Source organism: Channa argus, chromosome 11 (genome assembly GCF_033026475.1).
Source record: "Channa argus isolate prfri chromosome 11, Channa argus male v1.0, whole genome shotgun sequence".
Classification (NCBI taxonomy): Eukaryota; Metazoa; Chordata; class Actinopteri; order Anabantiformes; family Channidae; genus Channa; species Channa argus.
Window position 1 is genome coordinate 26,784,332 of NC_090207.1, and position 72,089 is coordinate 26,856,420.

Consider the following 72,089-nt stretch of genomic DNA (forward strand, 5'->3'; position numbering starts at 1 on the left):
AGCCTCATTCATCCATCCTTTATCCATCCAACAAATTTCCATCCAACCATTGTTTTTAAAATTGTGTATGGTCCTTCGGGCCTGGAGCGTATCTCAGATGTCATTGGGTGAAACACAGAGTACACCCAAGACAGGTCTGCAGTCCATCTCAGGGCCAACGCAAAGGGATATACAAATACCAGAGTACCTGCAGAAAACCAACGCAAGCATCGGTAGAACAAACTCCACACAGAAGGGCCACAGCCAGCCAGCCCACAAGCATATACACAGTTCAAAGAAGAATATTCAGCGTGTTTATAGTGCTGCTCTTCTGCTAAAATTTGGCACCGTTCCTGCATATTAAACTTTACAGGGCCCAGTTTTTCTATCATGCCTGTCATGTGTTGCTCTTTCTCTATTAAAGCCTTCATCACACCATTTTTACAAGCGTGTGGGTACATCTGGCCAACCCATTTGGCATCCTCTGCAGGTTCTGGCTCAGACACCTAACATGAGTTCTAAAAGTCCTCATCACCCAGCCTGCCTGGCACCCGCTCCTCTGGGAAAGCTAGGCTAGCAGCACAGGCCGAGAATTAAGAAAAGCTGGAGAGCTGTGTGTGTGTGTGTGTGTGTGTTTGTGTGTGTGTGTCTGTGTGTATGAGAGAAAGACAGCCGTTGACCCTTGCTCTACTTACTGATGCTTGCTCGTTACTCTTGGGCATTTCAACCTCTCCTGCTATTCTGTAAGTAGCTGTAAGTGGTTGTGCGTCACTCTGCAGAAGTGTGCCAACTAAATGCCTGAGATGCAAATGTGAATGGGGCTCATAGTGAAAATAACAGATCCTGAAGAGAAATGACAGGTAGTTTGGAGGGTCAGTTAAACCCACAGTATTGTAGTGATGGCTGCTTAGTGACTGTTAGGTCATCAACATGTCTGGGTGGTACGGTTTGCTAATTGCATTTCCAAAGCATTTAAAAATATATTACATTTTTAATTATTTAGTTCTTTTACAAACAGTCATTGTTTGTAGCAAATTGGCTTCAGCTAACATCAGCTAACGGTAAATATAGCACTTTTCTACCTATTGGTACTCAAAGCACACTGCTTCTCATTTACAACAATTTACAACACCCACGCACTCACAAACCAATGGCTGGCCAACACTCACCAGGAGCAACTAAATTGAGGTTCAGTGTCTTGCTCAAAAACACTGACATGTGATCAGAAGAGCTGGGGATCAAACTAACAACCCTGGGATTGGTGAAAGACTGCTCTATCTCCTGCACCACAGTCACCCTAATACAGTGACTATAATGCTGGTTACAGTTTAATCAGATATCAAATTATTGATGCATATCAATTTGGAGCAGTTGAATGAAAATGCTATATTATTGTACAGTATATGACATGTATTTATAATTGTGCAAAAGTAAGCCAGCCAAATATTACAACATTTATTGGTATTGTACTGTTTATTTCTACCTATGTTCAATTCAGTACTTCAGAGGAAAATATTGCATTTATTTAAGAACTTTAGAAATTCTTACAAAAAAACCCATTATCTACTAATAAACACTGATAATATAAATAAAGCAGCTGTCAGTACATGAAGTGCTCCACTTTTATTAGCTGCTTTTTTTTTGTTTTAGTGAAAGTAACAAGGACACTTGTCCTTCATTTTTTATTATTACTAGAATTCTTCTTTTCCATAACTTTTAGCTTTGAAAATTAAACAAATCCAGATTAGAGTTTATACAGGTATGCAACAAAAATACATTGGAGTCCTTGTACAAGTGTTAGAGCGTGTACTTCATACTTTAATTGAAATAAAAAAGTTGATGTGGCAGGAAGGACATCCAGCTTAGAAAGTCATGCCAAATCAACGTGCGGAACACATTCTGCTGTGGCGGCCCCTGAAGAGACAAGCTGAAAGCCGTTGAGTTGGTCATTGCAGTAGTGTGCTCCCTCCACCTCTGCCTAATGACCAAAAAATAAAACCTTCTAGACTCTCACTTACAGAGGCTGTAGCTCAGTTGGTGGAACAGTTGTCCACAAACAACAGCATTAGTGCTTAGGTAAGACCCTGAACCTGAAGTTGCTCTTAGATGGTCAGCTACCATCAACTGTGTGTGTGTGTGTGTGGGTGGGTGTGTGTGTGTATAAGCAGACCATTTAAAAACCTGTAATGAATGAACATACTGAATGTTGCTTTTAAATAATTACATGATTAATTTATTAACAAATTAGTTGTCAATTGATTTTCTGCACTGATTGTTTTAATTTATTAGTTTATAGGTTTAAATGATACTAAGAGAAAATATATTTTATACCTTTTCAAAATGATTTCCTCTGTTTAAGTCTTGTGATGTTTTCTTGATGTACAGAGATGAATAGAAACCAATGGTTTTCCTTAAAGAGACATAACTATCCACTGAAATTTCTAAGGAACAATTTCCAAGAATGATCCTTTTTGGTAACTAGCAAGGTAACAGTCAAATCCAGAGTGATCCAGAACCATTCACCCACTAAACTTACAGACAGGATGCACACAGTTGATTTTAAAAGTAAATCCGTACAACTGATCTAAAAACTAGCAAATAGCACAGAGTTTAAAAATCCGATTTGTAAAGCTGTTGCAGCTGCCCTGGAAAATCCTTGATACACAGTTTATTGTCCTTAGACTAACAATTTCTAGGAAAATAAAAACACAAGCATCTATTAACACGCAGTAAATTTTCAGTCATGAGCCTGTTTTGTTATTTCTCTGTGGTGTTTGCCAAGCCTCTTCCTTTGCCTGTAATTATTGGATCAAATTCACATCACACATTAACATGAAGCAGACGGCCAGATATTTTTTTTTTTTCTCCCTAACACAGAATTTATAGCCTGGACCAGGTTTTATCCTTATATCTCACTGAGATGCAGTTTCAGCCAGGCTTGGCCAAGACATCCATATGCTTCTTTGACCTGATTGATTTCCTGGAGTGACAGTTCCAAACACACACACACACACGCACGCACGCACACACACACTTTTTTTTTACTGTGCACAACTGAGATGTGTACAGTTTTTGCCGCTTGGAGTGTGTTGTGTTTGTAACCATGTCCTCTAACTCCTTACACCCGTGCAGCTAGTTGCACTGCAAGGAACATCTTTATAATTTCTTGTTATGCACTGGAGGGGAAGTTAAGGTCTCTTTTTCATAGTTCATGTTTTGCATGTTTTTTTAAGACGACTATTCTCCAGAACCCTTCATCACCCATCCACCACTTCCTTGTTAATCTTCTGTTTTGGAGCAGATTGTAAAGTGATATTTTGTAAAATGCTCCTACCTTTACGATCAACTCAAGACCCTTCTGCTGGAACCATGAGAAAATTGAGCAGTTTGCTCCAGCAGAGTGAGAAAGAGCTGCTCGTGAAAACAGATTTTTTTTTTTATAGTTAGACTTCGGGAGGGCCGCCAACTACTATCACTCAAAGCTATGACACAGATGCTTATTTAAAGTGTTCATGGAAGTGGAGTTTGTAACATTTTTTTAGTGCCAGGTCCTTATGAAATGGGGTAATATGACATAATATGCACAGACAGCAGGATGCAGTCCACACCCACACATACATACATACACACTCTTCCTGCTGCGATGCATGACATGGTGACCTTGCACTGTATGGAATCAGCGTGGTAATGAGTCACTCTCATGTTTTTAAAGATTTACAGCTAGCGTGCATGCAGGGGTCAGTTCAGGTCTGCAAAGGTATCCAACATGTGTGTGTGTGTGTGTGTGTGTGTGTGTGTGTGTGTGTGTGTGTGTATGCAATTATCCTACAACATAAACACATACACAAACACACACAAACACACACACTTATCTTTCACAATCATATGTTGTAATTGCACTTTTATGATTAATATTAATAAAAGTCGAATTAGCTTCTTATACTTAACAACATGCACTTTTTACATATCTCAGAGGTTACTTTCAAAAAATAATTTTAAATACGCACGTATCTAAACATGTTGCTTTTATGAAGAGATGCATAGTTATTTTACTATATTTCCAGATGTCTTTATTGTGTAAAGTGCTTTGAGATGACTTTGTTGGTAATTTTGAGCTATATAAATATAGTTGAATTGAACTGAATAGAATTGAATTGAAGTCCTTGCAACAAAGCGACAAAGTTGTTGTTTCAATTTAAAATATAAGTAAAAGGGCTGCTTGAAAAATATAGGTTGTCTAAATATGCTACTTGTTATTCTAACACAACAACTAATATTATCTCTATTAAATATTGCATGCTGCTCCTGTCTTTTTTTAGTTGATTTAGATTTGTTATTTATTGAACAGCTTAGATGGATAATTTTTTGTGCGTTTGAAGTTTCTGCATATTCTTGGTGGTTGGGCAAACTTAAACTTCCATAACAAGCTGTCTCACTTCATGTCAAGAGTGAACTCTTCAAGAGGAGAAAATGAACTACAAAGGTAAAATGTACATTTAACATGACGCCACAGTGCGTTGTCTTCATGAATATTGTCTTTCAACTACAAAAAAAAGTAGCGTGTGCAAAGCAGTGCATTCTGGGAACTGTACTAATGCCTTCTTTACAAATGCAATGTGATGAGTAGAAAGTATTTGCAGTTTCTTGGTTCAACTCATTATTTCAAGTTAAAAGACAGTAACAACAAGAAATGTTTTGAATAAAAACAAAAATCTTTGTTTAGTAGAACTATGCTTCTGAACCTAATGTCGAACAGGACTGGTAGCACTGCAGACATATTCATTTCTAATAGCTGTTGAGTGATGCTTTGAGAGAATTCAGTGATTTCTGCTTAGTTAATTTTACAGCCTCTAATTTATTGTAATTTGATATTTGCTATTACCTGTGGAACGGTGCAGAGGATGGTGAAGTATAGCTGGTCAGGGATGGAAAGAGCCTTGTGGTAGCTCAAGTTGCATCTTGGAGCTTTAAGTTTGATTATTTTGAAAAGGTATAAATTATGTTAAATATATTAAATTCCCCAAAATCCCTGACTGAGGACTTTTCTATAATTGGCCCCTTGGGACATGTGGGAAAGGCCCCTCCCTCGTCATATGTACCAAGGTTGCTTGAACTTGCACTTACATCTATTTAACATTTAGCAGATATTTTATTAAATACCTGATTGAAGCATCAATAATAAGAAATGTTTTTATGTTGTAGATTCAGAGATGTGTCATGATGCTCCTCTATACAGTGATTCTAAACACTATAGGGAACCTTTACAGTAACAATGATGGAGATGTAGTTTCTTGCAGCAGAGCAATGTGGCTTGATTAATTGTAGCATATTCATCATCATGTTACGAAACGTCTGGCTTTTATCATCACTGCTTCCAGTATCTAATTTCTGTTCATTTTATTTTCTTTTTTTTAATTGTACTGTATTTGATGTTGTTTCCTGTTGTAAAGTGTATTGAGACACTGTTGTGCGACAATACACTATAAATGAATGTCACTTAATTGGAGAAATTGTCATAAGCCTGAGAAATAGTCAGATGATCCCATTAGATTTCTACTAGTAAGAACCCTATGATGTTTTTTTTAAAAGAAATTGTGACTTTGCAACAATAGATAATAGTCATTTTTAACTGAGGCTCAGGGTAGTTGTTCCCTGAACCTGTGAGGGTTTACTCTGTAGGCCTGTAATTTATTCACATCTCAGAAAATGTGAGTGAACTTGTTGCCTCAACTTAACACAAAATAGCTCACTGCACGTGTTTCGATTTGTGTAGTTCTTTCCAAATTTTACACGCATCCAAAACTCTCCAAAGGAGAATGTGTTTCAGTGTTTGGTGCCAAAATGAGATGGATGTCTATGGTGGGTGCGGTCTGCATGTGACAGAGGACATTGTTAGTACATGGATGATGCCTTACAATGTCAGGACTAACAGAAAATAAGGATGAAATAAATATACATATGTGTGAAGGGTTTGTGTGTGTGTGTGTGCGTGTGTGAGTAAACATGCATTAAACAAATGGGAGTGGCAATAATTTAACCTAAACCTAGATTCAATTCTTTGAGATGAATCAATTTGTGAGCAATATAGTTGAGAGAACCCATAAAATAACTGTTATTTCACAAATTTCTCTGAATTTCACTACACCACAAATCTCTGACCAATCCAAGAAGTGCGGCAATGTGCGTACATGCAGTATGTACATGTACATGTGGCTGATGAAGAACATTTGTACTTGGAGGAACGACAAAGAAATGTGTTTATATTTCCTGCAGATCAGGGGACAACAGGGATGTGAACAAGGATGAGCAGGAGAAGCTCAGTGAGAGCAACTCAGTGAGGATCATTACAGCAGCTGATCAACAGCTCTTCTCACATCCACACCACATATTTTCTAACATACGTTAACATATCTACACTGACAAAGGGTTTCAAGTAAAAAGGAACTTAAGCATGCCACTTACTTGACAAAAGTCCCCACACCTTTTTTTTTTTTAAATATAAGCAATATTAATAGCAGTGGAGTGGGCTGCCTTATCACCAGAGACATCAATAACACTGCACCTGACTTGCTTAGAAAAATGAATATCACTAATTGAACATCTTCCATTTAAAGACAGCAATTTGAAATTCTGCCTAATATGAGTTGAGGAAGGAGGATTTCATTGACTGGATTACCGTTGGGTTGTCTCACAGCTAGAGATCTGTAATAGTGTGGTGTCCTTCGTACAACATATGTTCTGTCAAAATATAAAAAAATGTGCTCTTTCTCCTGGAAAATTTATAAATTACTGTTACTAGTACTATAATAGTCACAAGCTTTTGCTAGTGAGACAACCAAAGACTGCATTTGGTATTCAATTCATTAAAAATTAAAAAAAAAAAATAATTACATGACTGGCTAAAATGTCCTGATGTGATACACTCCAGGAAGTGGGTGGAAATGATTTTTTTAGGTTTTCTGATTTATGTCCATCTCACAGTACCTATAACTTAGAAGACCACTAATACTGAATCATATTTTCCTTTTCAGCAGGTTTTCACAGTTCAAACTGACTCCAAAGTCAGGAAGGTAAAAAGCAAGTAAAAGGAGATCACTGCTGAATGTGTAATGCTGTTTGTACAACACACACATGCAGACACACCACCACAAATAAGACCTAAGCATAACACAAACACATTCACACAAAGCAGTAAAAGAGATTGATCCTCTCTCCTCTGACTCCAGTCATTCCTGTCTGATCGACCAGTACAGCAGTAGAGATAAAATGGACTGTAAGGCACATGGGAGTTGTCATATATTGTAACCTGTGTTTAATCTCAGATTTCCAAAAAAGAATTTTTACAATCCTTCTAACAGTGACTCTTGTACAACAACATAAATACTGTGCTGGAAAAAATGAATTTCCCAAAAATTAAGCAGTTTTTTCCCCGCAGTCTCTTTCTGTAAACATTGAAAAATGCAAATCAAGTCCTCTCAGTTCTTGACAAGACAACAACATCAAAATAACAACAACTGTTCCATGTGTAAGGCTTAGCCACCTCACTATGCAGATAGTCTCTAATGGGCTCAGAGCGAAATGAAATCTTTTTGCTTCCATTACCTTCTCTTTCCTAATCCATTTAATGTTCGAAGGAGTCAACAGTGCTCAGTTTTAGATCCAGGAGGGAGGGGCAGGAGTGAGGGAGGAGTGGGGAGGGATGAGGCTGTGGTGAAGGGCTCCGTCCATCAGAAGAGGCTGGTCAGAGTGGTCTGTGACGGGCTTCTGCACTCGTGGACATCTATGCCCCCCGGCACCGAGGTGAGCACAGAGGTGACGGTGGGCATGGTGGGATTGGTCAAGTCCGTCAGGGTTGTGGGGGTGCTGGAGGGGCTCATGGAGGCGTTGGAGATCTCTGAGGCTGGACCTGATGGTGTCCCGCCTTGCAGTGTGGATCCGTCAGATGCCTTGTCCACACCGGTGCTCTCCTGCCGCAATAAGTTCCTCCTGAACTTGGCCCGAGCATTCTGGAACCAGACCTGCAGGAAGGAAACAACAATATTAAGAAACGCTGTTTCTGCTAGAGAAATGATTTACTACAGGGACGTTTAACGTAATCACTACACGTGTCCCATCTGCTGATACCTATGATATAAAACCGATTAAAATGCACAGCACTGAATTTAGGCAGTCTTACATTACACCACCATTTTTTGGGAGCTTTCAGCAATGAAAGGCATTTTTCATCAGTTGATAGAATCATTTGCAGAACACTCATTCATTGGCACAATCTTTACTTTACAATGCCATTTCAGTGAAAAGAGAAAGGCACTGAAATTATCCAGAGCAATCAACACAGTGTTTCTGGAAAGATAGTGTGATAGTGTTGAATTTTATAATGTGATGTTGTGAGTAACACAAACTAAAACCCTTTAACACTTTTAGTGTACTGGATGGGGGATGTATGTATATTCCACAATCTGTGAAACAATGGCTAACGTAGAGAAAATCTGAGATTTATAAATGTATAAACCCACTATTTTATGTAAATACATACACACACCATTTTGTAAAAGCATACTTAAGATTTATAATTTCTTCCATCCAGGGAGCCATTGATTTCAGTCAGTTTCTATAAAGATTACAAATCTGTGTAGAGAAATTAAATTTGTCACAATAAAGAACCAGAAAATCATGTCTGTTTTTATTGTCGGCAGATTTTTTCAGAAAGGGGCACTAATGAAAGCAGGCTCTGATGGATTACCTAGTGTATCTGATGCATGTTTCAACTCTCTGCAAATACATTTTTGACACAGGTGGTTTCCTGTAAGGGAACAGCACATTTAGATATATCAGGCTCCACGATTTGTGTTGGAGAATAGTTAGCTGTTAGCTAAAGACAGTGAAGACAGAGGCAGCACCACATTGGTGGAGGACTGCGTGGATGGATGTGACCTCGGCCATTCTCTAACCTTAAAGCTGCATTAATCACTGTTTTGTTTAAACAGTGGCTCTGTAGCACACCCACAGACAATTATCAGCCATATCTGCAGTTCATCTCAGCTTTATCATACATTTAAGCTTTTTAAATGACTGCTTTGGTTCTCTGAACTGTAACTGTGCTGCTTAGTTCAGTCTCACTGCTCTCTCACAAACACATCTGATCCTACCTGCTCAGCAGCAAAAAACAGGCAGATAGACGTAAAGACAGACAGATAGAGTGGTAACTATGTTCACAAGCTGGGTAACATATACGGTTTTCCTTAGTTGTGAGTGTAGTTGCACCAAACCAAGCAGTTATGGGCCACAAACAGCTGAGCTGCAAAAAAACAGTATTTCTCTGATGGACCACGCAGCAATGATAAATTGCTTACCTGAACTGCAAAATAAGTTCCAATAACTTTGTTATAAATACATTGCATTTCCTATAATGTCACAATAAAGGCACCCTGCTGATTCATGAGTGGAAAGCTTTTAATGTGAAGCACCAACAGCAAGAAATGGTCGATTTTCACCAGCAGAAACTTAACCCTATTTATTGATCACTGAACGCAACGCCAGTGATCAGTAAACAGTATCAGAGCTGGAATAATAACAATAAAGAAAGACTAGTATCTGAAAGTACAAAGAGGAACACAGGAGTGAAACCAGACTTCAAACCTTAGAGATACAGATAGAACATCTGTGTTCACTGAGAGCTGAACACAGAGGCGAAATTAAGCTCTCCAAAGGTTAATGCAAGATTTAAGAGGAGAAACTAAATATAGACCCGGTGTCCAGAAATGAAAAAAATTAAAAACAGAAAATCATTTGAAGCATATTTTTATTGCAATTTGTTTGTGTATGTTAAAACTGAGAAATGAATATTTTGAAAAATGTTTGCTCATTTTGAATTTGATACCACCAGAAAGTTTTAAAAATATAGGGCAGCGAAATGTTTACCACTGTTGCATCACCTTTGAAAAAAAAAAACAACAAAAATAAAACATGGAAACTAAGTAGAGACCAGATGTTGTAAATGGTAAATGTTCTGCACTCATATAGCGCCTTTCCACCTATTGGTACCCAAAGCGCTTTACACTGCTTCTTATTCACCCATTCACACTCACAATCACACGCACACTCATACACCGATGGGGGAGCTGCTATGCAGCTGGCCAACGCTCACCGGGATCAACTAAGTTGGGGTTCAGTGTCTTGCTCAAGGACACTTCGACATGTGACTAGAGGAGTAGATAACTGCTCTACCTCCCTGCGCCACAGTCGCCCCTTGTAATTATTATTCTCTAATCTCAGGCTTAGAGATGCAGTGTGTCTGTGGATCTTGTTTATGTATGTTTGTTTCTTTGCATAGTAGATGCAGAGACAAACCTTATACAAACAAAAGGAACATGTCTGAAAACCATATACAGTGTGTATATGGTTTTCAGACATGTTCCTGAGCCCATTTTGTTATTTTTACTACAGAATAATCTGATTTCAATGGTGTGCTGCCTCAGACTCATGACCATTCACTATTCTCCCTTGTGTCCAGCGATTTCACTGAATTTTCTCATAGTTTTGATATTATTAAATGTAGATGTTGAGATCCCTAAGTTCTTTGCCATTTTATTCTTAAGGCACTGAATACACCCCATCCTTTCTACTGAAAGACTGATTCTGTGGGATAATCATGATACTCAATTGTTGACAATTAACGTGTTTAGAGCGTTACACAACTTTTCTAGTATGTCTCTGACACCAACTTTTTTGAGATGTGTTGCAGCAATCAAATGAACAAAAAAGAATCAAACTTGTCAGTTTTCCCGTTTGATATATTGTCGTTACATACGTTTACAGGCAAAGCTAGGTTTCAGCTGGAATATGTAATTTAGATTTTTCAGCAAAAATGCATCAAAACCATAAAAAGAAATAGAAAGCATTGAAATGGTCCCTAAAAAATTTCGCCAGTAAGCCAAGCAGACCCACATTATCTCAACCAGCACCACCTCTCCCTCTTTTCATTTGCTATCAGTGAGCATTTCCTCATGTCTGTTTTAAGTCTGTTTGCAGAGGCTCAGACTGAAGTCAAGGATAAAAGAACACTTAAAAACACAGAGCCGGGGTGCACTTCTACTGTGTACAGAAATTATGAAAGCCTGTACTTATTTTGGCTAGTCACAGAGAAAACCGTTGTGGTAGCCACACAAGAATAAACCCTTTTCTTGTATGTTTGTGCATAAAGCTTTGGCTGCCTTTTAATTGAGACAGAGAAAAGTTAATAATGGGCTTGTCGGTAGTGTTTATGAAGATAAAAAGCTGTTATTTATTTCATTATTCTTATATTTGCGAAAGAAAATCAGTGGGTTTTTCATTCAAAGTCATTCAAAAAGTCCCAGCCACTCACTTCTGGAACCAGTAGCTTGCTGCTCAATGTTACTGATGTTCAATTATCTTGACTTTTTGAAAACAATCGTTGCTCTCTTCTCTAGAAATAAGTGTAGAATGCGAGAGGTGGTGGTCTGTGGTGAGCTGAGTTTTGCAGTATGTTAGCGACGGAATCATGACGGAGCCATGGGAAACAGGCAGAGGGAGAAGCGCTTCAGCTGGAATAACAGGCATGAAAACCCAAACGCATCAGAGCAAAATGACTGCTTTGTTTTCTGCAAGCGTTAATTAAAGCAGCGGGATGATTTTCTTCCTCTCAAAAAAAAAGAAAAAAAAATGATTCAGAAAGCTTTTTGTTTCATTTTTCTTCTTCTCAGTTCCCCAGATAATTTGCTGTCGCCTTTTGTGGAAATCAAATGTTCTGTTGAGCTTTCTCCTTCTAAACATTTTTTTTTCCCATCCCGCATGACTTCACATCATCCAGTGAAACACAATTCATTACATTTTGATTTTCTATGGCTTCGCTTTCATTTCCAGGTATTTTTGTGTTCCAGTATGAACACACTTATTGACTAACATTTTATGTTTCCTGGAGCAACTCTTCTTTTCGGTGCAGCTTCTCTTCAATTGATATTTTTAATAAATAAATAATTAAAATCAATTATTATGATTGTATTAAAATCAACATCCATTTTTGATGTAGCTTGTTTGCAGCTCTGCTTTCTGGCCTGAGTAAAGAGAAGCGGGGTCTCGTGTGAAGTGAGAGGCTGCTGTGGTTACCTGTAAGACCCGCTTGGTGAGGCCGGTCTTCTGTGCGAGCTGCTTAAGGTCCTTAGCATCTGGGTTGTGGTTGATGGCGAAGTATGACTTCATGGTCCTAAGCTGGTGGTGCTTGAAGGATGTCCGCATGCGCTTGGTCTTCTGACTGGAGCTGTACTGGGAGTCGCGGTCCATGGACTCGCCATCATTCTCATTACAGCTCAGTGCTGCGGGTCAACAGGAAACAGGAGAGGAGAACAGGGTCAGCAAGGAGAACACTAATCTGACCTCTAATCACCATTGATTTCTTTTTATTTATTTATTGTTTTTAAATAGCTGTTTGGACTTTTAGGTTTCTCTACATTTAGTGCACCCATTTTTAATACAGGAAGTTCTACTGACCCAAGAAATTAAACAGTACTCAATTTTAGAGAACATGGGGCACATCCAAATGCATCTTATGTACTCTTTAAATATTAAAGAGGAATATCCTAAAGAATTGCACTACTACTTAATGTCCATCTTTCTCTTTAGCGTTGTTCCAAAAATCTTCTCATTTCAATCTAGATCATTTTCTTTATTCAAATCTATAAAACTCATCCAATCCAAAGGGACACTGTGACCTGACAGCTGGTTCCTCCAGCTGCAGATCATCCTCCACTCAGCACCTCGTCCATATGTCTGTCCCTGTCTACGTCTCTCTATACTGGGAGGAGCTGCTATGCCTGGCTTCAACACACACACATATATACAACACACATGTATTTGTCCCAGTCTGCAAATTTCTTGGCAACATTCAAAGTGTTGCTGCATGCATAACAGTTCGTGTTCAATATCAAAACGCTGTAAATGATGAATATGAAGTGAGTGAAAACCATCAGAATAACACTTCACTTAATTAGCCCATACACACCAGGCAGAACAAATGCTGCTTTCAGGCCAAAGCATATGCTGCAGCATTTTAACAAAAAAAAAACAAAACAGCCTGTTTCCTGCTCGTTTTCTCGTCATCGTACACAAAGTCTTATCCACAGAGATAACTACAGCGCAGATCAGCGTGCTGCTCAGGCCCTGTACATGTTCTCATGTGACTGCTCAGGTGAAGCTTTGTTTCTGACTGTTAACAGAAGAGGGCGCACTGTCTCTGCACTCTCCACCTCACTGCACTTCAAATCCCTGCTCTTCACACAGTTTCTTATAAATAAATGCCCACCTTGAAATGTTTTTTAAATATTTTTTCCACATTAGGAATAATTTACTCAGGTATTGGGTCTTCATTCTTTTACTTCATGATGAAACTGTATGCTCTCATTGTTTGTGTTAAATGTGTTTTGTTAAAGTTTATGGTGGTTGAAATCATTTCAGAGCACAGCATCTTAAAATAAGGAAAGTGATCCTCCTTGAGACACAAGGGGGAAAAGCTAATTTGCATTGGAATCAAGTAGGAATATAATTATTTCACTTGTTGTGGCTAATTGGAATTAAACTGACGTGTTAAAAGAGAAATTAAAATTAATTTATTAAAAGTATTTTTTTCAATAACAATAAATTCTCACATGCAATTTAGTTTGTAATACCTATTTTTAATCGGTACAATTGGTCAAAACATTGAAAAAAGTGCTTCTGGAATAAAGTTCCTGTGTTCCCTGCTCTTGCTTCCACAACTCATCTAATCACATTGATATCTGTGGTACACACCCAGTTTGGCCCAGTCCCAGTGCGAAAAGGCTCCAGCAGTGTGTCTGTGTGTGCTTGTGTGTTTGTGTGTGTGAGTGTGTGCGTGTGTGGGTGTGTGGTTGGAGAAATGGTTGGGGACGGGGGAGCGGGTCCTCTGTGGATGTCTATGGAGCCTGACAAGTGGAAAAGGGCGAAAGCAAAAGCTGGAACATCAAAAAAAAGAAGTCTTTTTCATCCCCAAAGAGGACAGAAAAATGACAGATGAGCTCAACCGAAACATGACTAAAAACCAGAAACTATTAGCAGGAACTGGTCCTTAAGGTGTTCAGCTTAAAAAACTCTCACACCATTTTTGTTGGGAATTGTTCGACGGCTGCATCTCAATGAAAGTGAAAAGTTCAACACACACGTCTTACACGGTCAAAAGTGTGTGAAATACATGTGACTATGCCACGAATGTATTTGTTTTTAAAGAACCTTTTAAGAGGCCTGGTTTTCCAGACAAACCTCCCATTCTGCCTTTTTCTTTTCTGTGAGCTTTGTTTTTGTCCTGCCAGGCCTGATACTTAGCCTGCATAGATTTCTCCCTGTTTATGAGTTGGTAACAATCCCAGATAGACGTATTCATGCACAGTGTTTGTCCTCTACACAAACATGCTGCTGTTATTGCTGACAGGACTTAGTTAAATTGAAACTCTGAAGCTAGGTGCACACAAAGGATGACAACATCCTTAGAAAAAACTTCAGGGTCTATACACTCAGTACTGAGCACAAAACATCTGTGTGAGCATGTTGAAACTCAAGTAAGAAATCTATTAACATGTCATTTTAAAAACTCTTCACAAACTCCATATAGAAATATTATAGGGATATAAAAGCGCAGAAGAAACTGGTTTCCTGAGATAAAGATATACCGACAAAAAATAAAAGTTCTTTTAAGAATGCGTTTTCACTGATAAAGACAGATTATGCCCTTCAGCTTATTCTTTACTACAACTGTGCAGCGGTATTTATTTTACAACAGGCGGCGATGAGCTTTGTTTAATTTTTAACTTTTGTCTAGTTTCGACTTAAGTGTAAAATATTTGAGGTAAAGTGGCATCAAAACAGAATAAATCCGGGATCAAACATTAATTTTTAGATTTTCTACAAATAACATTTTTTTCTTAACTCTGCCTCCCTGTCATTAGTAACAACAGTTAATGCTAATAAGTGAACGTCCTTTTTGGAGCGTCTTTGCAGACTTATTCGTCTTACCTGCGTTATAAGCAGCCAGCTCGGCCCCCGGTCCGGGGCTTTTCCTCTTCCTGGGCCGGCCTTTCTGAACTGTCCCCACGCCGTTGAAGTAGGATAGTCCGAGCGTGTTGGCCGGACCCAGGCCTTTGTGCGGGACAACGTCCGCGTGGTTAAAATGTGTCTGATATTCTCCCTGGATGAGAGTCTCAAAGTGCAGCCGACAGTACACCAGACTGTCCTTCATGCCAAAGTGGTCCCCGGTGGTGAGCATCTTGCTACAGGTGGTGCAGGTGAAGCAGTTAAGGTGGTAGACCAGGTCCCGGGCCCGCATCACCATCTCAGAGGCGGAGATCCCCAGGTGGCAGCGAGCGCATCTCTGCACCGAAAATCTTCTGCGGACAACACAGAAACCTCATCATCGACTGGACACGGAGCCTGGCGGGCCTATAGCTGTTATTGTGGGCCACAGCACCGAACTTTCATACAGCTAAAAATTCTTCACACCGTTTCTCTGTGCGCTGATGAGACGCAGCCCCCAGGAAAGCACAAAGTTAGAAAAATACTCTTGCTGATATTAGAATTTAAAGAAATCTGGACATTTGCCATTTAAGCATTGTTAAAGAATGTTCAGTCGTCTACAATCATTGGTTATTTAAAGCGCCGGTGTCAGCAGCCTGACTGGTGGGGAGAGAGGGGTCACACTCCCCCAGAGAGCTACTAATCGTGAAAGTACATTTTTCTATGATCTGGATTTCAGTGGAAAGTTAAATGAACACACTCAGTCATGTTTGTTTCTCTTAGAAGTCATTTCCTACAAAACAGGTAAATAACATGGAACTAAACGATCAAAATATCAGTAAATTATAGCTGTTGCGTCATGCCACAAAATATCAGCTGTCATCAGTTCAAAGATATCAGCAACTGTTTTTACAAATCCAAATGATCTGGATTAAAGTTTTGAGAAAGAAACTTCTTTAATTGTTATTATTTTTATAAGCACAGCAGAAAAAAAACGAATTTACTGACGCTTTTGCTTTAGAGCTACTTTTAAAAAAAAGCTCTGGTCATTTGAGGGGTTTAAACTCTAATAGAAATATTTTCCATTTCAAATATTTACAATTTATTTGAAACACACGTGTTTCGCTCCTTGAATCCTAAACACTGTCTCGTGAAAATAAAAACCTCGTGAAGCTCCATCCTGGACCCCATGTTTCTGGACTGTGCAGCTCCAGGCCCCGCGCGCCCTCCTACCTGTAGTAGTCCTCCTTGCAGTAGATGCTGCCGTCCTTGCTGAAGCAGGTGAGCTCTGACTCCAGGTTGAGTTTGCACTCGCAGCACTTGAGGCAACGCATGTGCCACTGTTTGTCCACGGCCAGCAGGTAGTAGCGGTCCGCGATCTTCCTGCCGCAGCCCGCGCACAGAGCCACGCGCTCGCTGTTCATACACGGCATAGACTGCAGGTCAACACGGAGAGAGGCACGAGGACACAGAGTCAGGACAGGAAAAAGCAACACACACACACACACACACACACACACACGAACACACAAAATATTTAAACCTAACATTAAATAACAATACACGATAAAATCCTCGAAAGTTTTGCTCTGACAGAATTTAATCACACACACTTTGTATTTAATAAATTAGAAATATTGTGGGGATATGTTAATTACAATACATGAACACTGAAACATGACATACTAACTCACAGAAATCATTACAGTGCTACAAAATGATATTATCTACTTAAGGCCATTGGGAGAGTGTGTGTGATAGTGCAGCACATTTAAAGCATGTGAACATAAAACAGTTGTTTAACACATATTAACTATTTAGAACCATTAACACTAGATATAGGTTTATAAGAAGTATTGTTAATTTTCGTAGAGACCCGTACTACTAATAAAAATAGTATTGATGATAATAATGAAGTTAAAACACAGTATTTGAGTCTGTCACTATATTATTCGAGAGCCCTGCAAAGTACATAAACGTGCACGCACACACGCACGTATAGGCTCACCACAGCCCAACTAAAAGGAATATTTCCTCTTTTCTCTTCCTGTTTTCATCGTGTCATATTTAAAAATTATCCCTGACCTTTCGAATGATGCAATTTTTGAACTGTAATTATTTAAAAAAATTACAACAGATTCTAAACCTCCAATGAAAACACAAACTTGCTGTATATCCGTGTTTTTTGCTTTTCATGTTTGTGCAAATGAGTGTTAAACGTATATATATTTCATGTTTGTGACTCACTGAAAATGTGTGCTTGGATAAACGCTGGACGCGTAGCTAAAAGCCAGTTAAAGAGAATAAAATGCATAATTTTAGGCACAAATCTCAAGTTTTTGTTTCTTAATTAATTTCAGCTCTGGGTCCCGTTTTCTTTGGACTAAAGCAAGTCTTGGATTAAACAGTGGCCGGAGAAACCCCACTGTTTGGGCCTTTTAGAGAGAATTTACCGGTCAGAGGTTCCCAGTGTTTTAAATCATAAATAAATAAGCTGGGGCATTTATAGACGAGTTTTTTCGATGAGCACTGAGAGTAAAAAGCTTTGCTTCTTGGAGCTGTGAGAGTGCAGCCACTGTCACAGGATTCTGGGCTGCCATGCTTCCTGCGCTAACAAGCCGAGAGGGCCAAATAAATCTCTCCTACCGTCTCTGATTCCCCCATATCGATGGCTGAGCTGATGGCTGCTGAGTCGCTCTTTCCTCTCCGGTCCATTTCTTCCACCACACCGTGCACGTCGCCTCCAGGGAGGCCATGGAAAAGCATCGTTGCCGCAGAGGGGAGAATATTATAACTGTTCTCTTCGGATCTGCAAGCCAAGATGTCCATCAGAGGGAAAAACCTGCTGCAATAATGCCACTCAGAATTCTCGCTTTTTTCAGCTTTTCCTTTCTTGCCGTGGCAAGTGAGAAATCCAGATCAGGGAGGAAAAAATATGAGGGAAAAATTGGACACGTGTTCTCCACACTACGTCTCATCTGCCAATGGAAACCGTCACCCGAATCTCTGCAGCTCTCATTATTAATAAGCTATGATTAATTCATAAATAACCGCACAGATTCCGCTTCTCCTATTGAAATCTATTTTCTCTCAGGTGGGATTTTATTTATATATTTAATTATTTATTTATTTGAATTTTTTTTTTTTCACCAGCGGCTCTTTCAGTATTTTCTTTTCCATTTACGGTGAATAAACATACCAACTATGGAAGCCCCGCTGACGGGTCTCAGTACCGAAGCCTCCTCCTCGCCGGGAGTAATATTTCAGGATTTCGACAGTCTGCGAGGTATTGGCAGAGTTCTCCCCTTCTCTGCACAACAATAAAGTAAGTCTCTATAACTGACAATGGCAAATCTGGACAGCAGCCTTCTACTGCAGCATAATCAAAAAGATCAAAGCATATATATTTCCCAAAAAGCTGACAGGCAGCCTGTGAGAAAGGCTTCTTCCACTCCTCCGGGTTCAACAGTCCAAGTTGATGCTTACAGCAGCCGATTTACGTCGCTCAAGCTACTTTTGCTTTGCACAGAAAAATCGAAAATCACAGAACTTTTGCTTTGTAAAATCCGGCAGGCCGTCACAGAGGAGCAGTCTTCCTTTACAGTAGTCGCGTTAGTTCATGTTTTGTCTTTTGCCAAGGAGGCTGCATACATGCGTAACAGCAGAAGAGGAGGAGTTGGCTTTACGTTGACTGATGATAGGCGAGTATTTGCTGGCCCCCCAAAAACCGCCGTTCCTCCTTCTCCGGTCCCGGTTGGACTCTCTGCTCCTTATCAACGGGGCCCTGTTGCGTCACGACGCACCATCTGTGTTCATTGGCTGTTCACCGTCACCGAACTCTTTGGCTATACTTTTACCGACCGGTTTGAAAACGCAGCAGCCTCTCCGTTACACAGAGACCACCGGCTAACCCCCCCTACCCCCCACCCCCCACCCCCTACCCAAACGCCCCACAAGGTCTCAGCTACGGTCTGAAATAAAGAGAAGCACAGAGTTTTAGTTTGGTGAGGTGTTTGGAGACGTCTATGCGCACTGAAGAGGTCTGCTGGGACCTTAACTCAAGTGACGCACAGAGGTTTCCGCACAGCACCAAGCTGCTGCTGCTCCCAGCTTCACCATGGGGCCAAAGGCGGTGTACAGAACCTGCAGGGGTGAACAAAAGTACACAAACTACTAAATTATTATTATTATATTTATATAGTTTAAATTAATTGATCTCAACAAATTTAAAACAAAAAAAAAAACTTCACTGAGTGTCACCGCATCCAGAATTTTGACTTATTCATGTCTATTCAAAAATATAAAATGCAAATAAGGATAAATATAATGCAAACGTCATCGTGAATGGGTTATTTTTTTTCTAAATTATTACATTTGATATAAGGCCATTTGAGTCAGAAAGAAACGGAATTGTATGATGAATAGAGAAGTTTAAAGATAACAAGGGAAGTGTGTCGAACCACTGTATTTTATTTATTATTTATCTTTTTTTGTTTGTTAATATGTAACACTCATGTGCCTTCGTATTTTTAAAGCCTATTTATTTTCACCACTTCCTGAAGTCCTCTCGGTGATTTAATGCTTCAGTCGTGTATTTCACCACACACACTTCTAGAGAAAGCAGTTGTCTTCAGCAGCCGGAGCTGCAGCGGCAGACTGAACTGATCCGGGATCCGCACATTCTAATTAGCTCTCTTCCCTTAATTGGGAGGGGGAAAGTGGACCTCGTCATCAGAGGACGCGTTTGAGGACCGGAGGAGAGGATTGATCTCGCACAAAAGACGGTGTGAGAGAAAATTACGCGTTATCACATCACCGCTCTGGCTTTTGTTATTTGAAGTCAGTTCAGTTAGTGGAATTGTCAACACCCATCTTAGCCATTCAAGCCCCTGACTTTTTCCATAGATACTTCTGAATCCACCAGCAGTGTCTTAGCTGCCAATGTATGCGTTGAAGCAACATCAGAATTATTTTTTTCAGTTTCTGTGACATTTCTAATTCCCTAATTTCGACTCGTTTCTTTCAGAAATACCTGTCATGTCCCCTCCCGCATATAATAGCCCGCGTTTAGGCTATTGTGAAGTTTTATTGCACAAATATGACGTTAAGCTCCTAAATCCTTATGCAAATCAGCCCTCTGTAATACCCTTAATTGAATACATGCATATTTATCATCTGCGTTTCTCTCTGCTATAAGGCTGGGTTTATACATTAAACATTGCGGCAGCGGGCCTGTCTGCAGGCGTGTATGAAATATGATATTAGGTGCTTGTGTGAGATTAAGAGAAAATATCAGTTTGTATGTATTTGTATCAGAACAGCCAGACTGACTTGTTTCTCTGATTTGATTTAATTCACTTCTCAAGATGAACAAGAAACTCGTTTACACAGAATTTAGAGATGATTTATGCAAATGTAGGCCGAGCCCCGGACTATATGTTGGAATATTCTGAGTAATGTGTGTTCACAATATTCGCAGCAGAGGAGGAGAAAAGTCACAATATGATAATTAACAACAGTATCAGGCGTGTTAAGGCAGAGCCGCGCTGTTTAAAATAGTCCAATATTTAATTCATCTATGGTACATTTATTTAAAAAGGTAAAACTGAATTAATTGCAATCCTCTCAACACATCCCCTTTCTCTTTGTGTGTGCGCGCAACCACACACACACCGTTTTTTTTTTTTTCGTTTTTTTTTTCTCCACATAGGGCAGCAGGCGGTAGACTCGCGTCTTCAGTGCTGGGGATGAATCGTTGCAAGAAAGGCAATTGAACTATCACCAACACGACCATCAGTGCTTTGTCTTAGAAGAACTATGTATGCTCACAACTTGTGCCCGTTTCTTTTCACTTAACAATTATATATTAGAAAGGCTTCACTGGTCATTGAGAATTGTGAAGCATTAAATGGTGAACAGCTCCAAACACTGAGGCTGTGCACACAGTCATTGTTAAAGAAATGCTGAACAGTTTTCAGATGGAAACAAGTTTTTGACTACAAATAATAAAGATGAATCCAGGGGCAAATACTACTATAGGAGCCTATAAGCCTATTGAAGCTGACTATTGTGAATATACCACATTTGAAGGAAATATTAGAATGTATCATTAGCACACACTGTCATAAACTTTATACTGTGTTAACTCTGGTTGGCCTGGTTGATTTCTTTACAATTCAGTGTCCAGAACTGTTTTATGATTTAATATGTTTTTGCATAAATATGCAGAAAGTTCTCTGATATTTATTACAATACTCCCAATGTGTCCCAATTAAAAAAAAAAAAGACCATAACACAAAACAGTATATACTGATAATTTGGCATCAGGGCTGTAAAAAAATGTGTTAGCACTGAGGTCACAAATCTCCCCGATGTTTCCCTGATGACACCAAGACACACACAATAATATCTTGAATATTATTATTCATACTTGGATTGAGTGAGTTTTGTTTTCTGTGATGAAGGTCTTAAATGCTTTTTTAAACCCCTCATATGGCCACGAGTGCGGTTTTGGTGCAGAAATATTAAATGGTTTAATTTTCAAATGGTTAAATAACATTTTTGGCTTAGTCTAAAATTACTGGTTGTCAGCCCATCAAACAGTCTAAGAATATAATCCACTTTAAAACTCCTGTTAGGTTCCCAAACCTCACAAATTCTTAGTGGAGATCCAAAGGACTGGATCCCAGTGTCTTAAACTACAACTAAGATGACCAATATTTGAATGTAGTGTTTTACCAGCCACATGGCAAATGATTCTCCAGTGTCAGAGCCTGCGAATTAAAAAATAAATAAATAAAAAACACTGCTTCCTCTAAAAGTTCACTCTGATCACTCTAAAAAAGTTGGAAAAAAGTTTGAGCAATTTAAAACTGAGACTAATGAGACTGTTTTAGTTTTAGCAGCTGTTTGAGCTTCTGCTCTACACAATTGAAATACAACTATATGTCAGCCTTTACTGGAAAAACATGTGCTACTTAATTGACTAGATAATAAATTAAAAATAATATGTATCGATATATAAATATCAGTCACATATTACTGTAAAGCTGTTGTTTAATTGGGTTGCAACAACAAGTTTAGAGTACACTAATCCTAATATTCACCCAGAAACTAATAAACTAACAGAATGAGCAGCTAAGTTAAACACTTTGTTGAGAGCATATGCATTTGTGTGCGTGCGTGTGTGTGTGTGTGTTAGGGGGTGGTGCTGCTGCTTGTCGACGACTAAGAGATGCTGATGCAGCTCCACTGATTACTCCCTGTCCCATAATGATTTCCAAACAGGGCAGCCATCAATAACACAAATCTGCATTTCTCAGAAAAACATCACCCTCGTCAGGCTCCTGGCATCTTTTTGATCTCTCCCCGTTTTTAATTGTATTCTGCATAAAGGTAGAGGGGAGGTGTGGGGTGCATGGCTTTAATGCGATGCTGCTGTGGAAGTGGGGAGTGGGTTACACACTCTCTGAGGAGAGCTCGGCTGTAATTAAGAAAGGGAACAAAGCAGACGAGACTAAAAACACATGAAAAGAAGGAAGTGGATCACCTAATCACTGTACGTGCAGTGTCCACATCTATACACACAAACACACATTTAAGCAAGGAGGAATCAGACAGGAAAATGAACACAAAGCTCTTCAGACAACACACCTGAGCCTCTCCTGAATCAGTCTCACCCATGCAATGCACTGTTGTCTTATGAGAGTACACTGTGTGCACATCACTTGTTATGGATCCATCCAATTAATTCTCATCGAACCAAATGGCATTTAAACTCTCTAAGGTTTCCAACCTGAGGGTCAGGACCCCCCTAAGGGGTCATAAGAGGAATCCAAATAAGGTTCTTTAGAAATAAGCAAACAAATGTAGTGTAACAACACTAAGTGATGGTAAAAAGATATTAATGTATCATATTGTTCAACTGGCAGGTGATTTCTGCGCAGTGCTTTGGAAAAACACCAATAACTGAACAGGTCCAAAAATACACAAGCAGACAGTGGTGTGGAGGGTGAGCCAACAGGAAGCCCACTGTAATGACCCATCCCAAATTATAGGTAGTCACAATAATGGCAGGACGAGAGTGCAGTGAAGAACTCAGCCGCTTGGAGCTGAACCGTCCTTATGCTTCTTTAGTCTCCACTTTGCAGCACAACAGCTTACAGTGAGGCAGCATATGTTCATACTGACATGGTGTTGGAAAATGACAGAAAAAAGGTGTTCCAGATATGGCACAGAGATAACACGCTGAAAATTATTTCTTTCTATGGGTTTTACACCCTCCACAGTGCAGTAGCATGTATTCATCACTAATTAAGAAGAGTCTGAAATGGTATGTCAATAATGAAAAAAGGAAATCTAGAGAAAATCTGAGGTTAAAGTCTGATGTGTTTCTTCATGTTGTAATTGACTGTACAATCAGATGTCCAATTATGAAGATAAATGTTAGGCTCACATTAAAAAGGCAGCTTTGAGATAATTGTTAACAGACATTCTGCCAGGGGTCTTTTTATTTTCAGTTAGCATATGCGTTAAAGCTCAATATTTAACAGTGTTTTAGGGATTAAAGTAATTTGTAAAGTTACCAATTAGAAATTTCGATGGAAAAACAATATTAACAATATAAAATACTTAATTTGCATCACAATGGCGGTAAAGTCAATGAATGTGATTATACCTAAATGCAGTAACAATCACCCATAAGTTCAGTACAGTCGAAGAAGCAGTGAGATCATTTACTTAAGAAAAGAACCAGTGCCACAACACAACCAAAGTCTAAAGTTGACCATTGTGTAATTTATATTAGATGTACATTATACTGCCTGATGCTGGAGTGATACTGCAAACTACAATGAAGCTTCATTTTTTATAGCCAGATGTTGTTTATAAAAACAAAGTCTGCAAAGTAATTGAAATGAGAAACCTTCAGTTAAGTCCTATAATATTTTAAAGGGGCTATATTACACTTCTGATTGCACAAATGTGTTTTTTTTAGCAAATTAAAAAATGTGAAATCGTCAATACAGTGGATGAAAATATAGTTCAGCTTATTTCAGCCAAATGAAGACGATCAATCAATATCAATATTAGACAAATATGCTCACTTTTCTGCTGTGAGGAAGTCGATGATTTCTAATCTATAATTTTAAAAAATTTCTTAAAACAATTAAATTATTATTATTTTTTTTAGTATTTTTATCTTTATTTGATAGTGGACAATAAAAATACAGACAGTTGCAGAGATCCACAGTCAAACCAGATGTTTCACTTATATGATCCGCACTTTAACCACTGGTCTAGCAGGACAGGTGCCACGTATTCAGTCTGAGGGAAGAAGTAAAATCACATTCTGTCACACCTAAATTCTAATTAATATACGCTGCACATAACATCTAAGTTGTGTTAGGGCACTGTTAAGGAGCATCTTCTGCAGACAACACAGCTGAGGGTTGAAGTCAAAACTGGACAGAGGAGAGAAAAGCAGGAGGGAGGCTTAATGAGTATATTAGACCCAGTTTTGTGAGTCTGAGGCTCAGTATACTGCACTGAACATCTTTTAGGCCTCTTCAAAGAGGCAGTCATCTCTCAGCGGGGGGAGTTTCAGCTGATTCTGACCCGCCTCACATAAACTCTGTACATTGTGCTTCACACCGTCTAATTATATGTACAAGTCTTAGAGTGAGAGAGGTAATATTAGGAAATGTGGTGCAAAAATGCTTTAGTTTATCTTGCCTCACATCATGTGATCTTTTAATGCTGGTGAAAAAACAACAAAAATCTTTAATCTCTCAAAGTGACGAGATGAGGAGGTTTCCCCGCACAATGGCCGTATCCTGTAAGGAGCTGATCAATAATTAGCATCGTCCATTTGTCTTCCTTCTCAGTGTAGACCTGCGGTACTGTTTTTTCTCCTGGTTTTGTGTGGGACTGTGCTCCCACCCCGGCCCCTGTCAATCAGCCCCAGACTGCGAGGATTACAAAAGAAGCTCATTCTGCCACAGGAACCCCTCTTTGGAGAGCAATTCTAAAACTTACATGCCTCTTATTTGTTGGGTCAAAGGTTAAATTGCTGACCCTCCCCTCCATTCCTCCCTCTCGCTCTCCCCACTGTGGCCAAGCTGTACTCAGAGTCTTATATTTACATGGATTAGAGTCCTTTCACTCTGAAGAAAAGAGCTGGTTCACAGTCAAAGCCCGAGGAGCAGTCCATGCTGCCCGAGTGGCCACATTATTCACTGGCAGACAATGACCATATTGTAGTTATGTGGAAAAGGAGGGGGCAGGAGGAAAGAGAAATCCCCCCTTTGCCATGGCAAAGTCCTACACTTGTGCCACGGAGAGGGGAGGGCCGAGCCCCATCCGCTTTTTCAAGCAGAGCAAACAAAGCCTGCCCACTGTGAACAAGATGAAGATGTCAAAAGCTTTTAGGCAGGGGGGTGAGATGGGGTTTAGGGGATAAACCAACAAAACAAGTGAAAAGGTCTTTTCTCAAATGGATAAATCCTTCTAAGTCTACATTTCCACATTAGAATTACTCTCTCCTTTAACATCCTCTTTCCTCCCCCTCAACAACCTTTCCGAATTCATGCCATATAGACAAACAAGACAGACGTTTGATTTAAGGACAGAAGCGAAGAAAGCTGCTTGTTTCCACAGCTCCTCCTCAATTTTGTATCTATAAAGAAATCCACAAGTCCACCTTGGTAGAATTTGAGCGATCAGTTCTGAGATTCAGTAATTTACAGCAAGCAAAATGCTCCTTTAAAAAGAGACGAAGCTGGAAAAAAAGAGCAGTTTTACATAAAAAATTGTGTTAAAGGAGGTGTTGAAACCATTTTCAACGGGAGAACTGTGAGCTCCTCACTGGAAGCTGACATCACTTTTCTGACTGTAATAATGACAGATTTCTGCACATTACATATGGACATAAAGATAGTCTCCTCAACATGCACCTATGGCAGTGTGTTGTCTCTGAGGACAGAAGCCTGAGGCAGTGTAGAGTGAATGACATAAAGAGGCCTGGTATACAGCCACAACCAATTCACATGCAAATATCCAGCCTTGCACTGACTCTGATTAACTCCCTGTGAGTTCATAGTTTCCCTGTTAACAAAGATTTAGCTGCTTTTGAGTGAAGTAGTACATTAAGTGGAGAGAGACACAGGGAAAGCACACTGGTGGTGAACCTTACAGTAAAGCCCCCTCAGGACATAATGCAACCTCCGTCTTGTTGGACTAATCCGCCTCACAGATGCAGGACAGAGCTGGTACATGGAACGAAAAAAAGGAGACAAAAGAAAGCAGCGCTCTTGTTTCTCATTCCATCCCAGCAGCAGAAGTCCTCAAAAACCCAATGACTGAACCGAGTGAATGGCCAGAGATTGAGCCAGTCAAGAGCTGTGTGCCCAGTGGACCCCATGAATGAGAATAGGTCAGGATGTTCTATAGCACTGCCTGTATTTGCTTTTCAAACAATGTCCATACAGTAATAGCGTCTCACTGATAACATGCAACGGCAACGTCATCAAGTGAAAGTTTGTGAAACAAGCAAAATTAAAGGATAAGTTAACTATTTTTTAAAGACAGACACCACAGGAAAAATTTGGGCCTAAATACACAGAGTTCCCTTTAATATGTATAGTTTAAACTTCTGATGCCTTCTATAGTCTTCAGAGGAACTTTTTTATATATTTTGCAGAGGATTGTGGATGTTGCCCATCTTTACTTGCACAGGCAGCAAATTTTTGGAGGGCGTCTTAAAGGTCTGTATAGGAATATTTAATCCAAGCACCTGGCTCGGTGTTGTGTTTCTTACGACTGTTGTCGTAAGAAACTCTTGGAAGATTGTGAATCTTTCTGCAAAATAAAAACGAGAAAAGAAAATGAAAAACAAACCTAGATACATAATAATTTGACATTTAACTAGTGTAATGGCAGTGGGTGAAAAAGCCAGTTCAGAAACCTTGTAGTACTTGTAATACCGGCTCTAGAAGGTGGCTTGAACTTTGAACTTTATAAAAAATAAAAATTTCAAACTATTTCTTGCAAAAAAAAAAAAATACAATTCTTGTGCAACTCTTATATTTTGTTTCATTAAACAAGTTTACCTCCTTTATGACAAGTGATGTAACTGATTTTGAGAATGATTGTTCCACGTCGATTCCTTTTTTAAATGAAATTATATGTATTTTACAAACCAAAAGTCGGCTCCATCACTAGTACTAAGAACAGAAAAACCAAAACCATACAACAAACAAAACAAACAGGTGGAGTGGACGTGGAAGGTAGAGGGCCTCTAGCTTACACAGAAAAATTTAAGAGTTGAAAAATACTACAAGCCAACACAAAGCCCAATAAGTATTCAAAACCATTGCAAAAGGGAGACTACAGTATCACTGTCCACATAACAACTGTACAGTCTGAAGTTGAAGCGGCTCGCCTGCACCATGGACTGCTCCAAAGAACGTCCAGAAACTATAACCATGGGGCAGATTATGGTTTGTTAACATAAGGTGGATATTTTCTTAATGTTTGTAATTGTTGTGTCACAAATTACTACTGAAAATATCGAGAATTTTTTTTCTGTACAACAAGTCCAGTTTGTCTCAACGTGAGCCTATTCACATTCAGTGTGTAGAGACTTTGGTTTGAGTTTGAGAAAGATTTAAGATCTAATCGTAACCAAACCGATGTTACCTAAACCCAATAACTCAGGGGAAATCTGCCTTGTGGGATCAGAGTCTTGCACTTTGTATGCCCCCATTTAATCAACCTCCTCCTTGCAAATGGCTTTCCAGGAACAAATGTAGCGCTTCATTTGTGGAAAAAGCATTGCAGCAGAATTCACCAATAAGCCCATAAAGCCAATAACCTCCTTACTGTATCACAGCATGAATGAAGGCCTGAATATATGACAAAACAAACACAGAGCAGGACACTGTGCAAGCTATTGTGTGCCACACTTGATGCCACCAGAGGAAGATATGTTCCCTGGAACTGCCTGTTTTTTAGGAACGATCATGACATCGTGGTCAAATTTGAATAAATATGAACTTTTTCTGTATCAAAGCAGACTACAGTCTTTTCCCGACCACCTCTTGTGTTGTGAGTGCTTGAATATAAGAATAGTGGATATTGTGCAGCAAAGTTGACAAGAACTTAAACAGATGTCACAATGAAGTTTACTCAAGGAACATGCAATGTGTGCTTAAATATGAGCAGTGGAAAGTTCTGTTAAAAAATATTAATGTGGCTTTGGAAGGTAATCATTTATCATTCATTCATTACAATAACCTTAAAAAACACTAATCATTTTTGCAGTTTATATCATTCTACAAAAATCACTGTGTTCACCCTCATACACTCTGACCCAGAATGTTTTGATGATAACTTCAACCATAATGCCTCTAAACAAAACAACGACCACGACATTTTTTAGAATAAATTGTAAAAATCAGTAGATGAGACAACACAAAACTTTATGGTCAAAAGGTTATTATTAAACCCACCACCCAAAGTAGGCGTTGATGCAAACACTGAGTTTCGTTGTACTACATCTAAAGTTTTATTTTTGCCAGACTTTCACTACAGCCAGGGCTTCACAGTATGAGCATTTCATTCTCATTTGGGAGTAAAAATTAGAGTGTGCAAATGTGAAAAATCATTTAGGTGCACTAGTGCAGGGGAGGTATTTTCTAAGGTAGAAGAATATTTTTGGTACTATTTTTGGACGAGGGAGCGAGATTAGCGGTTTAGAAAATGTATGATGCAGCCTGCCTGTGGTAACTTCTCCAGCATCCATCTTAGAAGTGTTATCGCTGATTACACAGTGCCCTGCTCTCATTTAGCACTAAGGAAGTGATGCTGTGCCTACCTGCTCTAATTGGTTTGGTGAAACATTTTCTGTTTCGCTGTTGATTTGTTTTCATTGTAAAGAGTGCTGTATTGTTAATTGTGTAAAGCAACGTGATTGTAACGTCTAACACACCTTTGATTAGTTATCTGGTGCAGTAGAAAGTATATATTTTACTCTTAGATGTAGTGCAGTAAAAGTAAATGTTAGTAAAGTAAAGACTCATGAAAAATCTACTGGGGTACAGTAAGAAATTACTTTGTAATGTGTTGTCTCCACCCACACATCCACACAGTTTATCTCAGGGCCAACACAGAGAGACATACACAGACAGACAACCGTTCATACCTGCATGCTAGTCACCAGTTAACCTTCCAAACATGTCTTTGTGCTGTGGAGGAAACCTACACAAGCACAGGCAGAACGTGCTAACTCCACACAGAAAGGCCACAGACGGTCGGTAGATTCGAACTGGGAACATTCTAGTTGTGAGGCAGCAGCGCTAACCACTCCTCCACCGTCACACTGCGAGAGGTGTAAGTATTTGAACAATGCTGTATATGTTGACTGTATCATTACCGTTAAAGGGAAGAAAGTTGGAGGCTGTATTTGCTTGACTGACATTTCAGCAGCTCTCATTCTGGTTACTGCCTGTTGATCCTGCTGCATGTCTCTCCAAAAGTGGAACTAAACATCTATCTATATGTAAAACAACTCCTGCTGGAGTTTTTTTTTTCTTATGTATTGAACCTTTTACTATTAAGCTTTAACTTTGTTTTAATCAGTTAAAGTATTTGTCATTTTGTGTCTAATGTTTGGTCCCGTCGCAACTTGTTAAGAGTAACAGTTTTCATGCAATACTATGAAAATTTAGTAGATACCAGATTAAAAAAAAAATAAAAAGGATTACAGTGACGCTTGTTGCACCCTATAGCATGTTATGCAATATTAAAGATGAGGATAAGAGCTGTATAAATTGAGTGACTTTGCATGAATGTGACTTTTGTGCAGCTTCTGTTCATATAGCCTGGTTTCTGTGCCACCTCCAGGCTCAGCAGCAGCACTCTGCATGGTACTGCTCTGCTGGTGTGAAACCAAGAGAATAGCCTTTGTCAAGGTGTACTCGCTTCAATTCTCACTCATCTCCCCTGGCATAGGGGTGTTAAATTATATGCTCCAGAGGACTCCACATTCATATTTTTACAAGACCCAGGTTATTAGGCAAACAGGCTCTGCACATGTCCCCCGCTATGACAGTTTTCACAGTCAAGGATTTCGACCTTTATTTCGATCCAAGTACCGCCTGCACTCCCCTTCGCACCCTCAGTGACACACACACACGCACACACACACACACACACATGTACAACCCCTAGTACCCCTCACCAATTCCCGCTCCCTCTTCCTCTAACTAGGCGAGAGCCTCTAAGTCTGCAGAGGGTGTGATCACAGTATAGTTGCTCTGGGTGTAAGACTCCAGGCAGAACGTCTGCAGAGCCGAAACTCCCAATCTACTCTGTGGATTGACAGCACAGCCCTCAGCTCCCTCACCTCTCATTTTCCAGCTTTATTTATAGTTCCCCTCTGCATAGTTCATAGAGAAAAACTGTGTTTCTGATGACCATTTGTTCCTGAAGAGGAGACAAATTACAAATGTGAGCTTCGCCTTTGTACTTTGAAAATGCCTTTTTCATAACCAAAACGGGCCTGATGAAAAGACCAAGGAACATCAAAGTGGTGTGCCCTCCGACAGAAAGGTTAAAAGTTGAGCTTGAACGCGGATTCTCTTGCATTCTTCCCAGCTCGATTCTCATTAGCTACTCATTTTAATCAGATGCACCATCAATTAGCATGACTTTTCTGTGTATTTGATGCTCAAAAGTTGGATCTCAAGGACGCACAACTTTCAGCGTACTCAGATGAGAAGTACGATTAGTTAGGCAGTCATAGCTGTGTTTTATTACTGCCACCAAAGAGGAAGCGGTTCATTTTGAGATCACCAATGTTCAAGCGTGCAGGAGCAAGAACTTTGTACAGGTGTGTGTTTTGCATTGCCAAGACGAACATCTTAGACACAGGACATGAGACATGTTTGAGTTCGGGCGAGACCATTCTGCTCATTATGCACCACTAGTGCCCCCTTATCAGATATTTCAGTCACTTGGTGAAACCATAAACAGTGTTTGTATTGGGCAATAAATATGTCTTTTTAATCTGGTAAGTATAGAAGAATCACGTGTTGACACTAATAGTAAAAAAAAAAACTGATTAAGCTTTCGTTGCGAAACATTACCACAAGTGTTATACAGTACATAATGTTAACTGGCATTTAAGCATTTGGATCATAGACCTTTACTCACAAGCAACAACAATGGAATTCTAAAGTGTATGATTTGAATATAACTTAATTGTTTTTTAAGTCTTTTTTTTATCGACTGCAACATTCTGTTCATATGCAGCACACTCCAGAATATTTAGGATGACACAGTTGAAAAAAACTATAAAATTTAAGGTTATGTTTAATTAACAATTAATTCATAATTAATGTTACAGTCATTGTTAATATTAGATTCACTGTGAAATTGTTTATATCACATATAGTCATGTCCCTAAATGAAGTACAAAAAGCAAAGTTGTGTCACTGAGCGAAGAGCTGATATGAAAGAATCCATGTTTTATTAGCACAATCAAGGACATTCTGTAGAAATGCAGAGATTAGCTCTGGCAGAGTGATAAGAATATGCCGGACTTGTGCAGACAGACTGGGTGTCACTTTGCTCTGACCTGCTGTATCCTCACTGCTTTGGTCTCTCACCATCTGCCTTCACAGTGCCGAGGAAGAAAAGGGAATCAATCCACAAAGAGTGCACAAAGGCAAAATTTCTTTCTTCTTGATTAAAGGCCAACATGTGGAGCCAGTAAAATCCAGAATCTATCTGGTTAGTGTTAGCCTCGTCTGACATGATGGACAAGACATACTTACTAAATACTGTAAGTTGTATTTAAAAATGGATTAAAATGCACCTGCTTATTAAAAGTTAGAATTATCACTGAAATATTTAAAAATTTTCAGTCACATTAGAATTTGAAATGTATCTCTGCATATATTGCCCCCAAAGGCTCTAATTATTTCAGCCAGAAAAAAAACATTCTAATAGTTGAGCTGTTTCAGTTGTACATACAGCACAAAACAAAAACAACAAGGTGAAAGTATCGACAGTGACAACTGGTTTATTTTGGGCTTGATTAATTCAGTTATATTGTTTGTAGATGTCAAGACTGTATGTAACTGTATTAATAAGACACTGATTCAATAGGCAAGACATTTTAGTGCTACGAGTGTCCAAAATAAAAATGATTCATCCATATGGAATACAGTGATGTCATCATTTTTTACCTTAAAAAAGAGGTTGTCGGCCTCAGTGGGACTTACCAGGTTAAATAACAAGCTAAATAAATACATGTGAATAAAAAATAAAAACCTGGGCATCTTGTGGTCAGACTGAAAGTGTGGCCTGGTAGCAGTGCTATAGGGAAGTTTTCACACTCTGAAGTGAATATTCTGTACATGTGGACAGCGGCTGTCACTGCCGCCAACAGCAGCAACACATGATTTCACTGCGTATCTGTTGTAGGGACTTGAGAATTTTTTCAAGGGAATGACATGAATATTTATTTACCAATTCGCGTATTAGGACAATATTTTCTGTGACTAACCTTTGTCTTTAAACCGTCACAGGTAGTTGGTTCCGAGCACTGAGGAGAACTTGCCACGGTTAGTCTTTGCAAACGTCTTCTGTCTCTTCTCTAAGTCAGACTGACTCCGTAATGTTGAGATCAGGGGTCTGTGGGGGCGACAGCATCTGTTGCAGGACTCCTTGTTCTTCTTGTGTCTGAAGATGGTTCTTCATGTAGGGTATGTTTGGAATGGTTGGCATGCTGCAGAATTACTTTAGAACCTCACTGTTGGTATTGTGTGCTAAGAACAAAAATCTGAAAATGTAAAATGCCTAAAACTTTTGAACAGTACTGTGTTTAAAAAACCATATAATAAACCCGTTTGAGTGTCAGAGTGTGCACAGTTTCAATCTGAGCACAAAAAACAAGGTGATGGAGTCAGAGGGAGTTTTCACAAAGGTGCTGAAACAGGGATCTACTGGTGAAATGCAGGTAGCTGAACAGATCCGAAGGAGTTAACACTCAGCTGTGGTTAATCTCCTCAGGGGGACTTTGGGGCAATATCCAGTTAGACTGGAATGTGAATGTGTGTGATTCTGACCAGGGGCTGGCACAACTGTCTCTCACTCCTCCTGCGGAGAGCCTATGGTCGCTCCTCTCAGCAGTGTTATTTCTCCCCAGCACCCTATTAAAACTGCTCTCAACACATGGAACTGGCTTCGACCATGGTAGACAAGCAACTCCCCAGAGCCTAACCACTGACGCTTAACTCCAAACCGCACAAGACCTCAGAGTACACAACTGTTGTGCTTAAGAATTAACTCTGCTTTCTACAAATGTTCAAGAGTCAAAAGAAAATTCAAGTGAGGGAAATCCAGTGAGTCGGATGTCGCAGGACACTTAGACAATATGTATCAAATGTAGTTTAGTCTTATCTATGTCAAGACACTTTGACATATTGTTGAAATATATCCAAGTTGTATGTGTGGTGGATGCCTTCTCTTTTAGCTGCATTTAAAATGCTGTATACTTTTACATATCTTTCAAAGAATATAGTACATAAAGGTCTAAACACAGTATATACCTACATGTAAATTAAAAATATAATGTAGGACTTGTTGCCGTACTACTTCTTCTTTTCCTTTGGCTGTTCCTCTTCAGGGTTGACCACAGCAAAGAATCTGCTTCCTTCTTACCCTATGCATTGCATCCTCTTCTCTGAAACTATCTAACTTCATGTCCTCTCTCACTACATCCAGAAATCTCCTCTTTGCTCTTCCTCTAGACCTCCTGACTGTTTGCTCCAACCTCAGCATCCTTCTAATGATATATTTACAGTCCAAACCACCTCAATCTGGCCTCTCTGACTTTATCTCCAAAACATCTAACATGAGCTGTCCTCATTCCTGATCCTGTCCATCCTCGTCACTCCCAAAGAGAACCTCAACATCTTAAGCTCTGCTACCTCCAGCTCTGCCTCCTGTCTTTTCTTCAGTGCCACTGTCTGTAAGCCGAACAACATCTCTGGTCTCACCACCGTCTTGAACACCTTTCCTTTCATTTTTGCTGATACTCTTTTATCACACAACACACCTGAAACTTTTCTCCACCTGTTCCAACCTGCCTGCACTCGCCTCTTCACCTCTTTTCCACACTCTCCGTTGCTCTGAACCGTTGATCCTAAGTACTTAAAGTCCTGCACCTTCTTCACCTCTGCTCCCTGTAACCTCACCGTTCCACCTGGGTCCCTCTCATTGACACACACGTATTCTGTCTTGCTGGGGCTAAGCTTCATTCCTCTGTTTTCAATCTCTAGATATTCTTCTACCTGCCTGATGCTCTCAAATCACAATGTCATCAAATCACATATCAGAATATCATCTGCAAACATCATAGTCCACGGAGATTCCTGTCTAACCTCATTTGTCGGCCTGTCCATCACCAGAGCAAACAAGAAGGGGCTCAAAGCCGATCCTTGATGCAGACCCACCTCCACCTTGAACTCCTCTGTCACACCTACAGCACCTCACCACTGTCTTACAGCTCTCATACATGTCCTGCACCACTCTAACATACTTCTCTGCTGCTCCAGACGTCCTCATACAATACCACAGCTCCTCTCTCTGCACCCTGTCATACGCTTTCTCTAAATCTACGAAGACACAATGCAACTCCCTATGACCTTCTCTGTACTTCTCCATCAGCATCCTCAAAGCAAATACTGCATCTGTTTTACTCTTTCTAGGTATGAAACCATATTGCTGTACACAAATACTGACCTTTGCCCTTAGTCTAGTTTCCACTACTCTTTCCCACAATTTAATTGTTTGGCTCATAAGTTTTATTCCTCTGTAGTTGCCACAGCTCTGCACATCTCCCTTGTTCTTAAAATCAGCACCATTACACTTGTCCTCCATTCCAAGATCTTATAAAGTACACCAGTCAAAAACTGTACTGCTGAAACCTCTCCTAGACACTTCCATACCTCCACAGGTTTGTCATCAGGACCAACTGCCTTTCCACTCTTCGTCCTCTTCAACGCCCTCCTCACTTCACTCTTAATAATCTTTGCTACTTCCTGCTCCACACCAGTCACCTCTTCTACTCTTTGTTGCCTTTCATTTTCCTCATTCATCAACTCTTAAAAGTTCTCCTTCCATCTTCCCATCACACTCCTAGCACCTGTCAATACATTTCCATCCTTATCTTTAATCACACTAACCTGCTGCACATCCTTCCCATCTCTATCTCTTTGTCTGGCCAACCTGTACAAATGCACCTCTCCCTCCTTACTGTCCAACCTAACATACAAGTCCTCATATGCTCTTTGTTTGCCCTTTGGCACCTCTACTTTCACCTTACAATGCATCTCCCTGTACTCTTGTCTACTCTCTTCAGTCCCCTCAGTGTCCCGCTAACCTCTTTCTCTGTATACACTCCTTAACTTCCTTGTACCACCACCAAGTGTCCTTGTCCACTTTTCTCTTTCTCGATGACACACTCATTACATTACATTTACATTTACATTTATTCATTTAGCAGACGCTTTTATCCGAAGCGACTTGCAAGTGAGGTACAAGGCAAGCAAAAATCTAAGCCAAGGAGAAAACATCAAAGCAAAGTCCTATCAGAAAAGTGTTCACAGTTTGCGAGATGCAAGTGCGAGAAAGAGCAGAGAGGATTTTTTTTTTTACCCTCCGATTACCCTCCTACCTGTCTCCCTGATCACATTAGTTGTAGTTGTCCAGTTATCTTGAAGCACCTCCTGACCACCTGGAGTCAACACAACATTCCTTCTTTTTTAACTTCAACCACTTTATCCTCTGCTCTGTCTTAATCCTCTTCATCTTCCTCATCTCCAGAGCTATTATACACACCACCATCCTGTGTTGTCTGGCTACACTCTCCCCTACCAATACTTTGCAGCCATAGATCTCTTTCAGGTAACAATGTTGAACCAAGATGTAGTCCACCTGATTGCTTCTACCTCCGCTTTACTTACTATTATGTAATAATTATTCTTGTGTTTAGGTTATTAATGTTCAATTATTAATAATACTAATATTAGTATTAGTATCATTATATTTGTATAATTATAATGCTATTAGAATTATTAATAATCGTATTATGTAATAATTTAGAACTAACACAACAGAAATTGAAGTTATCTTTAGTTGCAGTTTATGTGACGATTGTATCAGTGAACAAATCAGCTTTTTGTCTGATAAAATTTAGTTCAGTTCAGCTCTATAGCAAGTTTTCTGTGTCTAATGTTAGATGTGTTTTTTTTTATATATATGTGTTGTTGGTGTCTAACACATAAAACGCGATGGTGAGAAAAACTGGATGTTTTACTGCAAGGTCAGATGAGTTGTGGAAATACAAAAGATCAACAGATTTCAGAATGTGTGCCGCACGTTGATTTGAATTTAGTTTTTACACCAGATGCCCTTCCTTCCACAAGCCTCTAGGTTTATTTCCAGGTTCAGGGCTGGCACCAGGGCGGCCCTTGGTGGCTGGGCGGGTCCACACCTGTTGGGATGGGATTCGAATCATAACCCAACTGTTTATCACAACCCAACTCTACCACTGATCCACCAGGCAATACATTCCTCTAAAAGTATTGTAACGTGACAGGTGTTTCTTGTAACCCAGGAGTATCCTGTGAGACTGATTGCTTTACAATATGTACTTCTAAAGGGCAGATTTTCTTCTGGGTTTTACGTTAGAAGACTGTATTTGTTGTTAAATCAATTTGAAAACCAAAACAATATCTATGGGAGAAAATGACACAGGCTTTGTGAGAGCTGTGATGAAAACCCTTAAACCTACAGTCAATGACATCAGCAGCAACTTCCACAGAGCTGGGGCAAAGGGTATCTAGAATTTGTGAGCAGACAAATAGAGGCCATACCAAATGATGTACACACCTCATCGGCAGTAAAAATCAGATACCCAGTTTGGAATTTTCAAAAGAACGCAGAGATGAGCCACAAAAGTCCAGGAATTAAGTTTTATGAACTGATGAGCCCAAGATGATCCTCTACCAAAGTGCTGGAAAGACCAAAGTGCAGATGATGAAATAACCTGCTCATGATCCATATCATACAAGCTCATGTGTGAAGCGTGGTGAAGGTGTTGTCATGGTTTGGGCTGCATGGCTGCTTCTGGAACAGGCTCACTGATCTTTGTTGATGATGCAACTCATGATTGTAACAGCAGAATGAATTTAGAGGTGAACAGAAACATGTTGGCTGCAAATTTACAGAGAATTGCAAAAACCTAATTTGGAGGAGCTTTTTAATGCATTAAGAAAATAATTACAAACACATTGTCAACTCACCAAAGGACCTTATCTAAGGAAAAAGTAGAAGGTTTTGGACTGACCAATGACCTGCTGAACATGCATTTCACCTGGTGAAGAGGAGAAAAGCCAGGCAAGGGCAAACAAGGGCAATGCAACCAAATATTAAGTTTTTCAGTTGAAATCCCTTAAAATATGTTACAATATGTTTTACTCCCTTAAAAATCTTATACAAAAGCTGCCACTTTCTATGATGTTTAATATATGTAGATTTGAAAAACCAGTAAAGTTCCAGTTCCTCTCAGTAAACTTCAGGGGGTGTGTCTCCATTTCCGTTGTAAATTAAGCTAACTTCAGCAGATGGTATTCATTTGCAGAACCCTACTCTTTAGTTTAAAGGCAGAACTAACACTGCATTGTTTTTTTGTGTTAAAAATTACACACAAGCTGAATGCACAAATGTATTAAAGCTCTAATCAGGCTACGGGTTCACATGTTGGCAACAGTGGAGAAAAAGAGTGTTAGCTTATTATTTGAGCCTTTATGAGAGGAAATAACTGAAACACATTTCACAAGTTGGATTTTGCAAAAACAGTAACTGCTTACTGTTAAATTGAGTCAATTAACACTGGCAAGGTTAAGGGCTACAATGTAAGAGCATGGGCCACCCATACTAAACATTTAGGCAAAATATGTATCTAATTATTTACCACAGAAGCCCAGCATCGATTTCAATCTTCTAACTCGTTTTTTATTCCTTCTACCCTATGAGGCCAGGAATCCCCAGGGTTTGTTTCTCCCCTTGTATGAGCATGTGGAGTGTTATGTAGAATGATGTGCAGCACAGAAAGCATTCCCCTGCAGTTTACTGTGGGCTTGGCTGGGTATGGCAGATGTCTGCAACACTGCTCTGCTCCGAGTTGAGGGCTCCATTTCAAAGGCCTGTTTACTGGCAAGCCTTAATAGGAAGTGATCTTAAAGTGTTCCTTTCAACATGTCGGAGGCTAATGGTTTAATTTGCTCTGGGTATTGCTCTGTCTAATGAGATTTAGCATGCGTTCCCAACTGCACAGCTCAAACACTCATCTTTTGGAAAGAGGGACATAATTTCCTCTGTTCATTTATAATGCTGCATGTCTTTTAATTTGTCACATTATAATTTTCCTCGTTCCTGCATTAGGCTTGATGTTCTGTATGCACATGTGTTCTGCTGATCTGACCTGCTCATTAGCTTTTGTATAAATGTTTAAATATATTAAATATTTACACACAGAGAAGACAATTTCGCATTATATTGTAAGTACACATAATGGTGAGTTGCGAGACCTGCAATTTACTTGAGAACTGAAAATAGCGAGAGAGTGTGTGTGTGTATGTGTGTGTGTATGTATCTATGCACATGTGTACACACACTACAGCAGAGCTAGGTGCAGGATTGAACAGTGATGGATTGGGTCCCACAGGCCTCTGGTGTGTTCATTTCCAGAGTCCAGCCAGTGGTTCAGGTCATCCCAGGGATCAAAGGCTACGAGGGGATCACAGCAGCATCTCTCCCTCTGGTCCAGGGACTTATACCACCCCTATGCCCCCCCACCAGATGAAGACACATAGAAAGTTATGTTCTCCTGTTTGACAGCTTCTTTATTCACCTCTCTCTAATAGAGGATGCCGTCCTGTACTCTTTGCCAGAGGCAAGATATTTCTGTCATTTCAATTCTGATTTGTTGCTCGTGTTATGATGATAATTTCAGATCAAATTCTCCTCAGAGACTCAACATTATGTGGTTGTTGCTAAAGCTGGAGCTCACTATATATGACTCCTGAACTTAACCCTTACTTCAGTAGAAACAGAAACAATAATTTTATGCATTTGAAAAAAATTCTATTAAACTAAGTTATTTTATTTACAAAATACTTGATTTATTAGTCTCAAGAGATTTAATTTTAGTGATTATTATAAACAGAACAATCAAAGCATCAATCAAGCTTTATTTCAGTTTCAATATTACTTTTCTACATCACAGAGCTACTGGGATTTATAGTTGATAACATTTAAGGTATGTTTTGGGAACAATGCCACCAGCAAAAAATGCCATCAAAATGCAGTCTGTTCTTGTCTTGTTTTGTGGTTACTCCATACCAGACTGTGATAGAGGTGAATGGATTCAGAATTATAATCAGAAAGTAGGATAATGTACAAAGTGAGGGGAAAAAAACTTCGTTAATATTTAACATTCTTTAATAGAAATCGGTAAAATAAAGTAGTAAAATAAGAGCAGCACAGCAAGAACTGCATTAATGTGTTGCAATAGTAGACTGTGGGGTGAGTGTAGGTGCCAGTGGAGTCTTGGGCTTTGTTCATGGGACCTGTTTTTTTTTCTAACTGCAGTAAAAAAAAAAAAAAAACTGTTTTGGAAAGTTTTAGTTCTGACAGGGTACAGCCTCTTCCCAGAGAGGAGGTTTTGGGCCATAATCTTACTTGTATGCTTCAGAGTCCTGGAGAAGGTTCTGCGGCAATGGCAGATAGCAGCGCATCACCATCTCAGTCAAGCAAATGATACGCTGCTGTCTGTTCTCGTCAGCACTGCAGCATACTGTATGCTTGTCTAGTGCAATTCAATTCCATTCAACTTTATTTATATAGCGCCAATTCACAACAAAGTCATCTCAAGGCACTTTACAGAATAAAGTCAAGACTATAAAGATGTATAGAGAAAACCCAACAATTCCCACTTGAACAAGCCCTGGGCAACATTGGAGAGGAAAAACTCCCTTTAACGGAAGAAACCTCCAGCAGAACCAGGGTCAGGGTGGGCAGCAATCTGCTTTGACCTGTTGGGTTGAGTGGAAAGTGGAGAGAGAAAAGAAAAAGACCAACAAAAGCAACAACCAAACATCAAGCAGGCTGGTAGGACCAGTAGCTGCACACTGGAAAAAACACAGCTTCAAAGCTGGGGACACCTACAGAAAAGGACAGAGAGAGGGAGACAGAGAAGGAATTCTATTCTAAATTTCATGGAAAGCCATCGGAGAGAAGCCAGTAAAGGTGAAATATCATCTCTCTTGCTAATTTCAGTCAGCACTGTTGCTGCAGCATTTTGGATTAATTGCAGTCTTTAGGGAGTTACTGGGGCATCCTGAAAGTAGGGAATTACAGTAGTCCAACCTAGAAGTAACAAATGCACGGACTAGTTTTTCTGCATCACTTTGAGACGGGATGCTCCTAATTTTGGCAATGTTCCTTAGGTGGAAGAAGGCTGTTTTAGAGATTTGTTTTATATGTGAGGTAAAGGACAAATTCTGGTCAAAAACACTTATGCCATCTAGAGTAATGATATGGTTAGACATCATATTTGTGAGACTTTTGGGCCCAAATACTATGACTTCATGTTTATCTGAGATTTGTCTGAAATTTTGTGTCATCCAGGCCTTTATGTCCTATAGGCTTGAAGATTGATTAACTTATTTTTTTAAAATCTGGTTCCATAGATAAATATAGCTGGGTATCATCAGCATAACAGTGGAAATTTATGGAGTGTTTTCTAATAATGTTGCCTAAAGGAGACATATATAAAGTAAAAAGTATTGGTCCTAACACAGAGCCTTGTGGAACTCCATAACTAACCTTTGTGTACATGGTGGATTCATCATTAACATGAACAAATTGAAATCTATCAGATAGATACGATTTAAACCAACCTAGTGCTGTGCCTTTAATCCCAATTTCATGTTCCAGTCTCTATAATAAAATGTTGTGATCAATGGTATCGAATGTAGCACTAAGATGTAACAGAACATGGGAACACATGTGAACAGAACATGTGTGTGTGTGTGTTAGTGTAGGTACTCTCTTTGTTTGTATCCTGCCTGATACCCGTTTTGGACTCTGTCATGGTTTTGCTCTGTGGTTTGATTACTCCTTGTTATGTTTTGCATTAATTTATCCTCCGCCTGTTTGTTTTATTCTGCTCCCTGTGTTAGTTTCAACAATTTAGCCCAGTTCTTTTTGTCCCTGTTAATTTATCCCTTTACCTTTATGTTAATATTAGTCACTGTCTTGTCTAGTCGCTGGGTGTACCTTACATTAGTTCTTGTCTAGGTCTTGTCTGAATTCGGTTGGTCTTTTATGTGTACACCCTGTTTGTTTGAATAGCTGTCCTGTCTGTCGTTTACCCTGTACATGTATAAGTCTGTCGTTTGTTACTTTTTGTTCTTTAAGTTTATTACCCTCTTTGTTGAGTGATTTTCAGTTGTGTTAACTCTTCCAGTTTCTTTATAAATAAATACCCCTTTTCTTTGTACCTCCTCTTGCCGTTTACGTACTTGGGTCCTTGCTAAACTACTTTACAAACCTTAACATTTAGATGAGGTAATAATGGAAGTTAGCTCAGCAAGATCTATGGGTAAAAAGCAGTCTAAGAGGGATAGGGGCCTTATTGATGTTGTACGAGAAGATCTATTTGTGATTGTTTGAGTGAGCATCTGGTAAATTCCTTCTCTAATAGCTACAATTATATTCATAAAGAAAGTCACGAAGTCATTGCTGCTTAGAGTAATAGGATACTAGGCTCAACAGAACTATGGCTCTTAGTCAGCCTGGCTACAGTGCTAACCAGAAACTGGGGGTTGTTCTTGTTTTCTTCTATTAATGATGAATAATATGCTGTTATGGCATCACAGAGAGCTTTTTTTGTGCATTTTTAAATTGTTTTTCCAGGTTAAATTTCTAAATTCTAAATTTCTGGAACGGCACTTCCTTTGTAACTTTCGTGTTGCCTATTTTAAGTTGCGTGTTTGCTTCTGGTTTACTGCCTTCTTTTTCAGAGGGGCAACACTATCGACTATTGAACGTAGTGAGGCTGCAGAATTATCATCAAGATAATCAACTTGTGCAGGAGTAACATTAAGGTGGCTACTTTCCATTGTATGGACACATGCTGAAGCACATGATGAAAGAATAATTTTAAATTTGTTGACACCTTCTTCACGTAAGAACCTGCTACAGTGGAATTTTTCCCTAACTGCTGTATAGTCCATTATTGTAAATTCAAATGTTATTAGAAAATTGTCAGACAGAAGAGAGTTGTGAGGAAATATAGTTAAATTATCTGCTTCAATTTGGTTTATTTACATTTTGGGAAAAAACAATTGAATCTAATTATGAATTAAACGCAGTGCTGAGGAAGTTACTGTCAGCATCTACATAAATGTTAAAGTCACCCACTATAATGACTAAGCACTAAATCAGATAGAAAATCAGAAAATTCAAACAAAAACTCAGAATAAAAAACTGGAGGACGGTACACGATAACAAATAATTTTTTTTTTGAATTTTCCAGTTTGGGTGTGAAAGGTTAAGAGTAAGGTTCTCAGTTTAGTTGTAAGTGTGTTAAGGTCTAAGGTTTATTGGTAATCTTGAGTGAAGGATTCCTGCTACTCCTCCACCTCGGCCTGTGCTTCTAGGAACATGATAATTAAAATGACTTGGGGGGGTTGACTCATTTAGACTGACATACAGTAGTTGGTCATTTAGTTGGTCGGGGAACAGACACAGTCTCTATAGGTATGTGGGAGTTGTGGGGGGGGTGACGGTTGTAAGGACACTGCAGAGAGACATGTAGGACTGGATCTCTGCATACTCGGCTCAACTCTGGATTGTCACACTTTTGGTTGTCTAAAAAAAACAGCCATATTTCTTGATAAGAAAGCTGCCCCATCTAAAGTAGGATGGATGCCATCTCTTCTAATCAGCCCAGGTTTTCACCAAAACTGTGTCTAATTATCTATGTAGCCCACATCGTTTGCTGGACACCACCTACAGACAGCAGACAGCATACCAGACAGTGATGGAATGGGTTGAGATATACTGAATGACTGAAGTTTGAAAGTGCAGTATTGTTGCAGTTTGAACTTATTCAGGTGCATGCAGGACGTGCATGCTCTCCTGCTGATATTCTGCTCATATTGGAGTTCTTGGGTGACTGAGGTGCTCAGGAAGTGAAAGGACTCCACAAAGGGTGATAGGGGCAGGAGGTGGGTGGGTTCTTGTTGTACCTTTAGTGGTACAACACCCTGTCACTGGGACTGTACCCTCTAGAAACCCACATTTGTACCCTTTCCACTGCGTAATTTGTACCCTAGTGATAATAGCTGTACTCATCAATTATTCAGCACCTTGCCACCTTAGTAGGTCATAGCTTTTCATTTAACTTAGTCGATTAAAGTTGCATTAATAGTCAAGTCAATAGAGTCGGTAGACTCTACTAGACAGTAGAGCATTGGATTAGGATACAGAAGGCTGTGGAATTGAAGTGCACACTGCCAGGTGTGGCCCTGCCCAGCCACCAAGGGCTACCCTGGTCATTAAGTGGTCAATCCAAATCCTATGAGTTTGGGATTGTCTACAAATTCAATACAGGTAGAAGAATTGGGGGTAAAGAACACAACATTTTGAGGTTCACAGACACGCTTGCCCAGCTTCATGCACTGCTTCCTGCTAGTTGAGAAATCTGTGATCCATTAGCATGTTCAGCTCCAGGTTGTTTTAATTTCACCAGAGCACCACCCGTTTAAACTGCAGTCAGTACTTAGAATCATCACCATCTTACATTAGGCTAGTAATGGCTGTGTCATCTGCAAACTTCAGGAGCTTAGCAGCATAGTTGCTGGAGGTGCATTCATTAGTGTAAAGACAGAGCAGCAGTGGGGAGAGCCCACACCCCTGAAGCACACCAGTGTTGACTGTTCATATACAAGATGTTACTTCTCACAGCCTCACATACTGTGTAATGTTGGTAATTAAATTTATTACCAACAGATAAGAGAATCAAGAAGCTGGAAAAGTTAAGAGGGCAGAATTATTTTTTAAATTATGTTCTTGAACACGGATTTATAAGTCACATAGAGAATCAACGCATTTGTCCAGGTAGTTGAGGTGCTGCAGGACGTAATGCAGACCCAAGTTGATTACCCATTCGCTCTCACAATCACACACACCAGTGGGGGAGCTGCTATGCAGCTGGCTAATGCTCACTGGGAGCAATGAAGTAGGGTTTCAGAGTCTTGCTCAAGGACACATTGTCATGTGAGGGTTCAAACCAACAGCTGTGGGATTGATGGACGACTGTACTACTTCCTGTGCCACAGCCACAGTCACTTGACTTACTTTTGAAATAATCCCAATGGTCATTCAATTCATTCTATGTGTATGTTTAGACAATATATACACTCACTGGCCACATTATTAGGTACACCTGTACAATTTAATGCAATCCAATACAGCAGCTTCTGCCATGAATTCTACTTTTCTACAATGCTATAATTTCTCAGTTTTTAAGTTGAAACTTTCAGAAAAGTGATAATGCTCTGTTTATTATTGAGGTTGAAGTGGTTAATAGAGTCGAACTGAAATGCATTATAAGAAGAGGTGGTTCTTATGTTTTAGCCATGTGGCCAAAGCATTAAAACAGAGCTTAGATTGTATAGGTGTACCTAATAAAGTGGCGAATGATTGTAGTATTCACTATTCGCTCAAGCAATCAAAATGTACTGAAATACTAAGCCTGGAATAATTTAGGGTATTCATCAATCCCTTACAGTTCACAATTTTATATGTTTAAGTATAAGATACACGATACTTTGATTTGGAGATTTAATTAAATCTGCAGACTTTAGAATCTTTTAATTAGAGAACCTTATGAGACTCAACAGTTCCCCTCGGGAACTTTCTCATCAGTCCTTTGCTTTTTCTGAGTCTGGTTCCCATCTTACCAAGTGGAGTATGCAAGGGGTTAGATGCTGGGGATAAGCTCTTCTGGGTAAAATGGGATTATGGGGTCCATGCACAAATCTCAAGCAATCCTCTCTGAAATGGATTGCCAGTATTTGTGTCTGCTTTTCATCTCTTTGTGTTCTGGTATTCTCCTAAATCCATTGGTTGCGATTATTATCAATAGAGACTTTAGAACTGATGAACAGTGGTGGTCTTTGCACAAAATGCCTCACCTGTACAAGAACTACAGATACTATACCTCACATTATATTATTTAACACCTAATTTTAAATAGTATTTAATATGTGCTCTTGTGGATTAAGATCATACAGGTTTTGCGTACATTCAGAGATGCTCTTCTGCATACCTTGAGTTTAAATAGGGGTTTTTGAATAAACAAGAAATGTTTGCCCAGAGAACTGCCAACGATGGGATTTTTCTCTTTTTCAGACCATTCTCTGTCAACCCTAGTAATGGTTGTGTGTGGAAATTTCAATAGGTACCAACAACAATACCACGTTCAAAGTCACTTAAATCACCTTTCTAGTGCTCCGATTGATGTTCAGCAGATCATTTTGACCATGATTACATAGCTAATTGGATAAAGTTGCTGCTATGTGATCGATTTATTACATATATTCGTATACAGCCCATTTTCATTCCCGAGGCTTTAAAAAGCGCAGCTTTGTACAGTCCCTTCTGCACTATATGCTGACACTTCAGGTACCCATTTGCACTGGTGATTGAGGCTCGGAGCTTTCAGTGAATTTATTGTAAACCCCGGTGTTTCAGTATTTGATCCCTATATCAATGACCTAAAGTACGAAGAGAAAAAGTCTCATAAGGAGGTGGACAGGACGGTGGATGGTACAAGACACAGGACTTTTCTAAGGGAGACCAGGGTTCGACTCTAGTGTGAGGAACTGTGTTTTATTAATGATTGGTTCACAACCTGGCACACGTGGTTACTATATTAAGGAAGCACTTGTATGCCATTGTCACTGTTTCTGGCATTTTGTTTTTATGTAATTTTTCTTCTAACTTAACCATACCCTGAAGTTTTTGTGCCTAACCCTATGCATTGTTGTTTCTTAATGTAGGATGCCCTGAAGTTGTTTTCCCTAACCCTAAGTAGTTTTTTGTGGTATTTAAGGTCAATTTGATGCCACAGGACGCAATTGTTCCCAGGTAGTCAAATAGTGGAGCTCCTGGAGCATCCAATAGTAATGCCAATGGGTTTATGTGGCATCTGTATGTTACGCCTTAGGACGTACAAATTGGCATAATTTGACGCCTTAGGAAGTGTCAATATCTGATACTGTGGGATGTGAATGTGTTTGCGTATATATAATCAGTGTAAGTGTTCTAGTTAATATGTTATATGGAATTTAGAATTAAGTCATGCATCAGTCTTCAACACTTGATCAACATGAAAATTGAAGTTTTGTGCGAGGACAGTCCTTTTCAGCTGTATCTCATTGTTTTGGAGTTGACAAAGTTAGAAACTATTAAATCAAAGTTTCACACAAAGCTAATATGTGAAAGACTTTTTGTTAACTTATTGTTTCTAATATCAGGGAGCTGAAATGAATTAAAACGTTTTTAGAAAATATGTTTGTAACATTTTTAAAAGTTGAAATTGACTGAGTAATTTCTGGATCATAGTTTTTAGAAAAAAAATATTTTGATATTATTACCTATTAATAAGTTATCTAATTGTCCAAAATATTCACTGTCAACTTGGTTGCCATGAAACTGGTACAAGGGCTACAATAAATGAACTGGCTAGAGTGAGTCATAATCAGATAAGGATAGATTGTGGCATGTGTGTGATTAGAAAGATTAAAACAGAATAGACTCACGTGACAATAATTGGTATTTTTTTTTAAATAGTTACAGAAATGAACCCACCATTAAGAAAGATCACAGACACTCCTGGCTGGTAAATCCAGCCAACTTTGACTATGTGCAGGGACGGTGGATGCACTTTTGACTAGGTCTTCAGTTAATGTAAAGCAGGCATTTGTGTCAGGAAATGTTCTATAACTCATTCTATCAGTGCCCTCTTCACAGCATGGTGCAGGAAAAATCTCCAAACCAAACTAGCCTGTCCCTCTTTCCTTTGCTATCTTTAAATTGAAATATTGTGATTATTCCCCTGGTTCATGGGAGGCTAGCTGTAATCGCCAGACAAATGATGTGGAAAAGCAATAGAAAGCCACTCCCAGGAGACTCTTTTAGCTGGCCGAGTGACACGGGCCATGAGGGATACGCGCTGCCGATGTGTCTTTGGAGAGTGATCCAAGTTGTAGCAAAGGACTGCCTCAGAGCCATAGATCTGCACTGCTTAAAGGGGATTTGACTAAACAAATGGCAGCATATGGTAGATGAGAGAGAGGAGGCGAGTAGAGAAAGGGAGAGGTGGCATTGTTTTCAGAGAGAAAGGGGTGTAGTGTGTGTGTGTGTGTGTGTGTGTGTGTGGGGGGGGGGGGGGTCCCGTGTCTTTCCTTCCCTCTTCAATCTTTCATTATGTTGTCACACTCTAGCTGCGTGCTTCCAGTAACACTTTAATTAGCCTCCATGAGTTTAATTGTGCGTGTATGTCTGCCAGCTTGTTTTGCTGTGTAAAACTGTCTTGTTTGTTTTTTCCCACTCTCAGTATCATTGCTGCTGCTGCTGCTGCTGCTGCAGGAATTGCTCTGCACCCTCACATTTACTTATTTTTAAAAAATATACATATTTTATTTGTTTTTTTAGGGGCAGCTGTAGCTCAGTTGGTAAAGGCAGTCGTCCTAGGACCACAGGGTCAGTGGTTCAATCCTCAGTCCCAGCAACATGACAAAGTGTCTCTGGGCAAGACCCCTAACTGCCCATTCCCATCCCCAGCTGTGCAGTGCCACTCCAAGCTCAGTAGAAATTGGGGAGGGTTGCATCAGGAAGGGCATCCAGGATTAAAAAAAAAAACTGTGCCAATTCAACATGTGGACAATGATCTGCTGTGGCAAACCTGAACTCATGGGATATTTCCTTTTAATTCAAACAAGTTTTGCACATGATACTGTAGGTATAGAGAATGCATCATACTATTATGTTAACTTATGTGTAACGGCCACATTTTGAAGTATGCAGGATTTTTTGCAATTACTTTTTTATTTGACTAGACTGTTTTTGATCCACTGAACTAAATAGGTTAAGAATTAGCAGATGTTATTTTACCGAACTGTTGTGCATGAGGCTAATGTGGATATTTTATTTCATTACATTTAATGTTTTTGTTTACATGTTGTGTTCAAATTTTATAACAATTCCATTAAATATATACTGTGCAAAGACCTGGTGCGAGAGCAAAGTAATGTATTAGGGTGTAGACAAGTTTGGAATTTTGGGCTAAATAAGCTGACAAAAATGTCTCATAAATATTGCAGTTTTTTTTACTTATGTTATCCAATAGCTCCTGAGTGTCATCATTTAAACAATCATAGGTGATGAAATAATGTTAAATAAAATAGAATAAATGCCAACTTACTAAGGGTCCAGGATATACAGTAGGTAAACCACTGACTACCAGACTACACTCACACATCCTAATAAAACAGCAATCAAAGCAGCTCCAGAAGTCCTCCTCTGTTTTTTCTTTCCTTATTCTTTGTGGCAAAACAAGGAGCAGGCAGTTTGCTGGCACTAGGAGGTTTAGCAGCCTGGAGCTATCAGGAGCATCAAACCACGGCTGTGTGTTTCCAGTGTGTCTGTGTGTCTGCGTGTGTGTCTGGAGCTGCTGTTTTTGCTGTTGTTGCTGCTGCTGCTGCTACCACTTGCCTCTGTCTCCTCCCTTCTCTGGCCTAATCAACAAAACAGCCTCAGCTGCCCCTTCGGATCCCCTGCCAGGGTCCCTATCATCCTCTGATCAAATATTAATGTGTGATACTGAGCTTGCTCACTAATCCAAAGCCAATTAATATTATCTGTCAATTATTTACAGATCCTGAGGTGCGGAGGCAGATCCCCAAGGACTACATCGACCAGGTTCAGAATACGTAATTGACTTCCTCTTTAACCCCCCCTCACCAACCCTGGCCCCTCTTCATTCTTTCTTCCTCTCCCCCTCTTGCATTTTCTTTCATTTTTTCCTCTCTTTTCATCTCCTCTTTCCTTTTTTGTTTATGTGTGTCTTTTAAAGCCTAAATGGTTGTCTTTTCAGTGGTTCAGGGCGAGCGGTGCAGGATGCTGCCTGGGCATTAGCATTGCTGATATATCTGACATTGCAGGATGGTGGGGTGTAAGGGGTTGGGGCTCCACTCTGCTAGGGCTTTGTGTCTGACTCTCACTCATACACTGCAGTCAGGGAATACTGTTATTAGTTTTTATCACTGATGCGCAACAACATGACATATGTTTCAAATCACCGCGCCTAGTGATTCAGGTTGTTAGCTCCAATCACTTCCATTGTTATTCCAGCAGACACTGAATTTGCTTTTGGCATGCATTTTCACTCTTGGAGGCAGTCTTGCAATTGGTGGCTTGCAGAAACACACCTACACACACTCAAGTAATCAGCCATCAGTGTTTGTCACTGGCTGTTTTTGTCCTTTGCTTTCTTTCACACTCATTTGATGGCTGAGAGAAGCTGCAGCTCTGTGGTAATGGAGTTTTCACCCTCAGAAGTCTTTATTCACACAGTAAAGAGACTCTGCTGCCGCCTCTGACTCTTAGAGCTTATGTGTGCAGCGGGTGTGGGGGTTGGAGGGTGGGTCCAGGCGGCCTGGTAGAGGTGGCGGTGGTGGTGTTTGGTGTATGGAGACTGGCATCTGAGAAGGAATAATGACGGCCGCTTGTTTGGATCCCTTGAGCCACAAAGTTAGCTCTTCTCCCTTTGCAGAAGAGGAGAAGAAAGGCTGCAGAAGAAAGGCAGGATGAAAGAAGGGGGAGCACTTTCTGACAGTGTATCTGTGCCGCTACTAAACTCCTACCACCTCCCATAATGCACTTTGACCTGCCAGGGCCTCTAATTGGCTGGCTGGGTGAGGAATCGCAAAATGTAGAGGTTTCAGTCCACACCTCTGTCTTCAAGTTTTCCAACATCGTGATGTGATGTGCGATTGGTGTTTCTTGGCTCTTGTACTTTACGTGTTGCACTAACTAGCTCTTGTGCTCTGAGTCCTGTCTTCATCAGGCCTTTGTACATTGCTCTTTCTAATCAGTATAGATGAGTTATGTGCCAGTGTTATTCCACCCGCCAAATGCGAGCAGGAAGATGGCTTCCTCTCATTAGCCATGCCTTCACAGCTCAGATCTCACTGTTTGTGGGAGCGGTTTAATCTGATATGTAAATATAGCATTTGATCCAAAGCAATAGTCTAACGAGCAAAAATCTCTGCTTTTCTCCGCCTTTCCTGCACCAGTAATTAAAACAAAGCCCCTGTTTGGGTTTTTCTCTTCCATCTCCTTTCTGCCTGTCTCTTACTCATCTTTCTGCCTTCCTTTCCTCTTCTCTCACTCTCTTGTTCCCTGCCTCACTGTGTCTCCTCTTTGACACGAGCGCAGCGCAGTCTTGATTTTTACACGTTTCATCCTTTACGTTAGGCAGATGCTGCATATTTTGTTAGAGCTATTGCTGTGAACTACGTTTGTCATATTGGAAACGCGATGTTTGAAGCCGGCCTCTTTTGAAGTGGCTGATGTGGGGCTGTTTTAACTGGAAGGCAAAGGGACGGCGGTAGCCCATAATGGGGGAGTATTCAAATGACTGACCTCTAGATGACAGACCTAACCAACTGTGCTATGAATAAACAGCAGCTTGATGTGACGCTTTATGCTGCGCTTTGTTCAGGTGTTGATAGCATGTTCCTATCATACTGCCTGCTAAATGACTGAAGGTCACTGGTGTCTATGGGATGGCACTGAGATCCATTTAGCCAAGAGCTGAACAGTGAAAACACTACAAGTGAGAACACAGAGTCAGTCTTGCTGGATGAAGTGTAGAACCATATACAATATATACAATATACCTAGTGGATGAAAGCAGCAAAGAATCTAACCCATGGACGCTGTGGTTATATGTGTACATATTGGTCCTAAACTTTCACTACAGTCTGGGCAAAACTATCTGGACATCATCTGTAGTTGACATTGAAATATTAACAGATATTTAAATATTAACGCAAACAAACCTTTGATAATCTTTTGATTTTTTTTTTAATAAAATGTCATACAACAGATATATGAGAAAATACCATGTAATGTGATACAACTCACTTTGAGGCCTAATTTAGACATAAAACGGACATGACAATGATTTTATTTGATGAAGTCAATTTCAAACATCGACCCTGCATCTCCAAAATAAACTCTGATAGAAGTAAACTGCAGTTACAAAATGCTTAAGTAGGACATGTATGGAGTGATTACATTTCAGAGGCAACATTTGTTAGCAGAAACTGAGATTGATGGATTGTGCCAGTACATAGCACTGGAATGTCACAAATTCTTGTGATCCTGTACGTTTAGGCAAGAAGGGCTTTGGTTATAGTTAGATAAATACAGTTTGGTTAACAGGTATTAAAATGTTTGAGAATGGACAGTTACATTTTAATCTACAGTGTTTCCCTAATTAAGCCACACTGCATGACACAACCATAAATGTTCTCAAATCAGCTGGATGTTTTATCCACCAATACAAGACAAGTAAAGTGACAAGTAAATTTAAAACCTAAATGTATTCAGCATTTGAGGATCAGAAAATCTCCTGGCCAGAGCTTTGTGGTAGAGAAGAAGAAGGAAGAGATTTCATGTGGGAAACGAGTAAAGCTACAGAAGCCAAGAAATATGGCTCTATGCTTTGATATGCCACCTTCAACTTCTGGGCCCAGCTCTGTTGACTTGATATTCTTCTAATTAATTTGTCTGCAGTTGGGTTACCTTGGTGAAAGATTGCATTTGGAGGGAGAGAACACCTGGTAGCATATGCTGCAGGGACTCATAGCAAGGCAACAGAGTGCCAGCTGCAGATAACAGACAGGACGATTCAGCAGATTGTGTATATGTCGAGGAGCGAGAGGGGACACACACACACATATTACGTAGACACACAAAGCTACACACCCATTTGTGAAATACTTATACAAGTGAATACATTTTATCTAACCACGTTTATTGTTGTTATTATTATTATTTGGCTGTGATGCACTGATCTATGACAAACCTTTAAACCTGATGTAGGTTTGTAAATTATGTAAAACAGCAAATTCCTTTATCCAATGTAATGAGGCTGTGATGTCTCCAGATAAGTTCACCTCCAAAACCTCAACTTATACAAAATAAAACAACCACACTCAGTAACAGCTTTACAAATTTGACTAGTTAGGTTAACTTTTAGCATCTCTGCACTTTAAATTGAATTAAAGTAAAGGAATTTTACAGTAGAAGAAAAACAATCAGAAGCCTCAATAACATCACATCCCCTGCTACAGTGTCCACTGCAGTATGTGATGCAATATGTGAAAATTCATGTGAACATTTTCCCTGAATGTTGTTGTTGTGCTATGCCCATCACACTCAGCTGGTCCTGAGGACCAGACCCTCACCCACAGCTGTGAAAGGGGGTTCAGAGTGCTGCAGTGGTACTAAATTGTATCATCTAATTTGTGTCTGTTTAAAGAACAAAAAAAGCCCTGTTAGACTTGCAAACATCATGTCTTCTGATTTTTCACATGGAGAATTCAACATTACGTAAGTGTGTGTGGCTTTTGGTATTAAATGTGTCTGTTGATGAAGGGGCTCTGAGACACAAAATCCATTTTAATGAAAACCAATATTAAGATATCAAAATGCATCATATTAATGTTATCATTAGTAGTAATAGTAGTCGATCTGAGACACCTACACTTACAATCAGTGGAGTGGACTAGCTTCTCTAACAAACAGGTTTTGGATACATACAAGCTACATATTAAATAAATGCATTGACAACGTCAGACAACAAAATAACTGTAAATCAAGCTTTAACCAGCAGCAGCTCTTAAAAAGTGTGGTTTGGTCATGATTTATGACTGTCAATGATGTTTTCATTGACTTTATTTTTAAATTATTTTACTGAGATAATTTTTGACGTGACTGTTGATGTGTTCAGTAAAACTGTAGAATTACACTTAAACTGAAACCAGTTTAAGTGTAATTCTACAGTTTTACTGAACACATTGCAAAAACAAAAACTGCATGTATTACTTTAGCAAAAATATCACGTAGAAAAAATAAAATAAAATGTTCAATGTTTCCTTCAAATTCTATTGAACATCAAAATGATAATTTTTACAATGTTTCAATTATTTTCCATTCCTGTTTTTAAAGATCAGATTGGAAGTTGAAGAGGACTTGGTCCAGTGCAAGTGGTTAATAATGTGTCCTGTATGTAACAAAGCAGAGTGTGGAGCACAGGGTGGCAGATGGGTGTATAGTCTTAGTAGGTTTGTGACTCATGACAGACCTGTAAAAAATGACAACCTTCATCTTTCCTTAACCTTCAGTGTTTTTACTTTTTGAGCTGCCTTATCCTAATCATAATTTAACACAATCTTATTTTTTATAGTCAAAATCTATGCCTAACATTAATCTTAGGCAAAATCTTATAAATAAATAATTGTGCAAGAGCAATGGGCTCTTGTACAAACTGTAGTATGTTTGGCAAGACCAAGCTTTTTATCTTTTTATCTGTAATTTCCACTTTCCCATGGTTTGATTTTCTATGCGGCAACATTTAAATAATTCCTTATAAAAATACTTTTTTAAAACTTTCCTTAATGGTAATGTTAGCGACACCTTTTAGTAATTTTCCATTCATTATGGGACTGCACCAACCAACCTTTCTGTCTTGACAACATTGTTGAAGATGCATTGCTCTTGTTTCCAGAGAAAACTGGCCACGGGTTCAGTGTGAGCTCCACACCATGGCTGGTGGATCAATATTTAGAGTGTGAATGACAGATTAAAACAAGTACTGGGAGTTAACAAGAGAAATAAATGCACAGTGTCTGACAAGCTCCGTATCTTTCAAAATGTTTGATTTTTCAAATGTTTGTTGGTTTTAGAAACACTAAAGTGCAAACTATCCTCCACTGGCAGCTTTCTTCCACAAATATCTACAGCCCTATAGGCCTGGAATAACCCTTCATGAGTCGAAGCCTGCAGCTCAACATTCAGGATCAGGTTTCTGTCAGTGCAGCATGGAGCTATGAGATGGAACTCGGCTGGGGTTTGAAGATCGGCAGGTCCGCAGCAAAATACCACCTTGTGTTTTTGGTCCTGAGAGGAGAGCCCCTAGCAGCTGCCCTTCTTCATGCCTGTTTGTCAGGAGCTGTCGATAAGTCCGGCACCCGCTCCGCTTTAAAGGGGAGGGGGGAGAAAAGGCTGAAATAGGATGCTTCCTGCCCTTTAACATGCCAGAGGCTTCGTTAAGGGAACCTGTGAAATCAGTTTAATAGGCTGACATCACCCCTGGGCCTCCGTGACCCAGCCCTCCTGAGACTGTCCTCTCTGATTCCTATCTTCTTTTCCTCTTACTTTATTCTTCTTCTTTCCTCTCTTCCATCACCTCTTTTACCTTGTGCTCTTTTCTGTTTATCTAATAATGAGTTATCTCATCCCTATTCTGTCTCTTCCTATGTCTTGCTATTTGTCCTTTTCCTTTTATTTTTTCCTTTTTCCTTTTCTTCTACTCCTTGTTTTCTGTGATCTCTGTTCCCACTCTAGCCCCACTTCCAAACTGCTCCCATTATCCATTTCCTTTCATGACATTCTTCTTTTTTCTTTCTTTACTCTAATTATTATCTTTTTCTCTCTTATATTTTGCCATCTTTTCTTTTTCCCTCCATCATTTCCCTTTTACCCTTTTCTTTCTTATCCTCCTCTTAAATCTTCCTGTCTGTGCATTTTGAATCAGTAGCAGTATTTTGTAGCCGATCTAAGAGGGGAGAGCTCTATTTTTCATCCAGCTGACCTTGATGAAAAAAGAGAAGCAGACCAGTCTTAGAATGACCCTGAGTCTGCCTGAACCCACCTGACATTAGTGAATAAAATATAGCATGGGCCTCCTGTTGAGGATGGCTGCTGAAAGGGAGATCACTCCACCTTCTCTTATTTATTCTCTTTTCCTCCTTTTTCAGACGCTTACACTGGGAATGTGACGTTAATGTGCATACCGGCTGTTTGAACCGCTGACCACAGGTCAGCCACTTTAATAGAGGGGTTCAAGCCTCTCTCAAAGGGATAGCAGCCTGACGCCTCCATTAATGTAGAGCAGGAATGTAGCCATAAAGCAGCACTTCCTCATGTAAGGTTGCCCTGGGAAGTGCAGGGACCCTGGTGTTTTATCCTCCGTCCTGCCAGGAATATAGCAGCTAGAATGACAGAATCAAACACTTGCTACAATCCTATGCTATGTCAAATGCTTTTTGTTTTGGATTTTTGGTTTCTCACTTGGAACATGGCACAGCTCTTGCTGTGTCTCCAGGTTGCATCGCAGGAAGCTTGTGATGGTTGAAGGTTGAGGGTTGCAACTGACATTTCTTCTCGGGTTTTGCATGGCTGTTTATGTGCTGTGAATATTTTGTCTTCTGGATATGTGCATGTGCATGTGCCTGCAAGTGCGTGCGTGCATGAGTTTAAAAGTATTATTGTGTTTCTCTGCACTGCATGTGAGTGTGCAATATGGGTCCTGACACTGCCTGGATGGTTATGGCTGCCCATGGCTGTAGGCAGGCCTTGGGGGTTGCAGGCCCTCTCCTGGTGGGGATAAAAGCAGGAGGCATCTGGCTCCAGCGGAGCTCCAAAAACTCAAAGTAGCCTAAGATCCCCCTCTCCTAGTTTAGCCAAACAAGCTGGACTAATCCCAACTATCAGGGGATGCTCTGTCAAAACAAGCAGCAGGGCCCTAAGGCAAGCCGATCCACTGAGCGGTAAAGGGCTGCAGAGAGAGGCAAAGAGGGAAGGAGGCCCTCCCATTAGCATAATGCCTCTCGGTAGCGAGCTGGTGTGCTGGCCTGACATCCTGAGCATAGGGGCACAGCATCTCACAGGGGGTTTGGGCTCAGAGACGGGGCAGCAGGGGCAGTGGGGGCAGTGGTGGAGATGTGGGAGCTTTCTCACTTAAATCAGTGAGGGGCAAAACCCAGGCCAGCCTGCTGATGGCAGCTCCTCCTCTTTCTCTCCTTCTGTCTGTGTGATTTCTGCTCCTCTGGCTTATTTTTAGCAGCCTTCATCCTCCAAAAGCAGGTTGAGTCCTCTTCTCTCTGAATATGTAGGCCTATGCCCTGGGCTCGCCGTCGTTCACACAATTCACCAGCTACATCACTACCTCGTAAAGCTATTCTGGTGCTGCTGATCCTGTATTGTGGCTACCTGCTGGAAAGCAGCTCAGAATTCAAGTCAGAGGAAAAAAGGGACTGCTTGACACACAAAACACTATAAATCACCTTCTTCACATATGAAATATTGATTTAGCGTGCTCATTATGCTCTATAGATATCGTTTCAACTTTCAGGTGACTCTATTTTCTTTTAAAACCTTTAAAAAACTTCACAAAATTGGAAATATGCACCAATCAAGTTAAAGCGCTCTGTTTTTCTTTTGTCGTCATCTGGTGTCATTTAATTTTGTATATGCAGAATGATTAAATGAAACAAATGAGTTAGTTGTATATGTTATTAGCCCTAATGGGAACATAATGGGGTTAGCTCAGGCCACGTAATAATGAATGTCAATATCAGCAGCCTGGCCTTTTATTAAAGCCTTACATCATCTCTCAGACACTCAATTTGAGAGGGGACCAAGTGTCCAGGGGGAGGATATTTTTGGTATCCACTTGTTTTAGCATGTCCTCCTTAAGCATTACATGAATGCCTTGGTTCATGGATATATTCTTATTTTAGTATTTATAGTCATTTAAGTGCTGCATTTAACACTGTTTTTCGTGCAAATTGTCATATGATGTGATATTAGCATTTCGGTAGCTGTAGATACACTGTGCATAATTTTAGAATGGCTCTTGGAGGCTATCATTTAACTAAGACATTCATTTACAATAGGAAATCCCATCGTCTGCCTCGAGTCCAGCCAGTCCTAATGGGAATGTACTTGGACTGGATCCAGTTTATTATCATTTCAACCCACTGTCACTCATAAGGAGGCAGGTTCCCGGGCCCAATTATTTTTGAAAACCCAACCATGGAGGCTGGATGTGATCAATGAGGCCAATGCCAGCATCGATATGCTCCAAGTCAAGCCTATTGATCAGCGGATACATATAGACAGACGTTGTGAGCTGTATAATGTCAGCAGGGCTGGCGGGTGCGAGGCTGCCGAGGAGGAGGAGGAGGGCTGGAGAAGGTTGGGCAGGGAAGGGGAGGGTGGAAGTGGGGGAGGGGGGCAGTAGTGATAGCACTGAGAGCCTCAGGTGTGCAGCGTCAGAAGAAAGAGGTGACAGTTTGCTGGGGCCCAGGGCCCCCGGGGAGGGGATCAGGACCTGCCCTGACTCCCAGCCTCCCTGCTCACGGCAGCAGGGTGACGAGCTGCCCCAGCAGCCCCTCCCACCACTGCTACCGCAATTAAAAGTCTGGCTCAGTTGCAGTCTGGAGCGCAATAAAACACAGAGCACAACAACCCTCTCACCTTACGCTCAGGGACTGGGACACACACACACACAAGCTGGGACACTTCTACATCTTTTCTCACTCGGTTCTCAGAAACACAATACCTCAGATTAACGCTGTCATATCACCACACTTATGTGAGAGGTTTGTCTTCTTTTTTTGGACGCTCCCGCACAATATCAGTCTGTCAGTTTTGAGATGTGAACAATCTAATGTATCAACCCTAACAGTAGATCAGAATGAGAATTTAGGTATAAAACCTCTGGGATGGACTGAGTGACATTTTGTGTTAGTCACTGTCAACAATTTTGAAAATAAAGCTTTCTAGTATCTGTGCATGGCAAGTATACTGTGTGGTTTATTTAAGAAATAATATAGTCTATGATTATGGTATGCTTCAGATTAGGGAGCTAAGACAGTTGATTAAAGAAATAGTTCATTTTACATTTTGGGAATCACAGAAAACTGGTGATAAGTAGAAGTAAAACTGATACCACACTGACATCTGCACCATAAATATAAGGCCCAGTAGACTGAAGACAGAGGGCGACAGAGAGCCTGGCTCTACCCAAAGGAATTACGTATTCATTAGCATGCTATGTGTTATTTAATCCAATTGTTAGCTACATGTTGTGGTCTTATAGGGGACACATTTTGATAGAGACCACAAATTATATATGCATATTATAATATGCATTTCAAATATATACTGTACTTTATGAAGTTAGAGGTAATCAAGGAACTAATTTCTGGATTGTTTTTGAACAAAGATAAGTTAAAATAGTAATGAGCCTACACGAATGGGCGGCAGCAGTACTCTGTGCCTGGAGTGTCGGAAAGACTTGCAATCAAGTATTATTGGATCTAAGCACCCAGATGTAATTTGGACCTGGCACCTCACCACCCAAAACCATGACCTTTATATCTCTATTTGCCAAGAAGCAAGGTGAAAATATATTTTACATGCATCAAGCGTCTTAGTGTCAAAGTACATCATACACTGTGGTAGGACTTATCTGAGCACCAGCTAATTTCAGCTAATCTGCTAATCATATAGTTGCTGATAATACCTGTTCATGAATTTTGGGGGTGTGGTTTCGAAACCATAACTGAAGTGAATGTAAATTAAACACAGCTTCATCTATATGATGAATTTTAGAAGCACTTAAGTTTTGTGCTTAACGGTTACTTTTTTGTAAATGTATAATCAGTCCTGTAAAGTATCAAAAAAATGTTTGCGAATGAAATCCGTGACATTGCTTTGACTCCACAAAAGACACCGCTGGTTCAGATTGATGTCAAAGTGTAAGGTTTACTTTGTCATGGGAACGAGGACACTGCTAATTTTTATTATTCACATGTCCACTGGATGTGGTTTTGTATATTCCTCAAGGTTCATATTGGAATAAAAAACAAAATGGCCCTTTGGAGCTTTTTGCTGTTAGTACTGATTAGAAAATATTCAATTCTTATCATGTGAATTTAACAGTGAGATTTGATCCTGTTTCTGCTACAGAGTGAACAGAGCCTCCGACACCTCCGCCCCAGCATGAAAGAAATCTGTTTTCCATTCGGCTGCCAGGTCCCCAAAGCAGTGTCGTTGTCTCAATAATGATGAACGATTATTGCCTGCAGATTGCTTTATGATATATGCACTCGTTAAAAATAAAGGGCTGATTGTTTCACTAAAGTAACCTTTCTGTACATCATTTTGAGTGTGAAACTAATACTGGCCTGTTTCATGTGACAGACTGGAAACAGAGACATCGTCTCTGGAATATAATTCCATATATCATAATCCTGATAAAGTGATGGAACAAGCACAGCTGTGATTTAATGACCCCAGAACTATTCAGCAGTGGCATAATGATATCAGTTGCCTCCCTGAATCAGCCTTTTCAATTGCTTTTGGAAAATCAGGAAGCTGCTCACAATGTTTTTTCTCCATCAGACTGATAAAGAGCAGTTTTTCTTAAAACACTCGATTTGATCTGAAAAACAGTTTTTTAATACTCTCCTTAAAAAAAGTCTTCTAAAGCAACAGGTAAAGCAGAAATCATTCTGTTACTAATAAAGGCCAAAGGCAGATTCCGGTTTTATCCTCAGATTATTTTACTTTTTAATTCTTATGAATACAGTGAATTTATCATGAATTTTAATGAGCACAATGTATACATTTTAGTTCACATTGATTCGTGAGGTTGTTGGAAAGGGAGAGCGCCAAAGGCTGAAGTTGAGGAAAATGCAAGCGAAAAGGAGGTGAATGGGAATTAGAGGTGAGTGCGTGTGTGTGTGTGTGTGTGTGTGTGTGTGTTTGTGTGTGTGTGTGTGTCAAGGAAGTAGGAAAGGACAGCGCATACTGAAGTCCACAGATAGAACTCCTCATGCAAATACTACCAGTAGTAAAAAAAAGAGCTTCATGAATTAATCTCTTCACTTCCACTTCTTCTTTTGCTAAAGGCAGTCTTCCTCCCTAGCATGGGTCTTGCTTCTCCTGGCATTGGGGAAATTAATTAGCTGTTTGTCATCCTGAGCTGAACTGCAGGAATTGGGAGAGGACTCTAGAGTCAATAGGCAGACAGGCTACACAATGACTGGGATGGATTGGAGGTTGGTTGGTTGGTTGGTTGGATGATGGGCAGGCCAGGCTGTGACACTGCAGGTGCTACTGCTGATTTTCTTCCTCCCCCTATTCCTCCTCCTCCTTCAGAGCCTGAAGGAGGGTTTGCCCATCAGTCCGACCTCAGTGCATGCAGTAAAAGAGGCAGCAGCTCATTGTCTTTGTGAAGATGGAAGACAGAGAGGAGGGAAAAGCTACTTTTCGTGTTATTAGAGGAGGACAGGTGGTATTCTGTTTCACTGAGCCCCAGGAAATACAGCCTAATGTTAGCCAAGGCTGATTTCATGGCCTTGGGCTACAGGAGGGACAGAGATAGCAGGCAGCAGGTACTTGCTGCCATGGGGTAGATTTAGCATTGGTGTGAGGCTTCCGATTTAGTCCCGCACATACACATGCACACGTTTGGTTAAAGTAGGGAACTTTAGCAGCTCCATAACAGAGAAGAGTTTTAGGGAAAGAGAGATTAAGTTGAAAGTTTGGTGGTGGGCCTGACAGGGACTTGGCAGCTTGTTTCTACAGTTGTTATACATCACAGGAGGTTACAGTACTTGTGCACGTGCATGTGAGTGTGCAGCCTATGCCACACATGCATCCCATTAATGCTTTACAGGAAGAGTGAAGAGCTAGAATGAATAATTGAAGTAGTTTTATTAGACATAAAAAAGAAAAAGTGAAACATTGCAGGGATACTGAGAAACAACTTGAAAATGTATTATTGTACAGTTCAGCACATCTTTTGAGGGGTTTCATCCGGAGAGGTACTGACAAATATTACCTCAGTGTCCCCGTCCTCTTCGTCCTCTTTTTTTCTGTTTTTCCAGTCAGTTAAATATTGCTGTGCAATGAAAGTATAATGAGAAAAAGAATCTAACCAAACAACCAGCGAACCCCTGTTCTCCATTTAAACTGAAACTTTTTAGCTTATTGGTTGTAGTATCCAGCCCACGAAGACCATGGGCCAGAGTTGTTTGGATGTCAATGAGGTGGAACGAACTATGTGGTTGTCCTAAAATCTGTTCATCTATTTCATCATATTGGGGAGTCCATGTCACTGTGCTACTCTAGAGACAGGTCTGAGTCATTGTGACCTGTGAATCAAATGGACAATATCCAGGCTTCAGATTTTCCTAACATTGCACTGCTTCGCTGACTCTGTGCATGATGTACTTTTGTTTAAAACAGTATACTATGCCCTCTTCTGTTTGTTAACTGCAGCTCAGCATCACGTCCAATAAAAGCTTTCTCCTTTTGTAATAGTTATTATTTTAAAAATATTTAGCATGAGCATTTAACGTTTTTTGACAAAAGACTAATGTCAAAGTTAAAACTGAAACAAGATAATCTAAATTGCTCAAAAATATACATCTATCAATTATCTGAAACCGCATATCCTGTTCAGGCCTGGAGCCTATCCCAGACGTCATAGGGCAAGAGGCGGAGTCCACCGTGAACAAGTTGCCAGTCCATCTCAGGACCAACACAGAGAGACATACACAGACAGACAACCATTCACAGGTATGGGTAATTTGGAGTTACCATTTAATTAACATACATGTATTTGGAGTGTGGGGGTACCCAGAGAAAATGCACACAAGCACTGGGAAAATATGCAAACTCCACCAAGAAAGGCTATGGTCGTTAACCTGCAACCTTCTAGGTTTGAGGCACCATGCTATTCACTCCACCACCGTGCTGCCCTAAGCAAAAATATAAAAGTGAAAATAAGGAGTTGCACAAAGAATTACACACTTTGAAGAAACCCGTCTTCAGTAAATTATCATTGGGGCAGGTTTCCAAAATCGCACGCTTAGTTAAGTGGACATCCTCAGTGCAGGTACACTCCACAATAAATTGCCTCTACTCATGTTTAGTATCTGTCAGTCTACATCATGGATTAGCTTGTTCATTTGTGCGGCATCCACACAATTTATTCAGGCGTGCCGCCAGATTGGGCATTGGTGATTTATTTAAACTTCCTTTTTATTTTCATAGCGGAGGCCATCATTTCTAGTTGAGGTGAGACATCAGACATGTACAGAGGGATTCTTGCACAGGACACTGAAAACTATACAGAAACTGCTATACAAGAGGCACAAAATGGTACAGTCTTACCTGGGATGGAGAAAACTTAGGTCAAACACAACTGATGAACTAATATGAGGTAATATAATCTGAGAGAAAACATTCTCAGTATAATATACAGAAATACATCAGTATTGTACTAGGAGAGAGAATAGTATTGCAGCTTAAATAATACAATATTTCAATAAGGGTGCTACTCTCGATACTGGTTATTGTAATGAATAGAGTTTATATTGCACAGATGAAATTACAGCTATTTTTCTGACACTGAATAGTTACTCCAAATTTGCTGTTGCTGAAGCATGCATTGGACTTATGAGTAATTGCTGGTGATTAAAATAGCATGTGAGTGAATCCATACATGTTCAAGTTGACATAGAGAAAAGGTGGACAGTGGGAGTTAGAGTCCAATTTCACTGTAGTGCCGGATGTGGTATTGGCGTTATTTTACCCCAGTTGGGATGTCCAACCTAAAGGCTTGTGGGAAAAAGCTAGTGGTGAGCGTGGCCTCTGTTTGCTATTGCTGTCTGGTCTGAGGCGTCTCAGGTCGTAGCCTGAGGTCCTCCAACCTTAACAGAGAATGTCTGGGAGGTTGAGCATTTCTGGAGATGGCACATGTTATGTTTTTGCAATGTATGATTGTAAGCCTGACTGTACCTACTGTGTGTGTATTGTGTAGCCTTTGCGTGGCACCAATCATTTAAACCATAAGTGGACTGAATTTGGCCCTGAACTTTACCCATTTTCCATTGGTAAAGTGTGTGTGTGTATGTGTGTGTGTGTGTGTGTGTGTGTGTGTGTGTGCGTGTGCATGTGTTGTCCTGTATGTGTTGTCTTTGTTGTGTGCCTCTAATCCCCAGGCCCCGGGGCTCCAGGGGAACAGCTGAAGAGGGGCAGCGGTGGCTTGTCAGCCCGGGGCTCCCGTGGCTCCTCTCCCTTTCACTGCTCCCCATATGGTCCTGCAGCGCTGGGTCCCAAGGGGCCTGTTAGCGCCGCACCACCCAGGCCTAGGCCCTGCCACCAGGCCTCTCTCACCTCCTGTCTCACCCCTGCATCGAGCCCCGCCATCACCTCTTAGTGCCCTCTACCCCGTTTTCTTTTGTTCTGCCCCCCTCCTCGCTTTTGATTATATGGATGATGTCTCGATATGAACCCAGATCTTTCCCCCTCATTTTGTTGTCTTCTGTAAAACACACACCTCGCCCTCCCCTTCCTCTACCTTTTAATTCATGTTTCTTTTTTCCCCTCCCTCATCTGTCTCTTATTTCTACAGGCCGTGCCCTCCCATCCAGTCCGCTGAAGTTAATATGGGGATTTATAGCTCCCATTAGATGTATGAATTATCTCCCTTTCTTTCCTGCAGAAAACTTTTTGGAGAAACTCTGTCCATCTGCCACCAACACTGTACCATGGCTAACACTAGTATATTAAACTTAAGGCAGCAGTGGCCGGCGAATGGTTTCTCATGCTCATGGCCCCCAGTGACTCCGAGGCTCCTTGTCTCTTTAAAGAGTGATTTAGTCTCTCCAGGCTCTAGGCAGACCTCGCTGCTAGAAAGTACCTCAGTTTATCTCCACCACTGGAGCCCCGAGCGTCTCTAAATCAGCTGTCACTACCTCTCTGGGATTAGTGGGGATTTATAAATGAACAGGGAGTGCAGTTTCATACAAGTTATCAAACAGATCATAAAACACCATCTCTGGGATCTGACTGTTTGGTTACACATGTTGGAGCGACGCCTTATGGTAATAGTGCTGGTTCACTGAGTGTTTGCACTAGAGAGATGTCTGTGATCTTTTTCTTCTTTTTTGTTTTTTGTTTTTTGTTTTTTGTTTTGAAAGTGTAATTTTACTGCATCTTCCCAACATGAACACATGACAGATCCACTTTGAATAAAACCAAGAAGACGTGATGCTGTCTAGAAACCATATATGCACAAATAAACACCCATTGTAAATTCAGTTTAACACACTGGTATAGTCATCTAATCATCACCCTTTTTTATAGACCTTGTTACTTCAAACACTAATCTGCTAAAACACACTTTTTTTTGCTTAAGTTTAAAGTATCCACAAATTAAGTCCTAGCGCCCTCTGTTGATGACTGAACACATCACACCTCCTCTGGACCCTCAGAGTGCAAACTGAACCAAATCTAAACCTGAAATAAACTGAAGACAGTTTATTAAATAATCATGAAATTATAACTATTTCTAAATTACACACTGACAAAGGAAAGCGTTTTAACATCTTTCTTCATGGAAGATAATGAAAATGTAACTTCATATATGTATATTACTATGTTTCCTTAAAAATCTTTGCAGGTTTTCTACCTTACACTGAAGACATACTGTCACAGACCTTCATGTACAAATACAGTACAAAGGAGAATTCCTGGCCTTTGCATTATTTATATTACATATATAGGTCTTCATGCTATAATCTGTTTCAGTGGGTTTTTTTTCCTCTTTTATTTTAATAAATTGAATTTTAGACTGTTTAACAAGAAGCTAAATGTAGATGTGCCCTTTGGCTCTGGGACATTTATTTACTTGTTTCATATAATCAACAGTTTCATCAATCAATTAATTAATTAAAACAGCATTCTGCAACTTACCAAACACATAAAGAAGGTCAAGAGACACCCTGATGTGATCTGCTGTATGCTGTAGGGTTTTTTTTATGTTTTATCATTCGGTTTTAACAGTTATTTGTAAAACTTGAGTTGTCAGCTTAATTTCAACCTGGCTCTTGTTTAGTATAGCTAAATTAATAACCACAACATTTTTAATGTAATTGTATTTAAAAATAATTTCCCATGCAGTCAATATAACTATGGTAAATGGTCTACACTTATATAGCACTTTTTTACCTATTGGCACTCAAAGCACTTTTACACTGCTTCTCATACACCCATTCATATTCACACCAATGGGGGAGCTGCTATGCAGCTGGCCAACATTCACCAGGAGCAAGTAAGTTGGGGTTCAGTGTCTTGCCTAAGGACACTTCAACATGTGATCAAAGAAGCTGGGGATTGAACAACTGTGAGAAACTGCTTTACCTCCTGCACCACTGGTGCCCGGACAATGTCTCTCAGTCTGTAACATGGATTATGTTTTTGTCAGTGCTGTAGATCTTTGTTGAGAAACACGTCAGAAACTGACCGGTTGGCCGACTGTTTTGGAATCAGGGAACGTGTCACCCAATAAATCCCTGTGTCTTGTTGATGTGTCTGTAACAGAGGTGCAGCATAGATGAACAAGCTAACCCAGGTTGCAGATTGAAGTCTCTGTACAAAGATTGTTGAAAAAAGACACCTTTTTAAATTTATCTGTAATTGGCTTCTTCTTTTCCTTTGAGGCTGTTGGTTTCAGCAGTCGCCACAGCGAATCATGTGCCTCCATTATCTCTGTAACAGGCTAAATGATTATTAATATTCTCATTTATACAACCTTGAAACGTTTAATGAAGACTTCATTAACCAAAGATGATAGTGTAATCCAGTACATTGAGGTTTAGCAGACTTTGTTGTACAGTAAACTACGAGACACATTTGGTGAGTCACATCCTGGCTCAAGCACCACTGACCGACCATTTCTGGACTGCATGAGCTGCGGAAGTGGATCGCCCGGGAAATCCTCTGCTCTTTTTCTCACTTTGAAACCCAATCTCTCCGAGTCACTATGTTGTGTCTTTGAGTGCAATATCCTCTGCTGCACTCACGCTGTCATCAACTGCCTCTCTTGGCTTCTACTCTCTCTGTGTCTGTGCTTCCTTTTACCACAACACACCCATCCACTCTCCTTCTCCCCGACCCCCTCCACCTCTGTGCATGGGGCTCCAGTGAAGCCTGCAGCTGGCCGAGTCCCCCCCATCCAAACCCCTACCCCCCTCCTCTGGGCAAAAAAACACGGCAGGGGGGAGGAGCTCTGGATCCAGCTTAAAGAAAAGCAGGCAGATCAAGGACAAGAAATACTGGAGGAGAAAAAAGTAATGTATGATCCTGTCTGTGAACAACCCCCACCAACCATCCCCACATCCCCAGCAACCTTACCCTCAGTCCCATTTCTATATATCTCTCTTCTCTCACTCCCCCCCCCCCCCCCCCCCCCCCGCCACTTGGAGTTTCCCCTTGTCCAGTTTGGTTTACCGTTGCTGTTTGGACTAACAGCTTTCAGATGCAGGACAAAGCAGACGTCCGTCCTATATGAGGGCATTCTAAGGACTTCACTTTGACCTTTAGGTGTTACTGGGTTCCTAACTGGAGACAAGCTCTGATTAAAAAAAAAAAAGGAACACCAAACATTACGATAAAGGCACAAAAGTCAAGGCCAACTATTGATCTATATTGTCAAAGATTAAAAATTAAATTTTCTTACCCCAAAAAATAGATAAGTATTAAATTGAGATTAATATATAAATTGTCACCTCAGCATGTATTATGTATTAGTTATAAATAGTACAAAGTATAAAATAATGAGACAGCGGGGGCAGCTGTAGCTTAGTTGGTAAGGTAGTCGTCCACAGACCTCAGTGGTTTGATCCCCGGTCCCGGCTATATGTCGAAGTGTCTCTGGGCAAGACACTGAACTCTAAACAGCCCAATCCCCTCCTCAGCTGTGTATTGCCGGTCAAAGCCTGGTAGAAATTGGGGATGGTGTCAGGAAGGGCATCCGATGTAAAAACTGTGCCAAATCAGCACGCGGACAATGATCCGCTGTGGCGACCCTGAACTCACGGGATAAGCCGAAAGGACAAAACAATTTAAAAAATAATAATAATAATAAAATAAAATAAAATAATGAAGTTATTCTTAGAAGACTACTCTATCCATCCATCCATTATCTTGCCATGCTTATTCTGTTTAGGGTCATAGGGAGCTAGGGCCTGTCCCAGCTGTCACTGGGGAGACATGGTGTACACCCTGGACAGGCATTTAGATTTAGTCAAGAAGGTCTTCTGAACTTCAAACGGAGCATCAGAATTGAGAAGAAAGGTGATTTAAGTGAGTTTCAATGTGGCATGGTTGTTGGTGCCAGATGGACTGGTCTGGGTAATTTGCGTGATTGTTGGTCTGATAAGTCAGCAATTTCTTTTGCAACATTCAGAAGACTGGTCAGAATTTGGCATGAACAACATGAAAGTACAGATCCACCCTGCCTTTCGCAGTCCAAGTAATTGGGGGGGTGGTGTAATGGTGTGGGGATATTTTCTTGGCACACTTTGGGCCCCTTTGTACCAACTGAGCATCCTTTAAATATCACAGCCTATCCTTTCCTCTATAACCACAGTGTAACCATCTCCTGATGGCTGCTTCCAGCAGGATAACCTAGCAATGTCAAAAAGTTCACTGTACTTAAATAAGCTCCAAATTCACCAAATCTCGATATAATAGAGCAACTTTAGGGTGTGGAGGAACAAGGATTTGCTATCATGTCTATGTGGACAAAAATCTCTAAGGGATGTTTTCATCACCTTGTTAAATTTATGCTACAAATGAGGTTCTGAAGGGAGTTCAACCAAATACTAGTAAGTTGTAACTAATAGAGAGGCCGGTTTAGTGTAAATGCAGTTTTATTTGAAGCTCCCCATCATTAAAAGGTAAATGAGGATGATAAAAAAAAAAACAATATGGACAAACTTCATTCAGCATTACAAAAAAATGATCAAAGAGTCTTAAAATAAATGGCATTGCTTAGTTGTGACATAATTTAAGCAAAACAACTGCAATAGTGCTCAATAGTGCAGGTGTGTGTGAACGTGTGTGTTTTGTACACTTGGTATTGTATGCATGTATCGACTTTACAACCATGCCAGTCATGTGTCCTCCATCAACTACTGAGCTCTTGCCTTCGGTGTTTCATCAGGTGTGCCGACTCCTGAGTTAGTGCCTTCCACAAGCAGGTTAATAATTCCATTATCCTCACTCTCATTCACTCTCCATGTTCCATTCATTCGCTTTTCTCACTTCTCTTCACTGTTCATCTTTGTGGCTGCACTCTCTCCTGCTTCCCTCTCTTGCACTCTGTTCCATTTGCAAGGTGTGATATTGCTTTAATTGAGCAGAAACATGTGGAGAGATCAGACATATCTCGGGGGATTAGAGGAAAAGCTGAGAGTTTGTGCGACTGGCAGCCTGTGTTTGGAGCAAAGGGTCTGCTGGGAATGAATGTAGTTAGTGTGACCCCTGACCCTGCGAGCTGTTGACGTGGAAGCTGGCCAAGAGGGATCCAACAGAACGCTTTTGTTAATCTTATTCAGGGCTCCCTGTGAACTCTGGGCAGGGGGAAAGCTGGCAGCTCAGACCTGTGGAATGCAGAGCTCTTTATTCCCAAGCTTTGGAAACAGAGGTGGGCCCTGGAACTAGCAAGGCTCCTTTAGCGGGACCTCCTCCACTCAGCTCAATCGACACTGACAGTTTCCTGGCTTAGGCTTGCCAACTGGCAGGGCAGCGGTGCAGGGGGGACAAATGCGCCCCACCAGGGCTGCAAAGGCCACAGACAGCAGGACAGAACTTCTAACAGGCCGCTACAGTAGTGTGCCACTGTTAAGAAAATCCACTCCACTCACTACACTTACTAAGCTAAACTGAGAACCTTTCTGTATCAGGTTTGGATACAAAAATAAAACACCGGCTGTGTGATTGACCAGTGTGTCCACAGATTAAAGTAAGTGAGAGTAAAACATCAGTTAATTATTTTTTATTTTTTTTGGTGCATTAAAAGCATTACATTTTTTTCTCCTATGTAGTGTGATTCTCAGAGTAACGTGGACTTCCCTCTGGGTTGAGGTTTGGATTGTTTAAGAATCTAATCTAAAATATGTCTTTGAGCCACGAGCTCTTCTAAAGGCCAGTACTCACCCAGCAAATATATAACACACACCAAAAGTGCCTGCATTCCTGGGATCAGTTATAGACACTTGGTTTCATGTGTTTTGGTGCCAAGAAACAAAACTGTTCACACCTGTCTATATACACTTCGTTCGGTATATTTCAAAGGTGTCCAGCACATCACCTGTGTTCAGATTTTGTCCTTGTGCACTATGCACCCGAGTGTCGGATTTGTACTGGACAGTCTAGCAAAAATGTTTCAAAAACTTCTATAAATGTGAGGGCGATGCAGCTGTTTTTTTTTTCTTTTCATCAAGCATTTGTGACACTTTGTGTCACCAAAATCCATCTCACATCGATTTCATGTAATGTCCTTGTTGGGTTTGCAACAGGATGAATCAGTGTTTATGCTAGAAAAGCAATGTCATCACCTTAACAAGTGGTTTAAATGATCAAATCACAGTGCATGATGGTGATCATTTACGCTTGTGTTTAGTGTAACAAAATTAAATTGGCTATACTCAAATTGTTTAGGACCCTTTTGAAACCCCCCCTCAAGGACACCTGTTAGCTCTTCTTTTGGAAAACACATCTGTAAAGGGTGCAGCTGTGTGGCTCAAACGAAGTCTCCAGTACAAAAACAATATACACACACGGACACAAACAGATTAACAGATCAGTCAAGATTAAATAAGTGTACCTCTTCACTGGTCTGAATAGAAACCTGCTGGAGACTAAGTGGTATTCTCTGTGAATGATGGAAGGTTGGAACATGTAAGAACATATATATAATATAGACACTCTCACTCACTCAATCTTTAACAAAGCCTGATACTGAATCTGGGCAATAAATAGCTTTGTATTTATTATTCTGTGTTTCTAGAAGAGCCAGGCAGATAGACAGGAAGTAAGGAAGTTAGGCTTTGAGGAGAACTCCTCCTGCTCCCACAGGGCTGCCAGTCAGCTGAGTCCACTGTTCAGCAGCAGCGGGGGAAATACCTGCCGGTCCACACAATGGTGCTGCTGGGATTACAGGCCCCCCTGCTGGTAAGCAGCCAGGCAACGGGCAAGGAGGGAGGAAGGGGGGAAATAGATGGAGGGGAGGTGTGCACAACAGTTCCAGCTCCCAACTAGACCTGGGACTGATGCTTTAAGATAGTGTTTGAGTCATTTCACAAAGAGGCTGATATACAAAGAGTAAATGTCGTATTAATAAAAATAAAACTATGTCTGCAAATATGTATCTAACCTCATAATGGATAAGAAATATTGTTTTGTTTCTAATTAGAACCAAAGATTAAAGGTAAACACTTTCATTTTAACTAGAGGGTTATCTGCAGTACAGGAGCTCAAGCAAGTTTGGAGAGTCTAAAAAAGACCATTCATGTATTTAACATACAAATAAAGGAAGTCAGAAAACATGAAAAGTATGAATACATCTCACTGTCTCACACACACACAGGCTGGTGGTCACATTCTCTGCTGTCTGCTGGTAGTAGTGTGTGCTAGGCCGAGGCCTGTGATTTACCTGTCCGTGGCTTTAACGCGCCCCATATGCTGAACAATGACCCATAAAGACGACTCTAAACGAGACAGGAGTTATAAAGACCTCAGCCTGAGCTTTGTTTTATTGCACAGAGCCTGACTCTCTTTTGCAAACATGTCATGTGATTTAAATGACTAATGTAAGGATAAACTGAAATTCCTATTTGCTGCTACTGAACGTACTTTAAACAATTAAGAGAAATTCACCAGGTAAAAAAGCCTTGTGTCTACTGCTGAAAGAATTTCTTAGTATGAATTTACAAGCACTGGGTGAATGTGTGTGTGGTGTTGCTGAGGCGTAGCTGGCAGCTTCCTGTGCTGAGCAGATGGAGTGGAGAGGGATTCTGGCTTTAGCTCTTTATGTGATATCAAGAAAAGCTTTTTCTTGAAGCGCTTTCTAAGTCTTTGTGTCTAGACAAAGTGAGTCGTTGTGCGGCCAGTTTACCAAAATCACTAAAACATATGAGCAAAACATTTTTTGTAAATGTATACAGACAATACTGGCAAACTATGTATTTCTTTTGTTTCCCTACAATGCCCACCTGTGGTGACAGAAGCATGGTTTTGGCACTTACATGTTGTATTATTGAGTTAAAAAGTATTGGAAAGGTCAGCTGTGATTTAAAGAAGAGAATGGGAAGTGCTATCAAATAGAGTACATATATAGTAATAATAATAAAAACAATATTTGCACCGTTTAACGATAATTTTGCACAATACTTAGCGTCTCAGTGTTTTGTTCACTCTTATTTTGCGTTGCTCTTCCTAACCTTGAAACTGATAAAATACCAGTACATTTCTCATAAAATATGAAGCCGATGGTCTACTGAGTTTAAATCATAGTATTTTTGATGACCTTTTTGCTTTCACCTTGTGCTGTCATCACCATCAGGGGGAAATAAGAAAGTCTTTCGCTCTTGTTTTCTATTGGTTCTTTCTAAATGTAGCAAATCTACATTAGTAAAATGATTTGACGCATTGCTACTACCTTGCAAGCCTAAAAATTTTATTTTAAAACCAGATATAATAATGATAAAAGACACTATGCCCAAGTATTTGTTATAATATTTACAGTCACTCCTCAATTTTCCACCCCTGGATAAAATCCCTCCAAGCTGTTGGTTTCCATTGTGGGGCAGATTTTTATATGCCAGTTAATCTCGTTCTGATGTACATGCTGGCTCATTGGCTCACAATGATCAGGGCTTTATGGGGGGGACGAGCAGTGAGCACCATGGGACATTCACACT

The 72,089-nt window shown here is 40.2% G+C and overlaps 1 protein-coding gene across 2 annotated transcripts; it reads right to left on the bottom strand.

Moving 5' to 3' along the window:
- Window positions 1-6,212: 6,212 nt before the first annotated feature.
- lhx2b (LIM homeobox 2b) lies at window positions 6,213-18,881 on the bottom strand. 2 transcript variants are annotated; one of them, XM_067522333.1, is made up of 5 exons: window positions 17,662-18,881; window positions 16,249-16,451; window positions 15,019-15,386; window positions 12,106-12,311; window positions 6,213-7,997 (listed from the first exon to the last, which is right to left on the bottom strand). In XM_067522333.1, exons 1-5 carry the CDS (start codon window positions 17,842-17,844, stop codon window positions 7,707-7,709), a joined length of 1,251 nt encoding a protein of 416 aa, XP_067378434.1. In that variant the 5' UTR covers window positions 17,845-18,881; the 3' UTR covers window positions 6,213-7,706. The 2 variants fall into 2 exon arrangements, with proteins under 2 accessions (XP_067378434.1, XP_067378433.1); XM_067522332.1 differs by having other exon boundaries at window positions 15,019-15,389; window positions 17,662-18,879.
- Window positions 18,882-72,089: the final 53,208 nt, after the last annotated feature.

Excerpts from the sequence above, each read along its gene's own strand:
- lhx2b (XM_067522332.1), bottom strand. The coding sequence starts at position 17,844 with ATGGACATCTTGGCTTGCAGATCCGAAGAGAACAGTTATAATATTCTC. Across the intron at positions 16,452-17,661 it reads ATATGGGGGAATCAGAGACG|TCTATGCCGTGTATGAACAG; the intron begins GTAGGAGAGATT and ends GTTGACCTGCAG. Across the intron at positions 12,312-15,018 it reads GCTGGCTGCTTATAACGCAG|CACTGAGCTGTAATGAGAAT; the intron begins GTAAGACGAATA and ends GTTGACCCGCAG.